At 43.7% G+C, this 72,089-nt stretch overlaps 1 protein-coding gene across 1 annotated transcript; it reads right to left on the bottom strand.

Moving 5' to 3' along the window:
- Positions 1-41,887: 41,887 nt before the first annotated feature.
- LOC136135289 (histone H1.8-like) lies at positions 41,888-53,743 on the bottom strand. The gene is given in 5 exon segments (XM_065893192.1): positions 41,888-41,925; positions 43,027-43,131; positions 52,726-53,241; positions 53,244-53,581; positions 53,712-53,743. Coding segments are annotated over 5 exon segments (1,029 nt in total).
- Between the last annotated feature and the right edge of the window lie 18,346 nt (positions 53,744-72,089).

Below are 72,089 nucleotides of genomic sequence, written 5' to 3' on the forward strand. Positions count from 1 at the left end.
TCTAATGTGTGGGATGTTCATACAAACCCTGGAGTTCTGGCTTCTCTTGAAAAATTGCAAGACCTAGAAATGTGGGAATCATATTTCCACCTGGTATCGGTGGGCTGGAGCTAGTAGCAGCTGCCCCTCGCCCCACCTAGTTGGGACATGTGTTTTCTAGGTGGCCAGTTTCCACTGGATGACCAGACCCACTTAGATTGCTTCCCTGGTCTCCATGGGCACTTGAGCTTGCTACCCCTGCCCTGCCTTCCTTGGCCCCTGCTGTGTTGCCTCTGCCTCATTTTCCCTGCCTGTGTGCTCACTTGTCTCCTGGAACTGGAAGGCTGTCTTGTCTTTCCATCCCTTTGTTTTCTTTCTAATCTTCTCTCTGGATTTTGCTGGCCTCTCCTACCTGGGGTGTAGGACTGTGCTTCTTGTTTTCTTAACTATTTACTGAAGTTGTGTTATAAATGAACAGAGATTATGATCTTCCCACAAGCCAGACTTTTAAGTGCCACCTGCCACCTGGGCTCCCGCTGCCTTTATCCACTAATTACTGTGGGCAAGTTTGGATTTCGATGCCAGCCAGACTAGAGCCCAAGACAGCAGGGCACTTGGGATTATGTATATTAGACTATGGGTCTATGTCCTTGGGAAATGCACTAGGCTTGTACCTATGTCTAGAATTCTCCATTCCTTCCACTTCAGGCTTCTCCACTTCCCATCAACTCATGCTGCTGAAATCCCAGCATGCTTTGCACCTGGATCCAGTAAGGTTGCTAACATTAAATGTATTATAATTGTCACCCTCATTCCAGATGGTTTTGTTGCCATGGAATTCTGTGAAGGTGCAAACCATGCAAGAATTCTCTTTCCTGGTCTGAGCCCAGCTAATTAGGTCTGTTCTGAATCCAGTGTTAGAAAAGACATTGCCAATCTAGCAAGCAAATATCACTTTTCTCCACCTTTTATGATAAATATTGGTTTTCTCTTCTCTGTGCCTTTTTTTTTTTGTAAAAGCAAGGGTAGGTATTGGGAGGAGGAAGCCCAGGTGATCTGGAACTTCGGGTACCATTTGTTTCATTGATTGCCACTTTTGAGGTAGAAAGGAGTGAAGGCAGAGAAAATGATTTCTTAAAGCTGATTCACGTGTCTCCTTGGACAATGCAAACTACACATGATCAAGTTCTTTTTTGATAGAAAATGACCGATACAAGGACAGAAACAGATGAGTCACTTATTTTTGCAAGTTATTAGCTGGATAGAGTTAGTTAGAACTACAGTGTCATAGAATCTGAAAGTTGACTGCGACCCAGCCCTGCTTTTGCAGAACAAAACAAAACAAGCAAACAAGAAAACCTAGCTTTAGTGAGAGGAATAGAATCTCGTTCAATCATTCTTAGTTAAGCAGGTCAGCATTCATTGACAGCCAATGTATGGCAGCCCTGGCTGGTGGGGACTTGAGATGAACGTTATAGACTTTATCCCCAAAGACCTGATTTTTCAACCTGCGGGGCTGAACTGCAGTGTGGTGGTGTGGTCACTACCCAGGATTTGTGGCCAGACCTGCCTGGATCACATCCCAGGCCTGCTTGTCTCCTGGCTCCCAACTTTGAGAAATGGATTCAAGCTCTCTAATCTGATTTCCCTCATCTGTAGAATGGACATAGTAATGTCTTCCTTTGAGGATATGTCATGAGCTTCAAGGATAATTTGGGTAAAATGCTCAATATATAGCAAGTTCAGTAACTAGTTTTCAAAGTAATTTCCATGAAAAGTGATATGTGTTGGGAGTGTAATGGAGGGGCACCTAATCCATTTTGGGGAGTCTGGGAAGGTCTCAGGGAGAAGGGGATAAAAACGAAGGCACTCTAAGCAGAGCTGTGAGCATTGTGGGGGAGGAAGGGAATGTTTGATGAGAATGAAGGTTATATTTTGTGGAGGAGTAAGGAAGGGGCATAGAGGTGAGGGAATTAAGGGCGAAGTGGTGGCAGAGCAAGACATCATTGATGGAACAAAAGAAAGATTTGAGGGAGGAGGACACCCGTTTCCTGATCTCGGTCCCTGGTGGATCACAGTTCTACTCATGAGAAAAGAATTGCAGGGCAAGACAGGGTGGAAGAAAGGTGAGGATTGCGGCTGTCAGGTGGGCTTTGTGGTGTTGGTGGGACTTCCAGCTGGAGATGCCCAGTAGGCAGTGGTGATATCCAGACAGAGATGAAGCCTTGGGTTATGAGAGAGTCCTCAGCACATGGATAGTGGCTGAGGAAAAAGGTGAGGACAGGACCTCACTGAGGAAGGGGCCAAGTGAAGAGGGAAAAGGACCCTTGATAGAACCCTGAGGAACCAGATGTTTAGGGGCTTGGCAGAGGAGGAGAAGCCAAAGGAGGAGAATGAGGTGATGCTCAAACCAGAAGATAATGTATTCATCCATGATACTGAAAAGTCAGGCAATTATCAGGCTGTAGACATCACTGGAACCAGGACCTAAAATGCAATATAATACAGTACAATACAATAAAGGTAAAATAAAATTTTCTTTTTTTTCTTCCTCCTCTTCCCCTTCCTTCTCCTCCTTACCTTTCTTCTTTACCATCCTTGTGCTGACTACATACCTTGCGTAAGTTTCATGCGTGAGGTGGCAAAGGTGGCCTCAGCTTTTCATCATCCCACGTTTCATCCCAACAGACAAGAGTGGGATTCACTTACCCCATCACAGGTCCCAGGTTGACTCTTGGGTCCCTCGTGCTTGCCTGACTAATCAGGTCACCCTGGATCTTATACCCACCATGGATCCTAGGAGTGAGCACAGCACCACCCAGACCAACAGACTGAAAACGAGTGAGGGATAATTCTAAAAAAAGCCAGTGAGTAAAAAAGGATGCTGGCCAGACAAAAACACAAGATGTCTTTAAGCCATCATCTTAAAGTGAAAAATTGGCTGAATTTAGCATTATGAGGATCTGACCACATTCTCCTTCATTTCCTCATTTTGCTTCAGACTGTGAACAACTTGTTCACAGACAGGTCTGGATTGATGGGTGTTTGCAGACCAAAGGACAAGGCAAGGACCTTAGCTTCTTCCAGGAGAGAGTGCGTGTCACTTTTCTATTTTCATAAAGAGAAAAAAAAAAAACAACCCCTCCAAGTCTTTACACTGTTGCAGAACAAACATAACTGTGACTCATGTTTCACAATTTATGTAGCCGCTTCACATGCTTTTGACAGTTCTATCATGTTTTAGATGCTGCGAAATATTTGTTTTCCTCTGTGAAGCTGGGGTGGTGAAAATCCACTTGCTTCTTGATTACCGATGCTCTGTGCTAGGGTTTCCCAGCCTCAGCCCTGTTGACGTTTTGCGCAAGAGAATTCTTTGTTGTGAGGAGCCGTCCTGTGCCTGGGAGGATGTTTAGCAGCAGCCCTGGCCTCTACCCACTAGATGCTGGTAGTGAGCTCCCAGTTGGGACAAACAAATGTGTCTCCAGACATCACCAAGTGTCTGTCGAGGGGGGAAGTTTCCCCTGATTGAGAACCACTGCTATGCACTTTGGTTTCTAGCCATGTGTTGTGCTAGGAAAGCAATACCTAGACACGAGGAAGGGCTTGGGGATAAAAATAAATCACGAAAGAGGGATACCTCTGTACCTTTCACAAGGTGACCTTGAGGACCGTCTGCCACAGTCCCTTACTTTTCTCTCTCCCAGATTTCAGGAGAAGGAAGACACAGGAACCTCATCCGGAAGCAGAATAATTAAAATCTAGGTCTAAATGAGATGCTTGTAACATAATAGGAACCAGTTGGAGCTCTCCAGTCAGTGAATGGAAGAAGCTTGCTGCTTATAAATAGCACAATTGGCAGCCAAACCCCCCGAAAAACACTCATCACGCCCGTGTCAGAGGAAGATGTGTCCCATGCTTTAGACGCTGAAAATAAATACCGCGAGTCGAAAATAAATGGCATTATTAGCATAAAGGGAGTTCCTAATTAACTAGTAATCGTCCATTACTGCAGCCTTCAATTCATTAAGTTGCATAATTACATAAAAACTCAGTTGATGCTTGATTCAGTCAGTGTATCTGGTATTGTCTCCTCAATAATTAGTTCGATAATTGTCAGTTTGACAGGGCAATTAAAAATGTTTGAAGACATTGTGTCAGCTTCCCCGTACGAGACTGCACTCCGTAGGACGCTTCTAGGAGAAACCCTCCATCTGGGCGGCTTGATGGTTCCAAGCTCCTGGGACGAAGAGAAGGAAGGGCCGGGGGCTGGAGGATTTGCAGCTTTCTGGAGGGAAATTATTCTGTCTGGGTGAACTGAGTATCTGTATTGGAGTGGTCACAGCTTTAACTGCTGGGATATGGGAGACGTGGAGTTCCAGTCCAATTTGGATTAGGCATCCATTGGTGGCTAGTTGCATTGGAAAGCTATCCCTTGTAGGAAGGAGGTGACCAGTGAAGGCTGTATGTGTGTTATGTTACGGGGGGTGGCTTTAGCTGGTCGGCATGGGTTCAGGATTCCCAGGTTTGTACGTTCGTGTCGGTGGCAAAGACTATAGCTTGCTAAGTTCTTAGTGTTCAGGACCCACTCTAGGCACAAAGATAGCAGACCTGTGACCACAAAACTAATTCAGGTCCCTACCTCCCTGGCAAAGCTGCCTCCGTGGCCCCTTCCCTGGTCAGAATTTGCTCAGGAATGAGGGAGGACAGCTCCTAGATGGGTCGATCACCAGCCGTCCTGCTGAGTTGTGCTGAGGGGCCTCCAGGTCACTTGGATGTGCTGGACTGCATGTGGTTTAACACCTAATTATTCTGGTCTGTGTAGAACTGAGAAAGCCCAGCTTAAGGGTGAACCTTCTCCTCACTTTGGGAGACCAGGAAAATGTCATGAAACTCCCAGGTGGCTGGTCCCAGATTTCCTTTGCTCTCAAGTCCTGTTTGCTTCCTGCCTGGCTCTCTAAAGCTAAGGAGGAAGACGAGCTTTTCTCCCTTAGAATCAGCTGCAGATGGCCATGTTGATAAGACAGAGAAGCAAACCACAGGGGAAAGCTGCATTCAAGGGAGCATTCTCCATGGCAGAAAGGATGTTTAATCAAACATTCCACATGCTTGGACCATGATCCAGGTAGGTCTTAAATCCACACAGCAGCCCTCCCTTGTTTTTGGAATCGGGTTGAAAGGAGGACTGAAATTTCTACCCATATTTTATTCTCTCCTATGATCAATGTGGTCTTATCAACCAGAGCATTGACCAGCCAGGTGTGTTGCTGCCCCTTCAGGGAGGGAGACTGATGGAACCCTAGAGTAGTCTTACCTGCTCTTTTGTGGGATTCTTCTCCAATCTTTACAACACGCTTTATATGCACGTCAATGAGTTGAGTGTTCATGTACTTTGGTGACTCTGTCTCAAGAAGTCTCTAAAAGTCACCAGTTGGTTCGTTCAATTAAGGCCACTCCACAGGTACTATAGAGTAGAATAAGGAGGCCACTCTCTCTCTAGGGCTTTTCAGCCAGAGGTACACTCAAGATCCACCCGTGAATTTTCTTAAAAAAAATAATGCCTGTACCTCGTTTTAGACCTACTGAATCAGCGTACGAGTATACACGAACAAAACTTTAAAATTTTAAGTTTAAAAGGAACAAACTCTTAAAATTTATTGGTATTCATAGTCTCCTTCCTGTCCCACTAAGTATCTGACCTTAATTACTCCTCATTCATTCTCAGCCTCCAGCTCTCTCACTAGGTGGGTCTGGGTCCTTTTGTATAAATCAGGGTAATTATGAAAGAGCCAAGAATTTCTCTATCAATGTCTGTATCCATTATCTATCTGTCTATCTATCTATCTTCCTGTCTCTACAAGACATAGATCCTTACCTGTGCAAGAGGGAGAAAAGATAGGAGTCTATGGAGATAGATTACGGAGTGAAGGGGATTTTTGGTAGGAATCACCTTCAACTCACATTTTGGTTAATGGATTGTTGTTCTTTTTTTTTTTTTTTTTTTTTTTTTTTTTTGCGGTACGCAGGCCTCTCACTGTTGTGGCCTCTCCCGCTGCGGAGCACAGGCTCCGGACGCGCAGGCTCAGTGGCCATGGCTCACGGGCCCAGCCGCTCCGCGGCATGTGGGATCTTCCCGGACCGGGGCACGAACCCGTGTCCCCTGCATCGGCAGGCGGACTCTCAACCACTGCGCCACCAGGGAAGCCCTGGATTGTCATTCTTTGAGGGGATAAATGTGCAGTTTCTATGGGTCAGCCTTGGTTTTGATCTTGGGCCTGTTCTTAAATCATTCCATGCTATAGTCCCACAGTTTGTCCTCATTTAAAAACTGGAATTAGTTCATTCTTTCTTCAAATGATTATTGAATATCTTTATGTGCCAGGCATTGTTTTAGGTGCTTGGGATACATTGCTGAATAACGCAAAACCAAATCTCTATTCTCTTGGAAATTATATGCTTGTATGGGGAGATAGATAATGAGTAACAAATATAATAAATTAGTAAATTAAGTGCTATGCTAAAATAGAGCAGGGTAAAGAAAATGAGAAGGCCTAGCGGGTGGGATGTAATTTTAAATATTAGAATATTTAATTAGATATTAAAAGTAGAGTTATTTGAATAGGCCTTATTCTGAGGGTGACATTTGAGCCAATGACTTGAAAAAGGGGAGTGAGTTGGCCATGTGGCTATTGGATGGGGGTGCCATCCAGGAAGCCAGAAAGCCCTAACATCAGAGCATATTGAAGAAACAGTGAGGAAGCCAGTGAAGCTGAAGTGGGGCGAGCAAGGAGGGCATTAAGAGGTGAGGTTGGACAGGTCATGGGGAATTTAATCTTACAGGGATTTGTAGGCCAAAATAAGGAACTTGGCTTTCATGCTGAGCGCAGTCAGGAGTCATTGGAGGGTTTTATTGATTGGGGGTGGGGTGGATATGCTATGACTTGTGTTTTAAATGGATCCTTCTGAGAAATGCATTGTCAAAAACCTTTAGGAGGGCATGAGTGAAATCAGGGAGACCAGTTAGAAGACTGTTACAGTAATTTGGGCAAGAGATAACAGGTGACTTGGACCAGAGCTAATAATGGTGCCTATTTCATAGGGTTGTTGTATGGATTCAATGAGATAATGTGTGAATGGTCTTAGAATGATGCTTTGTGTAATGTAAGCATGTAACAAATGGCAACTACGATTATCTAAAAGTGACCTCATGTCAAGACTGAGCACATGGAGCCCTAGAATCTATTTGGGTTTTAACTCCTTTCTAACTTGAGAAAAGTTTTCCAGGTGATTCTACTCTGCATTTCAAGGTAATAGTAATGATCCGGGATGTTTGTACAAATTATGCTCAGCTATATAGCTGTGCAGGTTCTCCAGAGAGAGTTATACAATGTTCTTGAAATCACAGAATGGCCGAATTATAATAGGATATTAGCAATATAAAACGCATACTATATTTCTTTACTTTATTAAAGCTAACACTATACACTTTCAAAATAGTCCTCTTTTTCCAGAGAAGCATCAAAGATGCAACTAATATACACAGTCATTTCTCCTACCCCCTAACCTTCTTATTTTGCTCTGTCACACCCAAAGTTGCCTCACCCTGATATTTGGTAAGATTCTGACTGCCTTATTAGGCAGCTGGAATCTTACTATTTCCCCCTTTGAACTGATATTATCCCTTTAGCCTCCTAAAGTTAGATACTCCAAAATCCATGTCTCTTATATACTCCAGCTTTCCAAAGTTTTGGAACTATTAGGACCATAAGGTGAATACAGATTTCCTTGTACAATAGAATCGTTCTCAGAAAGGGGAAAAGAAGCTATTTCCAGACAGACTCTAAGTGCTGCTAACAATTTCCCTCTGATTGCTGTTACCAGCCATAAGTTATTTTTTTAAAATCTCATTTTTATTTGAGGGCAGCAACCAGACGGGAAAAACAGAGTAAGTGAAAAGAGAAGAATATTTTGGTTTCAGTACATTTGGGTCAATTGTCCAGAGTTGACAGGAGCCTTGTGAACTTAAAACCCAAGCAAACATCTCTAATCAAAAGATTGATTGTGACATCACACTTCTCATTCCAGAGAAAAATTTTACCACCTGTCTGCTTTTTCTACTGAAATGTGTAAATTGGATGAAATTGGATAATCCATGTAAGGGCTTAGAAGAGTGTCAGATACCTAGTAACGCTCACTCAGTAAATGTTAGCTATTCTTGGTTATGAGTCTAGCCACGTTTGGAAATATGCAACGGGGATGCCTCCGATTTCCCATCTTCCTTTTGACCCTTGTTTCTCATATTGCATATTTTTTATATTTAAAATGATCTTTTCCTCTGTCCCCTGAACTCATGGCATCCCAATGCCAAGCTGTGTATATGAGCGCTGTCCGAGGTCCTGGCCCCCAGGTCCTCCGATTTCAGGGCTGTCGTTGGGTGACGCGTTCCCAGTAGGCACTTCCTTGGATTTCCCGAGGGTCAATTTTCTCTATGACTTCTTTTACTTTACAACTTTGTCTCTCTTAACTTCTGAATTTCTCAGGCCTCGGGAAAGCTTCCTTACTTAGATGTGAGCATGTACGCTCTTTGTGGCCAGCTCTTTTCCCGTGCAGAGTGGTCCTTCTCTACTCCCTCTGATGTTCCAGTTCAGTATCCCTCTGGCATTCTACTTCTTTCATGGGACTCCTGCTAGGATTTCAAAACTAAAAGCTGCCTTTCAAACTGGCCCCATCTTTCCTCTCCCACATGCAGGGCTAAGGCTGTTTGCTGGAGCCTATTAGGATCTGCCGCATTGGCTTTCCCTTTCATTTCTCTTTCCTACTGTTTCTTTTCTAACTACAAGATAAAACTTTTTTTTTAAAAATCATCTTCATTCATTAGAATGCTCCTTTCAAAGTCCAAGCCATGGTTTTCTGTTTGCCTACTAGCGCTGAAGACTTCTCCTCTGCTAACTACATTTTTTTCCAGGTTCCTGGGCAAACCTGCCCTCTGGAGCCAAAGTGGTACAAGAACTTACCGTTTTATTTCTGTTTCATCCCTTGGGTTTGAGATAACGCTGTTGAAAATTTAACAGCAATCACAACCACAATATCAGGGTGCCGTCTGTTGCTAGTTACGAGCCAAGTACTGAGTTAAGCACTTTGTGGTAGTCAGTTTTGGCCCTGCTTTACAAATGCGGACCCTGGGGGTCAGTCTGATAGAAAAAGAGATTCTGCCTACAATAATATCCTCATTCCAATTTATCCATTTATTTATAAAATCTTCCACCCTGTGTGCTTGAACCTACCCTGTGGATCAACCAACCCCACCATCCTGAATAAGGGTTAGTAGTGTGTTAGCTCCTCAGATGTGAATAAAAACCAAAAAAAAAAGAGAGAAGAAGGAGAAGAACACGAGGTAGGTATTTCCATGTGGTACACCCCAAATCCCTAGCTCCTATTCATAGTCCTGGCTGGGTTAAAGTGAACCTAGCCTGGGTAGGTTACAAAGGAATATGGTTGATCACACTATAAGCAGTGAACAAGATCTCACAATTGAGATCTAGGCTCTCTCTTCAAGGGACTTTGCCTAGGACACAGATGTGAGACCAAATACAACGCTTCCTTCTGCTGAACGACACCAGATGTTAGCACGCTAGGGATCTCGCAGAGATCCACAATTGCCAGTTTTAGTCTGCTGCCTCCTATGGGTGATGACATCCTTCCTAATTCCATGAGGTGCATGATCTATATTTCACAGAGTCCAAGTTCTGGCCACCACCTGACAAACCAGGCTAGACAGTACTGATAGAAATAATAGGGGTTCTGATAGAATGCAGCTAGGGTGCAGGGTGTCTGCCTCTTGCTCTTACAATTCTGTTGCCTCTTCACAGGATTCCTGAGAGGTCATTACACAAAAAACAATATCAACAACACACAAAGCATTGCTTTGCTGTTAGGGGACCCAGTGGCCCCCAACGGGCAATATCCAGTGGGAGGATCTTAGGAAGAGTTGGAATAATAAAGAATGTAGCACATTCTAAAGGTTTATACTGCCTTCTCTACAGAAATCCCAGTGTTATCACTGGCTGGCCCCCAACCTTGAAACGAGTGCACTACATCATGTACATGGACGAAGGTGAAGAGAGAGAGAGAATGAGCCCATAGCATGGAAGCATGCAGCAAGAGAGAAGATAGATGTCGGTATAGACACCACTGGTTTTCACACTTTGGTGTGCGTGAGAATTGCCTTGGGAGAATGTTAAAAATACAAATGCCAGAGGGACAGTTTAGAACTACTGAGTTAGAACCTGTATTTTTTTTATATCATTATTGGAGTATAATTACTTTACGGTGTTCTGTTAGTTTCTGCTGTACAACAAAGTGAACCAGCTATATGTATACATGTATCCCCATATCCCCTCCCTCTAGAGCCTCCCTCGCACCCGCCTATCCCACCCCTCTAGGTCGTCACAAAGCATCAAGCTGATCTCCCTGTGCTATGCAGCAGCTTCCCACTAGCCATCCGTTTTACATTTAGTAGTGTATATATGTCAATGCTGCTCTCTCACTTCGTCCAGCTTCCCCTTACCCCTTGTGTCCTCAAGTCCACTCTCTACGTCTGCATCTTTATTCCTGCCCTGCCACTAGGTTCATCAGTACCTTTTTTTGTTTTTTTAGATTCCATATATGTGCGTTACCATACGGTATTTGTTTTTCCCTTTCTGACTTACTTGACTCTGTATGACAGACTCTAGGTCGATCCACCTCACTACAAATAACGCAATTTCGTTTCTTTTTATGGCTGAGTAATATTCCATTGTATATATGTGCCACATCTTCTTTATCCATTCATCTGTCGATGGACACTTAGGTTGCTTCCATGACCTGGCTATTGTAAATAGTGCTGCAGTGAACGTGGTGGTACACGTCTCTTTTTGAATTATGGTTTTCTCATGGCATATGCCCAGTAGTGGGATTGCTGGGTCGTATGGTAGTTCTATTTTTAGTTTTAAAGGAACCTCCATACTGTTCTCCATAGTGGCTGTATCAATTTACATTCCCACCAACAGAGCAAAAGGGTTTTCTTTTCTCCACACCCTCTCCAGCATTTATTGTTTGTAGATTTTTTGATGATGGCCATTCTGACTGGTGTGAGGTGATGCCTCATTGTGGTTTTGATTTCCATTTCTCTAATAATTAGCGATGTTGAGCGTCTTCTCATGTGTTTGGTGGCCATCTGTATGTCTATTTTGGAGAAATGTCTATTGAGGTCTTCTGCCCTTTTTTGGATTGGGTTGTTTGTTTTTTTGATGTTGAGCTGCATGCTCCTTTGCCTACAATATATTTCTCTGTCTTCTCATTTTGTCTAATTTACAGTATTTGAGGTCTCCTTTCCTCAGGCTGTAGGGTCATAGTTCCTTCAGCTTCTGTTCTCTGCTCCCGGAGGTGAGGTTGGTCCAGTGGCTTGCATAGGTTTTGTGATGGGAGGGACTGGTGCCTGAATTCTGGTGGGTGGAGCTGAGTCTTTTCCCTCTGATGAGCAGGGCTGTGTCAGGTGGTGTGTTTGGGGTGTCTGTGAGCTTAGTATGACTTTAGATAGTCTGTGTGCTGATGGGTGGGTTTGTGTTCCCGTCTTGTTTGTTGTTTTGTGTCAGGTGTCTAGCGCTGGGAGCTGCTGGCAGTTGGGAGGAGCTGGGTCTTGGATTCAGATAGAGCTCTCAGTGATTAGTCTTCCCTGGGGCCAGGGATTCTCCAGTGGTCCAGCATCCTGGACTCAGTGCTCCCACCCCAGAGCCCCAGGCCCGGCTTCTGGTAGAGGGACCAAGACCCCGCAAGTCTGCTCATCTCGGCAATAAAGGGGATTAAAAAAAAAAAAAAAAAGACTAACAAACCCCAGAGGAATGGTAAAAAGTAAAATCAAACAAACAGAAAGATAAACAAGAAAGCAATCACAAACACAAAAGAAACAAAAACAGAACCAAATAAATCAAAAAACAAAAGAACAACCAGTCAAACAAAAGAACCCAAGAACGAAATCAAACAATTAAAAAGAAAGCTGAGGAAACCACAAAACCAGAAAACAAAACCAGAGCAGAGTGCCCGCAACAAAAGAAACCCACAAACATGATTTAAAAAAAGGAAAAAGAGAAAGGGGAAAGAAGACAGAACGACAGCAAAGCAACATCGAAATAGAAATATATTTAAAACATAGGAAATATCTTGAAGAAAAAAAAGGACAAACAAAACCCCAGAGAAATGGTTAAAAAAAATCAAACAAACAAAAACAGAAATAAGGAAGCACACACACATAAAAGAAACACAGAGTCAAATAAAATAAAAAGCAAGAGAAAACCAGACAAATAGAAGTCAAAAATGAAACCAACGAGGATTAAAACTAACAAAAACACACAACCTAAAAGCAAATGAAATCAACTAGGATTAAAACTAACAAAAACACACAACCTAAAAGCAAATGAAATCAACTGGGATTAAAACTAACAAAAACACACAACCTAAAAGCAAATGAAATCAACTGGGATTAAAACTAACAAAAACACACAACCTAAAAGCAAATGAAATCAACTGGGATTAAAACTAACAAAAACACACAACCTAAAAGCAAAGCCAAAGCCGTGTGTCAACCGAAGAATACAGCAAGGAAAGGGAACAAACTGATAAAATGATTTAAAATAATAATAATATAAAAAGGAAAAAACAGGACCACAGAAAAGCAAAGGAGAAATGGAAATATTTAAAAAAAGAAAAATATATGAAAGAAAAAGAAGACGAAAAAATAAGGGAAAAGAACACAGAACAACAGAAAAGCAAAGTAAAAATAGAAAAATATTAAAAAAATAAAAATTAAAAATATGTTATAAAACATGGAGATCCCAAAAGACTAAATAAAAAAAAAATTAGAAAAAACAGCAAAGAAAAAGAAACCAAAAAAAAAAAAAGCCAGAACCAAGAACAAAATGAATCAAAACATGATAAAATTAATAGTAATAATTATGTTTCCCTGGGATCTCCACTGTAAGGGTGCTTGCACACACTGTGAGCCACAGCCCACCTCCGCCTCCCCAGGAGCCCCTCCTCTGCCTCTGGGCTGGTCTCTGGACCTGCTGTGGGCCCTGTGGGGACCCCTCCGACTCTGATGTGGCCCAGTTCCCGCGTGTGCTGCCCCCAAAGCCCACAGCTGCCAGAGCTAGACCGTTTTCCTTTGTGGGAACACTCATTGTCTACTCAGATATTCCATAGACACAGGGTCTGCCTAGCTGATCACAGGGATTTTATCTTCAAGTGGTACAGATGATGGAAAGATTTTCGATCTTCTTCCTTAGTCACCCCGTCCCTGGGGTCCAGCTTTGGTTTTATCCCTACTTCTGTGTTCTGTGTGTGGTCCACCCACAGGACTCTGGGCCTGAGGCTGCCTTGGAGCTCTTGGGTCTGCCCCTGTGAGGACAAGGTGCAGACGTAGTATGACTGCTTTGATCAGGGGAGCCCCAGCAGCACCAGATGCTCAGGGAAGCTGGCAGCCATGGGCGCAATAGATATGGCCCTGGTGAGGCCCTTTCCTGGCACCCGGCATAAGGCGTGTGAGGGCTGGCCCTGGCCAGGCTTTTTCTGGCGCCTGGCAGCAGGTGCACGAGGGCCAGCTCTGAGGGGGCTTCTTTTTATTGCTTGGCAGCCAGCACACAAGAGCCAGCCCTGAGCGGGCTTCTTTTATTGTCGTCGGCAGGTGCCAACACGTGGGGAGAGAGAGGCTACAATAGTGGCTCCACCCCCTGTGTGTGACTCAGCAGTAGTGCCCTGCTTCCACGGCAGTCCGATCTTCCTCCTAGGCGTTCCCTGCTGGGGATTTCCTCCCTCCCGTCCCCCAGTCCGTCTCCCCACAGCCAACAGCAGTTCTCACCCCAGGCCTGTTCTCCAGTCCCCACGCACCAGCTCCCAGCCCCTTGCACACCTGTGAGCACACGTCCCAGTCTGGGACATGTAGGGCTGTGGTACAGACCATCTGTATATTTCTCACTCCGTCCTGTCTGCCACAGATTGGCCGCTTCACCCTCTTCCAACAGCCTCAAATGCTTCCCTTCTGTCCCAATCGATTTCCCCATCGGAGAGGGGGTTTCCCTGAATTTGGGAATCTCTCCTCTTCTTCAGTTCCCCTGCCCTGGGGTGCAGGTCCCTTCCTGCTTCCTCTCCTCCTCCTTCTCCCTTCTTTTTTTCTGTCCTACCCAGTTATGCAGGGATCTTTATAGTCTTTTCTGATGTCCTGAGACACAGGCTGGTCCACCAGGCGGCAGAAGCCCTCAGTGTACACTTTGGGAATTATACAAGGGGACCTGGACCCTCTCCTCACCCAGAAAACTCGCCAATCATAATCCTCTCTTTCAGGGAGCAATTAACTTGTACTTTGTCAAGCACAGACAATGATTTTATAAAAGATGGAGGAGAAACAACCCAATCCAAAAGTGGGCAGAAGACCTAAATAGACATTTCTCCAAAGAAAATATACAGACTGCCAACAAACACGTGAAAGAATGCTCAACATCATTAATCATTAGAGAAATGCACATCAAAACTACAATGAGATATCATCTCACACCAGTCAGAATGGCCATCATCAAAAAATCTAGAAACAATAAATGCTGGGGAGGGTGTGGAGAAAAGGGAACACTCTTGTACTGCTGGTGGGAATGTGAATTGATACAGCCGCTGTGGAGAACAGTATGGAGATTCCTTAAAAAACTACAAATAGAACTACCATACGACCCAGCAATCCCACTACTGGGCACATACCCTGAGAAAAACCATAATTCAAGAAGAGTCATGTACCAAAATGTTCATTGCAGCTCTATTTACAATAGCCAGGACATGGAAGCAACCTAAGTGTCCATCATCGGATGAATGGATAAAGAAGATGTGGCACATTTATACAACTGAATATTATTACTCAGCCATAAAAAGAAATGAAATAAAGTTATTTGTAGTGAGGTGGATAGACCTAGAATCTGTCATACAGAGTGAAGTAAGTCAGAAAGAGTAAAACAAATATCGTATGTTAACACATATATATGGAATCTAAAAAACAACATAAAATAGTTCTGACGAACCTAAGGGCAGGACAGGAATAAAGACTCAGATATAGAGAATGGACTTGAGGATATGGGGAGGGTGGAGGGTATGCTGGGTTGAAGTGAGAGAATGGCATGGACATTTATACACTACCAAACGTAAAATAGATAGTTAGTGGGAAGCAGCCGCATAGCACAGGGAGATCAGCTCAGTGCTTTGTGTCCACCTAGAGGGGCGGGATAGGGAGGGTGGGAGGGAGGGAGATGCGAGAGGGAAGAGATATGGGAACATATGTATATGTATAACTGATTCACTTTGTTATAAAGCAGAAACTAACACACCATTGTAAAGCAATTATGCTCCAATAACGATGTAAAAAAAAAAAAAAGAAATATAACAACAAAACCCTTACCACTAAAGGCTATGTGTGGAACAACCTAAATAAATGTTCCGTTTTTAAAATTAAAAAAAAAATCACTGCTATCTGGGATTATCTGTCAATCACAGCAGAAACTAATCCTAACTGATTGTATCCTACAGTTTTTGCTGCATAACAAACCAACCCCAAAACATAGCGGCTTTAATGACAAACATTTATCCTTTTTCTTACAATTTTATAGATTGTCTTGGTGGCTCTTCTGGTCCGGATTGGCGTGACTGATCTCTGGGAGTGCTGGTGGCTCACCTGGGACTGGATGAACTAGCGCTATATCACTCACATGTCTATGGGTTGGTCTCCACGTGAGCTGGGGTGGTGTATGTGCGTCTCACCATCTAGCAGGCTAGTCAAGACTCATTCATATAATGGTTGCAGGGTTCGCAAGAGCGCGAGAGAGGACAATTCCCGCTGCACAAGCACTTTTCAAGTTTATGACTGCATCATTTTTTTTTAAAGGTTCTACCCCTCATTCTTTTTTTTAAAATTAATTAATTCATTTTTGGCTGTGTTGGGTCTTCGTTTCTGTGCGAGGGCTTTCTCTAGTTGCGGCGAGCGGGGGCCATTCTTCATCGCGGTGCGCGGGCCTCTCACCGTCGCGGCCTCTCTTGTTGCAGAGCACAGCCTCCACACGCGCAGCCTCAGTAGTTACGGCTTACGGGCCTAGTTGCTCCGCGGCATGTGGGATCCTCCCAGACCAGGGCTCGAACCCGTGTCCCCTGCATCAGCAGGCAGATTCTCAACCACTGCGCCACCAAGGAAGCCCCCGACTGCATCATTTTTGCTATGGTTGTCTTGGCCACAGCAAGTCATGAGACAAAGTTCAGAGTCAGTGTTTGAGGGAGCAACCCAAGGCTCTGAATACAGGGAGGCTTGAGCAGATTATAGATTACTTTAACAATCTACCACACAGGTAAAAGCAGCATGCTATTTTTATGAGACGCAGAACCGTTCCCAGGTTAAAACAACTTACCCATGGCAGAATTGGGGCTAACTCCAATTCCAGTGTTTTTCTAAAATAGCATAATGTTTAAGACCATGGGCTCTGAGCCTAGACTTCTTGAGTACACATCCTAGTTCCACCACTTACTAGATTGGTTTCCTTGGGTAAGTTTCACTTTGCCTCTCCATTCTTCAGTCTCCTCCTCTGTGACATAAAAATAAGGAGACCGTTGGGATGTTATGGGCATTAAATGAGTTAATGTATGTATGGTGCTAAAAATAGTGCTTGGCACATAAATAGATGTGCATAATAATAGCTAATATTATTGCGACAAAGGTACCACCAGTCCCATGTCCTGCTGTCCCCAGCCCAGATCTGTCCTACCATGAAACATGGGGTGGGGGGTGTGTGTGGTTACTAACAGCTGGCAACAATTTTAGATGCTGCCTTCTTTACTTACTTGTAGAAGCCATTGGCACAAACAGATATGAGTCCTTTTGTAAGTGAAGATATTTACCCACATGTGAGGTGCTGTTATTTTTACTATTAGAGCTCATGCCTCTGGGATTTCCTTCAGACTTAGATTCTAGTTAAATTAGAAGATGACTGTCACTCCAGGACATATCTGGCCGGAAGGGTGTGCCCAGGGGTCTCTCCCATGAAGCTTTCTTGTCATCTCCATTGCCCGGTGGGCTCCGGTGCAAAAATACAAGGTTAGGGGCTCAGCAACTGACTGCATAACATCTCTCATCTTTGCAGCATTGCCTCGGGAAAAAGAAAGGATGCGACAGATCTAACTGTAGGTAATTAATTCTCCTGGTGTTTTTCTGTATGTGCATCTGCTTCGGTGGCTACATTTGTTAATATCAAGCGGTAGGGATTTCTTTCAGAGCAATTGTAATAAAAATAAAAAAATAGGAAAAGAACATTTTTGAACCACTAAGCTGGCCGCCCTAAATCTCTGGCCTGTTTGGTATGTAAAAACCTTTCATCCAGCATGCATTTTTTATGAATAGATTGAAAACCCAAGAAATAAAACATGGGGTGCGTGCAGAACATCATTATGTAAGTAGCCAGTCCCTGGGGAGCAGTACAGTCCAGGGGAGCACCAAATCAGAAGCCCTGGGGATGAGCAGGTGTCCCGGACGATTAGCTGAGCCCATGAAGTGCTGAACAGTGGTTAGCTCCTGAGTAAGGATGTGAGGAGTAAGAGAAACGTTCACCTTCACCCAGGACTCTAAATCAGCCTGCCGTGCCCATAGCTGGTGGGCGATCAAGTTCCTGCAACCATCGCCCTAGCCTAAGCCATCAGTTACTACAGCCAAGGTCACTTTCTAAAAAACAAACCCAAACATGTAGAATGGCTCAGTATCATCAACATTTATTTCTCCCTCATGGAAAGTCCAAAACTGGGTGTTCCTGATGGTGGGCAGCTGTCTTCCAAGTGGCCATTCAGGGTTCTCATCTTTTATGAGTTGCGGCTTCACCCTGTTTGGAATGCGGCTTCCAAGGTTCACATCTGCCTGGAGGATAATGCATGGGAGGGTTTTATGAGTTTTATGAGTCTGGCTGGGGCTACACTATTTATGCTCACATTTCATTGGTTAAAATTCAGCCACCTGGCCACACCTAACTGTTAGTCTGGAAATATTGTCCTACTGTATTTTCTGGACTGTACACCACCCCTGCCCCCCCACCCCCGCCAAAGAGGTAATACTTTTGGCAGGTGCATAGCCAATCTCTACCACTTCTTGATTGCATTGTGTGTACTTTTGCCTGAGACAATCCATTCTGTGCACAGAAGCTAGTCAGTTCAGTTCTCAGCTTCAAGGATTTCTCATTGCAATAAGGATAAAACCCAACCCCTTCCCATGCTCTCAAAGCTCTGCAAAGTTGAGAACCTGCCTACCTCTCAGACCCCATATCATGCCCTCTCACCCTCGATCCAGTTGGCCGCTCTAACTTCATACATATTATGAAATAACACATGGAGATCTTTCCTGTCTGGATAAATTTTTTAAAAGTTAATATATTGGGCTTCCCTGGTGGCGTAGTGGTTGACAGTCCGCCTGCCGATGCAGGGGACACGGGTTCGTGTCCCAGTCCGGGAAGATCCCACGTGCCGCGGAGTGGCTGGGCCCGCGAGCCGTGGCCGCTGAGCCTGTGCGTCCGGGGCCTGTGCTCCACAACGGGAGAGGCCACGGCAGTGAGAGGCCAGCGTACCGCAAAAAAAAAAAAAAAAAAAAAAAGTTAATATATTTTCTTTATTTTTTCCAGCTTAAGGGCATATAATTCACGAGTAACCACTGTATATATTTAAGGTGTATAATGTGATGATTTAATACCCAGGTACATTTTGAAATGATTACCACAATCAAGCTAATTAACATATCCACCACCTCACATAGTTGCCACTTGTGTGTGTGGGGAGAACACTTAAGATCTTCCTCCTCAGCAAATTCCAAGTATACAATACTTTATTATCAATGATAATCACCATGTTGTATATTAGATCCCCAGAACTTATGCATCTTATAATGGAAAGTTTTTACTGTTTGGTCAACATCTCCTTATTTCACCCACCGCCCCAGTCCCTGGTGATCTTCGCTTCTGTGAGATCAACTTTTTTAGATTCCACATATACGTGAGATCATGCAGTATTGGCTTTCTGTGTCTGGCTTATTTCACTTAGCATAATGTCCTCCAGGTTTAGCCATGTTGTTGAAAATGTAGGTTTTCCTCATTTTTTATGACTGAATTTAATACACATATATAATTGTTATTTATCCATTCATCCTTTGATGGACACTTAGGTCATTTCCATATCTTAGCTATTGTAAATAATGCTATCTCTTTGAAATACTGATTTTATTTACTTTGGAGATATACTGAGAAGTGGGGTTGCTGAATCCTGCAGTAGTTTTATTTTTAAATTTTTGAGGACCTCCATACTGTTTGCCATAGTGTCTGCAACCCATTTACATTCCCATCAACAGGGTGCAAGGATTCTTTTTTTCTCTATGTCCTCACCAACACTTGTTATCTTTGGTCTTTTTTTTTTTTTTTGCTGTTCTTTTTGCACAGAACACACTTCTCCTAGGGTCCATGTTTCTATATTATCTGTTGTAGACAAAATATCACTCCCTAAGAGACACTCTCCTGAACATCCTAGGATGGCCAGCTCCTCCATTCATTACTCCCCATTACATCACTTTTTATCTCCTTTATAGAATTATCACACTCAGGAATGATTTGGATCATTCACGTGTTCGATTATTTATTGTCCATATCCTCCACTAGACTGGGAGCAAGGACATTTTCTATAAAGGGCCAGATAAGTGTGTTTGACTTTGTGGACCACACAGTATCATCACAGTTACTCACCTCTGCTGCTGTAGTGGAAAAGCAGCCATAGACAGTATGTAAATGAATGTGCTTAGCTGTTTCCCCATAAAACTTTATTTACAAAAACAGATGATGGCACAGACTCTAGTTTGCTGATCCTTGCATTGGAAACATAAGGTCCATGAGGCCAGGGACCTTCTCTGTTTTACTCATTGCTGCATCCTCAGTGCTTGGCATGGAGATTGGCAAATAGTAGGAACTTACACAACCCCATGTCCGAGGGTTTTGACTTGGCTGTAAGTCCAATATTAAGGGGAAAATAACAAGTATGGAAGGACTCATGTCCCCCAAACTTAGAGATATTTGGTGTAGCACACACTGTAGGTGGGTTTATTCCTATTCCCATTCCAAACCCCTTCTCACATGCGTTTCTGAGCCAGAGATACAGGTGAGCACACTTCTTGATCTTTCTAGTCGCTCTTCACTTATGCATGGTCATGTGAATAGTGCTGGTCAGTGGTACTTAAGCAGAAGTCTACTGGGCTGGGCTTCTGAAGAAGCATTGGCTTTCTTGAAGAAAACAAACAGGCTTGATCATGCATCCTTTTCTTTTTGTCCTTCTTTCTGACTGTGATGCAGATGTGATGCCAGGAGGTAGGGCAGCCAGCTTGTGGGCGTAAGATAAGAACCCAGTACCAAAGGTGACAGGAGATAGAGGACTGGGTCCTCAATGTCACTGAGTGGCTGCACCAGCCCTCGAATTCTCACTGGGTTTCTTGTTTATTGAGGCAACTCAAGCCCTTACTTGTTTAAGTCACTGGGAGTTAGGTTTTCTTTTGCTTGGAGATGAATATATTCCTAACTAATATGCTTGATAACTGTTTTTAGGCCAATAGTCCCATTCCCCCACCTTTTTTCTCCCTTGCAAAAGCATTGTTTCTCTAATCACCTCTTTCCTTTTTCTGACTATTCCTTTCTTGTTCATCACCTGTTCAAGTTCCCAGCAGAATCTGGGGAGAAGTAACTGCAAAACTGCTCAGTCTTAGGAAACATAACCCTGTTAAGGGCACCATGTAGATTTGGTAACATGGACAGCATCGCCTACCTCCATCCTGCCCTGGTTTTGCACAGCGTATGAGAGCTTAAGCTCCAGTTCTTCTGACTCTGGGCTGATTCAGATGGCATCCTTTGCGACCACCTCCTAAAGTTTCAGCTCTTTAGGACTCCACCCCTGCCTGGAGGCTGCAAATATGCTTCTTTGGCTAGGTCCAAGCCTGCTTTATAAAAGAGAGAGGGGCATGTGATTCTTAGAAAAGGCACTTAAAAGTGGGCCACTTTGACATCTTTATTAGAACCTTTCCTCAATAGACTAGCAAGCTAATAGGAGGTCTGAGATTTCATTGTCATTTATTAATTTATGTATTCAACAGACATTTATTGGATGCTTATGTGTGTGCCTGTACTCCGTACTTGATGTTGGGGATATAAACATGAAAAAGCTATTCCTGGCCTAGAGATGCTTACAGCTGAGAGTAGATGACAGACACATAAACAGATTCTTCCAATAGGATGGGGTTAAGTGCTATGAAGGATATACCCAGAAGAATGCAGAAAGAAAGAGGAAGAGTAGTTAACTCTGCCTGGTGGTTTGGGGAGAGAGTTATGGGTCAATTTGAACTGGACTGAAGTTTAAATCCACTTGAAGCATGGACAGTTTAGGTAGGGTCGTTCCAGGCAGAGGAGAGAGCATGTGCTGATGTCCAGAGATGTGAGTGAGAAAGGAGTATCCGGGGATGTGCTAGGAGGCTGGTATGAACATAGTATGTGTCACTGGGAGGTGCTGGAAGGACCGCTGACTTTGGATGAAGCTAGAGGAGAAAGCAGGGGCTGGATCAGGCTGGAGAGCTTGGACCTCATCCACAGACCCAGATGCATCCTGCCTCCCTGTCTCCACTCACAATATCAGTTTAAGTATAAACACAACACTAGGAAAATGAGTCTCTGGAGGTAGTTGAGTTTGTACTTATTGTCCTATGGGCATCACCAATGTAATCACCGACTTTCAATTCACAAATCCTATTTGTTGTCCCCTTTTCTCTAAGACAACAATATATAATGCATTCTACTTCCTCTTGGTAGCATCAGCAAATCACTTTCCCTCATATTGCCCTTTCACAGATGGGAGCGTTATTGGATATGAGGGTGTTTAGGTAGCAGTATAAGGATTGATCATGCCTGAGAAATCCACTGTGCTTTGGAACTCACACACACACACACACACACACACACACACACACACACCCTACAGGGATTGCCAATGCATGAAACTTCCTGCCAGCTGATACCTCTGGGGCAACACTAGTAGAGAGCATGTTGAGTAGGGCAACATCCAAGACCCCACGAGAAACCAGAGCTTTTTATGCAGCTCAGAGGGCTACCTTGTCTTTTGCTACCCCTCCCTCCCTTACTTGATGAGCTTGGCTAACCTTGTCCTTGAAGTTCAATCGTAATTTGGGATTTGCTGGCTCAGCATGGCTGCGGTGGTTGGGGGAATAGACCAGAAGGGCTCTAAAGCGATTTGTAGTTCCAGGCGGCTAGGATTCTGAGTTTCCAAAGTCATGATTTTAGAATCAGTGCCACTAAACTCCAGGAAGCTGGACTTTGAAGGCTCTACAAGCACAGCACGTCAGCAACGGGATGGAGCCCCTGAAGGCAGAGTCTTTGGCCTCTTGATCCACTGTCATCACAGAGGCAGAACCAATGGTTGGGCATCTCCCAGAAGCAGTTGTACTTGGAGGCTTTTAGAGAGAAATTAAAGTACTGTTGGCTAACAACGCCTAATTCTATACCAACAGGAAGGTCACTGATGCTCCAACACCAAGTCAGGCATCCTACTGGCAGTCGGAATGATTGGGAGCCAGTTGCGGGGAGGTGGTGAGCATATACTGATTCTGTAGGTCTTATTTCTCAGCTGCTACCTCCTGTGGTTGCCATGATTCTTGTTCCTTTTTACCCTGTGCCCTTAAGAGGAGATACCAACTAGTCCTCTTGGAAATAGATTCTGTAGCAATCATTATAATTTGTGGGCACTTGCAGGTATAGAATTGAACCAGGAGCTCTTCCTACATAAGTTCCTGATGCAATCGTGGAAAGGACATTGGAGAAGGAGAATTAGAATTTCAAAGTCTACTGCTAAGGGCGTGGCCTGAGGCAAGCCACTTCTCCTCTCTGGGCTTCAGTGTACCATCTGTAGATTGAAAGTGTTGGATTGAATCATGGTGGCCAACTTAGGTGTCAACAGGGACAAAGGGATAACACAGAGCAATGAAGCAGGCTGGTTGCACAGGCTGTGTGCTGTGTGAGTTAGCCAGAGGAGGTGGGACTACAGCACACAGGAGAATGTGAACAGCCCTGTCTCAGCTCCAGCTCACTGTCTCCATGCAGGAATGCAGGCCCAGAATTCAGACAGCTTCTGGTTTTTCAAGAGAGTCCAGTAATCTAGATTTTACAAGAAACCTTTACATTTTTAGGTGTCATCATAAGATTGTTTGAAACACTGAGAAAACTAAGTAACCTTATCCATTGACCAGATTTCAACCCAGGGGCCCCCGGTTTCCATCCTCTAGACTGGCTAGCCTGACTTCTAAGTCTGTTGTTCTGTGGCCCAGTGATTGTACTTTGCCAGGGATGGACTTCCCACCAAGAGATTTGGTCACCTTTCTGTGGTTATTTCAAAACTAAGCTCTGTTATTTAGCTGAGTGATCTGAGCAAGTCACTTCTTTCTTTCATACGATGGAAAACAGTGAGATCTATCTCATGGGGCTGCTGTAAGATTGATGGGAAGTGATGTCTCTAAATCGTCCTGCTCAGAGTATAACCATGAGTCACCTCTCCTTGTCTTCTTCAGCCCTTCCTTTTTTTGAATTTCGTTCACTCATTTAGTCACTCCATAAATAATAATTAGGCACTTACTGTAGGACAAAGCACGGTGCCAGGTACTGGGAATACCGTAGTGGACTAGCTAGACAGACTCTCTGAACTCTTGAAAATATTAATCATGACGTAAATAGTTGTTATTTAATGCTAATTATGTACCAAACACTATGCCTAGGGCTTTAGAAGCATTAACCCTTTAATACTTGTAATCACCCAATAAGGTATCTACTTTCATTCCTACTTTGCAGATTAGAAAAACATGAGACCAGAAGAGAGAGAAATTACTTGCTCCAGGTTACACAGCTAATAATGGTAGAGCTGGGTCTGGAACCTAGTTCTGCCTGACCTGAAGCAGAAACAGCATGTAAGCTGAGGCCTGAAAGCTCTGGGGCCTCTGATGACGGGGTTGTGTGGGCACCTACAGGGGTGACTGAGGTGGCAGAATCTCTGCCAGACGCAGAAACATCTTTCTGGGCTTCTCCACTTAGCATCTCTCATGTGAAGGGTCTCAGTGCTTGAAAATTGTAAATAATCTATTGAAAAGAGATCATTTGGAGGCAGCAGAGAGAAAGGGCAATCCCCTACTGTGGCATTAGAAAAGAGGTACCCTTCCGTAAAAGGAAGTGACCCACGATCTTCCATCGCCATGCTTGTGCCTCTTGAAGAATTTATCCTTTGGGACCAGTGGTTCCATGCCCAAATCTCTGGGCCAAGTGATGGGGGAAAGGGGGCAGGATGGTCTAGTGGTTAAGCCTAGGGGCTCTGGCATTGACTGCTGAAGTCTGATGAGGACTTGACTTTTTCCTGACTTGGTTTCCCCAACTGCCAAATGGACTTCACAATAGTGGGGCTTATCCCTTAGGGTAGTTGGGGTGGCTGCATGAGATAATGACGTGGAAGGCTGAGCAGGGAGCCTCCACCTAATGGGTACCCAGCAGATATTTGCCGATTAAGGAATCTGGGAAGCCCCAGATCAGACCCATCTCCCCTCATTCAGCAATGTCCTTTGAGCACTTCTTCTATGTTACACACACATAAGCAGTGATTATCTCATTTAATCCTCACTATAATCTTGCAAGGTAAGAAACTGTTTTCACAGATGAGCTCTCCACATCACTGAAGTTATCAAGCTGTGTTCTTTGAAGGGGCAGGTGGGTGTCACGGAACGCCACCCCGCCCTCAATCCTGCCTCATGGCCTTCTTCTTCCTGGAATGCTTTCACTGCAGATAGTCACAGGATATTCTCTTGATTCCTTCAGATTTCTGCTCGAAAGTCACCTCCTTCAAGAAGCCATCCTTGACTTCATTGTAATATAGCACGTGCGTTACCCCTTAGTCCCCTCACCCTGTTTTATTTTTGTTCACAGCACTTCATCATAGCTGATATGTTATCTGTCTAGTGATCAATGTTATCTCTCTCTGTATCTATCACCAGTCTATCTTATCTATCATCTATCTGTCTGTCTATCTATCTCCCTATCATTTCTTATTTGACTTCACCAATAGAGCTGCAGCTTAGTGAAGGCAGGAACGTTGCCATGCTTATCCAGCACTATAGTCTCAGCGCTTGTGTCTCAATATGTAGCTGCTCAGTAAATTAATTGATACATAGATGGATAAACGGATAGATGGATGGACAAATGGGAGAATAGATGGATGACTGGATGGGATGAGTGGGTGAATGAATGGATAGATGGGTGGGTGGGTGGGCAGGAGAGTGGGTGGATTGATGGATGGATAGATGGGTGGGTGGGTGGGCAGGAGAGTGGGTGGATTGATGGATGGATAGATGGGTGGGTGGGTGGGCAGGAGAGTGGGTGGATTGATGGATGGATAGATGGGTGGGTGGGTGGGCAGGAGAGTGGGTGGATTGATGGATGGATAGATGGGTGGGTGGGTGGGCAGGAGAGTGGGTGGATTGATGGATGAAAAGCACGTGGAATTCTGAGTCAGATGAGCCCTGGAGCAAACCCTGGTTATATCTCGCGCCTTCTCCTACTCCATGCATCCCATTTCTATACCTTTCATTGGCATCACTTTGAATGTTGTCAAATCATTAAGCAAGTAGAATGCCTCATTATTTCATGAATCACATCTTGTCCAGTGATTTGAAAACTTTGTTCTGGAAAACCCTATAGCTTCACAGAGGTGGCTAAGAGCCAGCATCTCGCCCCGGGCTTCAAATAGAGCAGCCCCTTTTTATCTGTCATAAACATGCAAATTTCCCATGATATTTCAGTTGATTAAGAGAGGTAGACTGCTATAAAATGAAACACACCCTGATATCCAAATACTATCTAACTCTTTCATTTTATGGGTAATGCAATTGTCCCAGATATCTGAATTTACTTCCCCCAAAGTCTCATGAGGATTAATGTCATAATCAAGACTTGGATTAAATGTAACTCCAAGCCCAGTTGTCTTTCCATGGTATAAGTCACTCATTCATTATTCAATCACCTGATACACATTTATTGGGCACTAACTCTATCATGGAGCCAATTCTCACATCTCATTCTAGGTGCTGGGGATATAGAGATGAACCAGACGGGGAAGTTTCCTGCACTCTTAGAACAGCCAACAAACAAATAATTAAACCAGATAGTTTTGAATATTAAACCAAAGAACATCAGAGCAAGTTATGTGGAAGGGTGGTGATGGTGACAGTGGTAGGAGTTCCAGGAACCCATCCTGAAGATATCTGCTCCAAGTGGACGTAACTCAGCTGACCTTTCTCAGTGAAAAAAGATTTACTTCTCCCAGGATAAAAAACAGTTTGAATAAGGCCCCAAACTCCTACTCATCCCATTTACTCTCCCCATCTAGGTCTGCAAAGCCTTACCAGCAAACTAGCTCTCAGGAGCCCATGTTGATCAACGTAGCACATGCATTTTGCTGCTTGGTAAGCCCAGGATCTGATCTTGATGTACCCCACTGACATGTATGTTTTGTTGCTCAGTAATCCCAGGACTGGATTTCTATCAGCCTCACTACCTAATTTCCAGCTTCTGCTAGACTCTTTTCCCATGAGTTGATGCTTGGATGAAACAACAGTAAATTAAACTAGAAAACACACATACATGTAGTCACACACACACACACACACTTCACTATTCAGAATGAGTCCATGGTGCAGATAGAACTGGGGAGCATTTGAGCATGTCTTCCATTGGTAGGAATGATAGTAATAAATGTGTGAGAGAGATTATGGGATAAAAGACTGCTCACTGGAAATGTAGTCTTGGAGAGCTGCTGGCACCACCATTTGGGGGACCTTGAAGCAAGTCTTTTTAGAGAAATTAGAAACATAGCTGATTCTGTGCCTTCCTAGATCATATTGGAGATGCCTGAATTTGTTTTTCATTAAAAATTTTTAATTTTTAAAAATTTATTTTAAAACTTTTTATTTTATATTGGAGTATAGTTGATTAACAATGTTGTATTAGTTTCAGGTATAAAGAAAAGTGATTCACTTATACATATACAGGTATTTGTTCTTTTTCAAATTCTTTTCCCATTTAGGTTATTACAGAGTATTATTGAGCAGAGTCCCTTGTGCTCTACAGTAGGTCTTCGTTGGTTGTCTATTTTACATATAGCAGCATGTACGTGTCAATCCCAAACTCCCAATCTATCCCTTCCCTCCACCCTTCCTCCCTGGTGACCATAAGTTTGTTCTCTAAGTCTGTGAGTCTGTTTCTGTTTTGTAAATAAATTCATTTAAAAAATTCTGCATAGAAGTGATATCGTATGATATTTGTCTTTCCCTGACTCACTCCACTTAGTATGACAATCTCTAGGTCCATCCATGTTGCTGCAAATGGCATTATTTCATTCTTTTTAATGACTGAGTAATATTCCATTGTATATATGTACCACATCTTCTTTATCCATTCATCTGTCGATGGACATTTAGGTTGCTTCCATGTCTTGGCTATTGTAAACAGTGTTGCAATGAACATTGGGGTGCAATATATCCTTTTGAACCATGTTTTTCTCCAGATATATGCCCAGGAGTGGGATTGCTGGATCATATGGTAGCTCTATTTTTAGTTTCTTAAGGAACCTCCAGACTATTCTCCATGGTGGCTGTACCAATTTATACTCCCACCAACAGTGCAAGAGGGTTCCCTTTTCTCCACACCCTCTCCAGCATTTATTGTTTATAGACATTCTGATGATGGCCATTCTGGCTGGTGTGAGGTGATATCTCATTGTAGTTTTGATTTGCATTTCTCTAATAATTAGAGATGTTGAGCATCTTTTCATGTGCCTCTTGGCCATCTGTATGTCCTCTTTGGAGAAATGTCTATTTATGTTTGATAACCACTGGATACCTGTCTTCTGAGAGTCAGTTTAGCTTGTTGCTCAAGAACATGATACATAACTCAGGAGACACTCATTAAGCACCTACTGTGTACATAGATGCCTGGTGAAAAGGGAGGAAAAGGAAAAAATACAGTTCCTGCTGTCAAAAACTTCTCTGGAAGATGCGCCATCACTGAGTTAAAATGATCTGCGGTGTGGCTGCTAGAGGGGGCTTGCTGGTGCAGTACATCCACTGAAAGGTGCACAGAGTGGCAGTTATGCCCTTGCCCTTCATCCACACAGACCCAGCTCCAGCCCCATCCTGCACCTGCTCTGGAGCCACTGCCTCAGGAGACAGTGCTTTCTCTGCTGCTCCCACCTGGACGCAGCCTCTGAACATTGGTTTCACCTCAACTGTATCTCACCGTATTTGGTTCTGAGCTATACGTGACAGAAACGGAACTCCAGGTAACTGAAGCACATACAGCATTGTTATTCTTCAGGCACAGTTGAATCCAGGAGCTCAAATAATGCCATCTGGGCTCTGTCTTTAGTATTTCGTTGCCTTCACTTTCAGGAAAGCTCTTTTCTATGGGTAGACAGGACAGTTTCAGGTTGATATCTCCCCAGCTCAGCAACTTCAGGGTAAAGGAAGCTGCTATTTTTATGTTATTCCAACAAGATCCCGGGGTTGAATTTCATTGGACCAATTGAGTCACATGCCCATTCTTGAACCAATCACTGTGGCCAGAGGAAGGGAATACTCTGATTGGTCAATGCTGTGACGGGCTTCCACCCTGAAGCTGGATAGTGAGGTCAATCACTCCCATGTCATATGAAGTCATAGGGGGTTATGGGTAGTTCTGCAAAGTAAAACTCAGGTACTGTTACCCAAAGAAGGGGAAATAGATCCTAGAAGGGCAAAAATACTCAGTGCTCGTCTTACTGTCTCATGACGTGTCCCACTTCCCACCTTGTGTTATAGCTATTCTGCTTATCTGCCCTCCCAGCTAAAAGCTTCTTCACACCAGAACTCAAATCTGTCTCTGTCTCTGGCTTGACCCTGGGGAGTACCTTTCACCTGACAGGTGCTCTGTAAGTATGGCTATAATAGAATAATATATACCCAAGCTTTCTTTTACTTGGTTTGGTGTAATGACTTTAAGAATCCCTGTGTGGAAGGAAATGCTCTTTTCAGCACACCTTTCCAACATATACATCTTCATGTGAAAGACAGAACTTTCAGAGCTTGTGCAGTCCCTGGTTTTTATGATTAACAAATAAAGGTGAACAAAATCAATGAATGTGTCAAAATTTCGGAGGCTTTGATGTCTCAGACTCATTGGGTAAATGTTTCTATTGAATGAAACAGATTTATCTTTCCATTATATTTCCATTGTTCATAACTGTAGGTCATTTAATAGATCAAGCAGGCTGAGGCTTCTGTGGAAACTGAATACTGAAGTGGGAAGAGTGGGAGGGTAGGAAAAGTTTTCTAAGCATCAGGAAAGCTTGGAATTCAAAAAGTTTAATTAAAATAAGACATAGGAGTCTTATTAAAATAAGACAAGAAAGTTTTTGTTAGAGGGATTTAGACTCAGCTTAGGAGAGCTGAAGTCAGATGAAAGGGTCTTGTCTAGGTGTAAGGAGATTTGTTTCCTTAGAGGGATCACCAGCGGGTTAAAGAGAAACCCCAACCCTGTTTGAGGAGAGTATAGTTGATTTACAATGTTGTGTTAGTTTCTGCTGTACTGCAAAGTGATTCAGTTATACATATATGTATATACATTCTTTTTCATATTCTTTTCCATTATGGTTTATCACAGGGTATTGAATATAGTTCCCTGTGCTATACAGTAGGACCTTGTTGTTTATCCATTCTATATATAATAGTCTGCATCTGCTAATCCCAAACTCCCAATCCATCCCTCCCCTCCCCACCTCCCCCTTGGCAAGTCTGTTCTCTATGTCTGTGAGTCTGTTTCTGTTTCGTAGATAAGTTCATTTGGTTCATATTTTAGATTCCACATATAAGTGATATCATATGGTATTTTTTTTTTTTTTTTTTTTTTTTTTTTTATGCGTTACGCGGGCCTCTCACTGTTGTGGCCTCTCCCGTTGCGGAGGACAGGCTCCGGACGCGCAGGCTCAGCGGCCATGGCTCACGGGCCCAGCCGCTCCGCGGCATGTGGGATCCTCCCAGACCGGGGCACGAACCCGTGTCCCCTGCATCGGCAGGCGGACTCTCAACCACTGCGCCACCAGGGAAGCCCTATCATATGGTATTTGTCTTTCTCTTTCTGACTTACTTCGCTTAGTATAAAATCTCTAGGTCCATCCATGTTGCTGCAAATGACATTATTTCATTCTTTTGTATGACTGAGTAGTATTCCAATTTATCTATATATCTATATATATCTCACATCTTGGTCCATTCATCTGTTGATGGACATATTTAGCTTGTTTCCATGTCTTGGCTATTATGGATAGTGCTGCTATGAACATAGGGATGCATATGTCTTTTTTTTTTTTTTTAAAGATGTTGGGGGTAGGAGTTTATTAATTAATTAATTTATTTTTGCTGTGTTGGGTCTTTGTTTCTGTGTGAGGGCTTTCTCTAGTTGTGGCAAGCGGGGACCACTCTTGATTGCGGTGCGCGGGCCTCTCACTGTCGCGGCCTCTCTTGTTGTGGAGCACAGGCTCCAGACACGCAGGCTCAGTAGTTGTGGCTCACGGGCCTAGTTGCTCCGCAGCATGTGAGATCTTCCCGGACCAGGGCTCGAACCCGTGTCCCCTGCATTAGCAGGCAGGTTCTCAACCACTGTGCCACCAGGAAAGCCCCAGCATGTGTCTTTTTGAATTATAGTTTTGTCCAAATATATGCCCAGGAGTGGGATTGCTGGGTTGGGGATAGCTCTTAAATTTGAGCATTGGGTTAACTACGTAGGAGTTACTTACTTGTCAAAAATACCGATTTCTGGGCCCACTCTTGAGATTCTGATTCAATATGTATGTTGAGTAAGATGCAGAAATCTGGTGAAGCCAGGTGTGAGAACCTCTGTACGTGGGCAGCTGCTGACCTGCACCTGCAATGCTCTGTGAGTAGAGCTGAGTATCTGGAGTTGGCTAGATCGGGGTGAGAATCTCAGCTTTGCCCCTTATTGGCTGGGAAGCCTTGGGTAGTAAGACCCAAGTCAATTCAATTTTCTGATGCTCAGAAGAAACGAAGATGAGCACAGTCTTGACCTCACGGGGTTGTGTGAGGCTGAAAACAGGTACAGCACGTGGCAGAGTGCCTGGCATAGCCCACACGGCCAGTGATGATTAAATCCCGCAAATGTTTTGCCACCGACACAGGGGCCACTGGTGTGTCTCACTTTAAACAAACTGCTCTGTAAGGGAAATTAGCAATCACACCTTAATACTACTACTTCTACTAATAAGAACAAGCGTTTATAAAGTGCCGTGTGCTGGACCCAGTGCTAAGTGCCATCCAACCATTAACCCATTTTATTCTTGCAACAGTCGCTTAAAGTAGAGGCTATTATTATTCCCATTATATATATGAGGAAACTGAGGCATATGGAGATTAAGTAACTCTCCTTTGCGGACGACCTCTCCTTAAGAGCCATATGTGTGGCAAGAAAACATCTATGTCCAGAGAGAATGTCTTTTGGTCTAGCAGAACTGGGTGGGAACACAGGTCTTGAGGGCAAGCTTGCAGTGTGAAATAAATCCAGTTTAACTGCCTGTGTAGGCAGGCATTTCCAGCTGGTCTCTCAGCTTCTCAAATCCTTGGGTGTGGCTTTTGTGAAGAGGTCTGATTATTCTGTACATTCATACCTGTACAGCTGGTGACTTGTAGAACATCCCACCCTGAGATTCCCAAGATTGTAATCTGGTCCAGAGGTAGCACAGCTCAGCCGTGTGCATCCCTGCTGGTTTGCAGGACTGGGCTTCTAGGGGGTCGGTAGAGGAAATGAAGTCCAGCCGGATGCATGATGCCTCTGTTCTGGTCTAAAGGGGAGCCACACATCAAAGCACTCCTTGCAAAGGCAGTGCCCGGGTTTCCCAGGCAGTCCGAACACGTGTGCTGTTGCCGGCACAAGAAAGGCATTTGTTTCCTTGGAAATCGATTACCAGGGCCCATTTAATGAGCTGCTTGCCTCATATCAATTCTGATCAACAAGCCTTTGGTCTTGCTACTCTCCCTTGGCTCACAAAGCAGGATTTGGGGAGGGGAAAGCAAGTTCCCAGACCCACGACCAAAGGGTGGTGTCTCTCCTCTCCTTCCCCCCACTCCCCAGGTACAGAGACTCTTGTCAGTGTCTACAATTCCACCATCGTGATTCATTCCTTTGGGCTTAAAGACCATCTTTGGTCTTTTCCTTCTCTATTACTTATTAGTTTTCTTGTAAATCATAAAAACGATTGCATATCCACTGTAACTAGACAAACAATTCAAAGGGGTTTAAAAAAGAAGTCATTAACTTCTTCTAATTTTTCCTCCAACCTCTGAGAAAACAACACTGGCTATCTGTTTTATGTCCTGCCATAGCTTGATTCAAGCTCATAAAACATGTACAAATATGTACACATTTGTAGAATTGTTTTGGCTCAACTTGGATCATATTATGTACACTACCCTGCAGCTTGCTTTTTTTCACTTATCACACCAGAAATTCCTGCAGATACATGATTAACTCAACACATCTTTTCAAATGACTGCACAGTATTTCACAGTTTGGTTTTACCTCATGAGTTCAACTATTCTCCTACTGATTGACGTTTAGGATGTGTCCAGGATATTTGTGTGTGTATGCTTGACACTAAACAGTGCTGCAGTAAACATGTTAATGTTTTTGTAGTTACTTTTATTTCTGTAAAATAGAGTAACCTCAGTGGAGCTTGCTACATCAAAGGGGATATGCATTTTTATTATGACAGCTGTTGCCAGACTCATTCCCAAAGAGCGACTAAGACTTCAGAAGAAAATAAACAGACTTCCAGCAGGAATCTGGGAATGCTTGTTTCCCCATACACACGCTAGCACTGGATATTATTAGTCTTTTCTTATTTTTGTTAATCTGACTGATGAAAAGTGGAATCTCACTGTGGTTTTGCTATGAGTTTCTCTGGGTAATAAAGACTCTCTGCACATTTTCATATAGTTTATTGTATTTTGGCCTTCAACAATCTCGTAATATGCAAGTATTCTTGAAAGGTGTTAATGCTGCCTTAATGCTTTGCTCACAATTACTTGTGAACCCAGAGTGTGGTCTTACAAGAGGAGCATTACAATTAGGAAGCAGGAATAAAGAACCCTTCTGTATTTCAACATCTGTTAGGAACCTGGATTATGTCAGTGTTGGTACCCTCCTGTGATATTGTGCGATAGTTTTGCAATATATTAATGGTGGTGGAAACTCAGTAGAAGGGACACAAGATCTCTCTGTAGTATATCTTACAACTGCATGCATCTCTGCAAATATAATAAAATAAAAATTAAAAGTGTAACTAAAACTTTTGGTTAGGATCCAGCTCCATCTGGTCTAGTGGTATTTGCCATCATTTAAAAGATTATGTTTTTAACACAAATTTAGAGAGGCTGTTGAAGGTCAGATTTTTTGGATAGACCCTTCCTGACACTGGCCCCCTAGTTTCATTGGCAACCACGCCATGAGTGACATAGTTCTTATGGGGTAGCTGTCTAGGTTTTCTCTAATTGAAGAGATGAAGTGAATGTAGTTTAGAAGAGGATCCTATCACTTGAACTTTCACTTCCCAGAAGACCCTCTTTAACAACTGCATGATCTGGAAAAATTTTCGTATGTGCCCAGTACAACAAAAATTTTTTAAAACGTTGATTCAGAAGAAAACATCGGCAGAACACTCTATGACATAAATCACAGCAGGATCCTTTTTAACCCACTTTCTAGAGAAATGGAAATAAAAATAAACAAATGAGACCTAATGAAACTTAAAAGCTTTTGCACGGCAAAGGAAAGCATAAACAAGATGAAAAGACAACCCTCAGAATGGGAGAAAATATTTGCAAATGAAGCAACTGACAAAGGATTAATCTCCAAAATTTACACGCAGCTCATGCCGCTCAATATCAAAGAGACAAACAACCCAATCCAAAAATGCGCAGAAGACCTAAATAGACATTTCTCCAAAGAAGATATACAGATTGCCAACAAACACAAGAAAGGATGCTCAACATCACTAATCATTAGAGAAATGCAGATCAAAATTACAATGAGGTATCACCTCACACCAGTCAGAATGGCCATCATCAAAAAATAAATGCTGGAGAGGGTGTGGAGAAAAGGGAACCCTCTTGCACTGTTGGTGGTAATGTAAATTGATACAGCCACTATGGAGAACATGTCTGTCATACAGAGTGAAGTAAGTCAGAAAGAGAAAAACAAACACCGTATGCTAACACATATATATGAAATCTAAAAGAAAAAAAAAGGTTCTGGAGAACCTAAGGGCAGGACAGGAATAAAGTCACAGATGTAGAGAATGGACTTGAGGACATGGGGAGGGGGAAGGGGAAACTGGGACGAAGTGAGAGAGTGGCATGGACATATATACACTACCAAACATAAAATAGATAGCTAGTGGGAAGCAGCCACATAGCACAGGGAGATCAGCTCGGTGCTTTGTGACCACCTAGAGAAGTGGGATAGGGAGGGTGGGAGGGAGACGCAAGAGGAAGGGGATATGGGGATATATGTATATGTATAGCTGATTCACTTTGTTATAAAGCAGAAACTAACACCCCATTGTAAAGCAATTATACTCCAATAAAGATGTTAAAAAAAAAATGTTGATCCTTTGACTAGGCATTTCTGCCGTGCCCAGTATGTGCCAAGCACTGATTAGGAACTGAGAGTACAATGCTGAACAAGACAGTTGTGGAACTCAGACTCATGGGGAAGGCCTGACAATACACAAGCTGGTTAAAAATTAAACAGGCTCATTTTGAGTTAGTGATAAATTCTACCCAGGAAAAGATGTGGCAGATCTCTATGAAGTGGGTAGGTTAGCACTGGATCAGATAGAGAAAACATTCTGGAGAGACGACATTGAGCTAAGGCCTGAATAATGAGAAGAAGCAAGGTCAAAAAGAGATCTGTGGGTAGACTACTCCTGGGTGAGGAAAGAGCATACGTAAACTCTTAAGAGTGACAAAGTGAGAGAGTGGCATGGACATATATACACTACCAAACGTAAGGTAGATAGCTAGTGGGAAGCAGCCGCATAGCACAGGGAGATCAGTTCGGTGCTTTGTGACCGCCTGGAGGGGTGGGATAGGGAGGGTGGGAGGGAGGGAGACGCAAGAGGGAAGGGATATGGGAACATCAGTTATGTATAACTGATGCACTTTGTTATAAAGCAGAAACTAACAAACCATTGTAAAGCAATTATACCCCAATAAAGGTGTTAAAAAAAAAAAAGAGTGGATGAAGGTCAGACACCCCACGGAGCAGAAGACCTCCTGTGTGTCTGGATCATAGTGGGAGGTGGTGGCTTGGATTTAGGTTGGAGAGATAGGCAGGACCTGCTCACGCAGGGGTTTTCAGACCATGCTAATGAGACTTCGTGTGTTCTAAGTCCGTGGGAGCCAGTGAAGGATTTTATGCATGAGGTGAGGTACCTGCTTGTATTTCTGGAAGAGTGCAGTGGTGGCTGTATGAAGGATAGGTTGTGGGTTGTGCATTAGAGAAAAAGAACGCTAGAGAAGACAGAGAGCATTGAAGTATCCTGGGTTAGACACAGCTTGGATTGGAAGTGTGCGGTAGAGATAGAGGAAGTTGGACAACTTTGGTGTCAATTTTGGAGGTAGAATGAGATGAAGTTGTTGATGGATTGGATGTGAAGAGTAAGAGAAGGAGAGGGATTGAAGAGGATTCTAAAGTTTTCAGTTTGAAAAACGCAGAGAGATGGTGGTATCATTTCAGGAGCTGGGGAGGCCGAACAAAGAATTAGGTTTAAAGCAAAAATGAAGAGTTCACGCAGGCGGGAGGCGATCTGGGGACATATGTATATGTATAGCTGGTTCACTTTGTTATAAAGCAGAAACCAACACGCCATTGTAAAGCAATTATACTCCAATAAAGATGTTAAAAAAAAAATGAAGAGTTATCCTTGACCATGACAGTTGCTATCCAGATAGAGATGACAAGCTCATCATTGAATATATGAATCTAGAGTCAGACACGCAGTCTGAACTCGAGCTATAGATTTTAGCTTCAACAGCACATACATGTTATTTAAAGCCACAGGACAGGAAAAAAGGAGAGGTGAGCCCTGGATTCCTGGTGTGTTTAAACCTGTCTGCTGAACTCAGATTCGTGCATCTAAATGCATACCCAACCTGTCCACCTAGATGTTGAGTAGGAATCTCAAGCTTAACATGTCCAAACCAGACATCTTGACATTCCCCCTAAAACGGTTTGACCCATTATCATCTTCATCTCAGTTAACGACAATCCATTTCTCCAGCATCTCAGACCAAAATTTTGAGAAATTCATATATATATGTATGTATATACACAGATATAGTAGTATATACTTGTAGTATATGCACACACATAATAAACATGTAGTATATTATTCATAAATATTCATAAATACTTGTGGTACTGAGCTCTTATATTCAGAAACTCTCGTCATTAAATTTTGTGCAAGGTTTTAAAGAACAGGATTAAATATCTTATGAATAAAACTTACTGAAAAAAATACAGTTACATCTTCATATTTCAGCTGATTAATGTTTACATGTCTCACGGATCATGATGGCTTCATTCTATCATGAAGTAATATTCCAAGGCATGACAGGCCCTGAGGGTGAGGGAAAAATTGTTGACATTTCTCTCTCTCTCTCTCTCTCTTTCGCTCTCTCTCTCTCTCTCACTTCACTCACAAACCATCAGGGAATCCTGCTGGTTCTACCTTTAACATCTCTCCAGAATCTGACCACTTCTCACCACCTCTGTTTACAACACCGCACCAAGCCCCAGTATGTCTACCCTGTATGGTCTGATCATCTGTATCCTAACTGGTCTCCTACTGAGTTATTGACATAAATCACATCCTGATCACTCCTCTACTGAAAACCCACCAGTGGCTTTGCCATTTCACTCAGAGTAAAACCTGCAGTGCTCATAACAGCTTTCCAAGACCCTGCATCATTTTGTCCTCATGAGCTATTGGATGTCATTGTCTAGTTCAGCTACACTTGTCTCCTTGCTATTCTTCATTCTATCCAGCCATGTTTCTGCCTCAGGGTCTCTGCACTTGCTGTTTCCCAAATGGAACACTCTTTCCCCAGATATCTGCATGGCTTGTTCCCTCACTGCCTTCGAGTATTTGCTCAAGTATTGTCCCCCTCCCCTGCTGGCGCTCCTTATTTCCTATTTTTAATGTATCACCTTTTATCATAGTGTGTAATTGTATTTGTTTTAATTTTTTGATTGTCTATGTCCCTCTGCTGGAGTGTAAGCTTCCTAAAGACATACTTTTTAAATCTGTTTTATTTACAGATGAATTCCAAGTATCTAGAGTAGGCACAGAATAAGAAACAATAAATCTTTGTTGAATTAATGAGAAATGTAAATTCCTAGAAGAGACCTGAGTGTTTTTTCTCATTGATCTTTAGTTGTTTTTAAATCTCTGCTTAACTTAATCTTGATTTTTATTCTACCTCTGCGGGAGCTTTCTCTAGGTTTGTTCAACAATAGACTACTTAAGGTGGGGGGCGGGTATCAAAAGGTTCTTGATCTCATTTCTAGTTCTTGAGCCATTTAAGGAAAAAATGGCTGCATTGCAGGTGGTTATTTTTTTTCCCCTCCTGCTGCTGTTGCTGGATAAGACTCACTTTATGAAATGGGCCATGTGATGCAGTAAACCAGAGCTCAGTGGCCACTAACTTCCTATGTCCGTGATTTGAATAAATACTTTTTCTCTATAAAAGGGAGGCTCATCCCCTCCAAGTACCAGGACGAAGCAGGATAGAGGATGGCTTCTTCGAGTCAGGCAGACCTGAGTTTCAAACACAGCTTTCAGTTCCCTCTTGGGGGATCTTTGCACGGTTCAACTTCTCTGAAAACACGAAAGAAGTTAATGCAGTTGAGGTAATCAACGTGATGTTTCTGGCACAGCACAGTACGTGTTGCATGGTAACCACTCAGTTAATAAAAACAATTACTTATTTTCCCTGTTGGTTTGATATCACTTTCCTTTCCAAGTCAGAATGAAAATAGGAGATGGAAACTCTTGTTTTAAGGGTGAGTTGGGCCAACTCTCTACATTTGCCAAAGAGGTATTTTATCTTATTTGTTACATCAGAAAAGAATACCTTTGTCGGTGAGCTTATTCCATTGTAAACACCATTGCTCTTCTGCTCAGGCTACAACTGAATGATTCTCTCCATCCTGAACACGTGCATGTGGAATTTTGAATGTCGGTGTACCTTATTTTTGTTCTCAAAAATGCCATCTTGAGAGAATCTGCCTTTTGGGATCTATCAAGTCCTGATTCAGCATTTAGTTATCCATACCAGCAATTTGATTTCTGCAAATAAATTTCGGAGCCCTTTTTTTTGTTTGTTTGTTTTTTGCGGTACGCGGGCCTCTCACTGTTGGGGCCTCTCCCGTTGCGGAGCACAGGCTCCGGACGCGCAGGCTCAGCAGCCATGGCTCACGGGCCCAGCCGCTCCGCGGCATGTGGGATCTTCCCGGACCGGGGCCCTGCATCGGCAGGCGGACTCTCAACCACTGTGCCACCAGGGAAGCCCCCGGAACCCTTTTTAAATGGCTGTGTAAATATCCTCCGAGGCAATAAGACTGAATGTTTGCATCCCTGAGCTCAAAAGGCTGAGCAGGCATGTTGCAGGGAAATTACCAGCCGAGTGCCAGGGCTCAGAACTCAGGAGTAGTTTAGGGAGATGCCCTGGTATCAGCTGTGAAATGTGGAAGAGCTATAACACAATTTTAAGAGAAATTCCAGCTTTATCCTTCCTTCACTTATTTATCCAACAATTATTCATCGAATGGCTGACATATACTGTCTTTTTCTAGGTGCTAGGGACACAAGCGATAGTGGTAGTAGAAGTAGAAGCAGCAGCAGCAGTAGTCGGAATAGCTACCATTTTTTAAAAAAACTGAGCATCTGTGGCGGACCAGGTACTCTACCTGGGACTTCATGGCTATCAGCTCATACTCTGAAGATGATTTCTTTTTGCAGCAGCCAGTCATTTCTTCTGGGAATGAATCTCACCAGAGCATATTATTTTTCTCATGTTGGGAAAGGGAGGGCGTGGCAAGTTCAAGAAGGACTGCTATACTGGATTGATAGGATGAATGTAGAAGTCACAAGTGAGAGACTTGGGGATGCCACACCTCTTTCCCTCGAAGGGTAAGAAATAGAAATGCACAGCTGACGGTGTCTCTGATCAAGTAGCCCCAGCTCACAGGTGAGTGGTCCCTAGGATAGTAATGGTGGAGTTACTGCTTAGTGAAGGAAGGGACAATTGTTATTTGTTCTCGGTATGCTAACAGGGAAGATATGATTTCCTCATATATTATAAGACTGTCACTGCATTGTCCTGGCAGAAATGAATGCTGGTTTTGGTGAGGGTGCAAGCTTCCCAGGGAACTAAGGAGAAAAATCTAATGCTAGTGGGGAGGACGAATTAGAATTGGGGCATCCACAGCCTTCTCTTCTTGTTGGATCCAGCACTATCTCTCCTCATTTGGAGCTGTCAAATTCAGCAGATGAGAGCCTTGATTCGACCTTAACGCATGGCTGAGTTCCAAAGTATGCGAGATTCAAGAACACGGAAACACTGAAACTTTGTCCTCCGTTTTGGAAGAGTGTGGCTTCCAAAGAGCTCAGGGTTGGGGCGCTGAGTTGGAAGGCTTAGGAAAGGAGTCCCCAGAAAGACGTCATTATGGATTAAGGAGAGATAATGGGAAGTAAGGCTAGGGATACAGTCATATGGGAAACATCCTTCTGAAGGCTCAGCCCTTCCTCACTTAGTGTGACTATAGGTAACAGGTGCGAGACTAAGTGACAACTTGGGGCATCTTACATGAAGGCTCTGCAAAGTTCACTTGACCTTTCATTCATTCATCAACCTTGTGCTCAGCCCCAGCTACGGGTCAAACACTGCATGGTGGCAGTACAACCAGTCATGGTTCTTGGCATCGTAGGGCTAATGTTTTGGTGACGGGAAGGAAGAATAAACAAATTTGTGAGTAAATAAGAGAATTACAAATTGCGATAAGTTCTAGGAAGGAAATAAGGCGAATGATGGCTTTAGATAAGGTGCCTGTGGAGAGCTTCATTGAAGAGGAGTCATTTGGGTGGAAAACTGAGAGGTGAGAAGGAACCAGTGTACAAAGGACTGGGGACAGAGGGAGAGGAGGCAGGATAGTGAGGGCAGAATTCTTCTGAAATTCGGAGCAGTAATTCTCAACCTTGGCTGCCCTTTGGAATCTCTTGAGAGAACCTAGAATTTACTGAGGCCTGGTTCCCGCCTCCAAGAGACTGTGATCTCACTGGTCTGGGGTTGGTCCTGGGAATTTGTATATTTTAAAACCTAGCGCCCACCCCGGTGATTCTAAAGTACAGCCAGGTTTGCAAAACCCTGGCTTAGAGGAAGAGAAAGGAGCAGGTATGGCTGGAACCTAGTGAGGGGGGAGAAAAGAGACAAGAAGAGGTAAATAAAAGGGGGCAGACTGTAGATCATTCAGGGCCTTGGAGGTTGTTATAAGGAGTTTGATTTTAGACAGTCAAATAAATTTATTCGTTTCTACTGTAGCTGTGTGTGTGTGTGTGTGTGTGTGTGTGTGTGTGTGTTGACTGGGGAAGACTGAAAACCAGGAAATACATGAGAGGGGTCAGTATCTACTCCCTGACTGTCCTGCCAAAGTCATCAGAAGAGAGGAAGATGAAGGGATGACAGCTGGCTCAGCCCCCAGAGGGATGAAAGCCAGGTTGCTGCCGCTGAGGCAACTCCTAAAGCTTAAATGACAGACTGGATTTCTTGATATCTCCCCGATGAATATACCGGCAAAAAGTGGAGGGGCAAGTTACCAAGAGATTAGTGAGGATTACTGTAGGGGAGGGATGGGAATTTATTCTCCAGGACTCAGAATGAATAGGGACCTGGGGTGCTGCCATCCCATCCAGGTGCCTCAGAGTCCCTCGCTACCTGAGAATGGTCCACGGACCAGCGACACCAGCATCCCATGGAGCTTGTTGGACAGACACCCCAGGACTGCTGACTCCAAAGCTGCATTATGACAGGATCTCCATGTAATTCACGTGCATTTAGAAGCTTGGGAAATGCTGCTTTAGCTGTTTCCTGTCAAGGCTCAGCTCAGCCCACCCAGGGCAAAAATTCAAATCCAGCTGCCACTCTTCCCTTACTTATTCCAGGTCTGGCTGCTTCCTTCCATCTCCGTGATTTCTCTTTCCTGCCACTGGTGAAGGCCCATCCTCTCTCTCTCCTCTGTGTTCCTCTTCCCCAAATTGTAGTTACCTTCTCTCACCTGCTCACCTACTGTCTCTGCCTCCATCTTCAACTAATTGTCTCTGTCTTTCTTTTTGTGAGTACAGATAGAGGACTTGGCAGGGCCCTTCCACACGCACTATTTAGCTGATCCCACAGCAGCTTTGCTTCTCTCCAGTTTACAGATGAGGCCACTGAGGCTGAGGGAGATTAGACCACTTGCTCAAGGTCACACAGTAGCAAGTAGGGGCCCCGGACTGAAGCAAGATCTGTCGGATTCTAAAGCCTATGCTCTTAATAATGAAGAAACACAGTTCTCTGCATGAACAGTTTTATTGATTTTCCTATAGGACATGCTCATTCCTTCTTCTGAACCTCTGCATAGCATTCTGTACCTGTGGCAGAAGAATATTTATGAGATATTCACCATTGGTTCTCCCCTGATTTCTCTTCTGTCCTATACCTTACTTCTCACAATTAAAGAGAAAGAGAAAGAGAGGCTTAGTATTGCATTTAATACCTCAGGCTGGCAAACAGAAATAAACTGCTGGTTCTGGCTTTTGCGTTCAAAAAGCCTGAACTTTCTGGGGAGAGAGGATTTAGAAGACAGGCTATATTCGCAGGATCTAAGAAGCAGGAGAGGATGGTTGATGCACTGTGCCTTGCCCTGGGCTGGGATAAGGAGAGGAGCCGTGTGAGAGAGGATGACATAGCTCAAAGGCAACCCCTGTGCCTGGATTCTCAATAGAGCATCCGTTTGGAGAACCAGAGACCTCAGAGAGGTCTGGGGGCCCATCTTGGAAGTTGGGACCAGAAGCAGCCTTTTCACGATCCCATTGCTCCTTGGTGCAGAGTAATAACAAAGAGAGAGCCACGGGTGTGAACAGGAGTGCGAGGTCTCCCAGCAGCAGCCTCCATGGACCAACAACTGAGGGTAGGGCCGGATGATGGATGAACCAGGAGATACTTGCCCCAGACTCTGAGTCCATGACGTCCAGAACTTAGAACAAGATTAAGCTTCCGCCACTTGGCAAGAATGGAAACACAAAAGAGAAAATTAGTTGAGTTGGTAAGAAAATGATTCTATTTCTTTGCAACTGAGTTTGAGGACAGAGAGTTGTGGCCACCTCCAGCCTCTCCAGAGGCGGGCGCTGTCTTTCCCTGGCCCCGTGTCCTGCCCAGCTCTGGGATCGGATCTGCAGCTTCTGCAAGCCCTGCCCCCTGGGCCCAAGGTCTTTGGAAAACAGCTCAGGGTCTCCCCAGAGCCCTCCTCTCTTCCTCGATCCAGGGCATTGCACAGATCTCCCTGCTTCCCTAGGGAAGGCGGGGCCTCCCTCAGTGCTCCTGCATAATTGGGACGATGCGCAGGAAAATTAGAAAGGTCATTAATCACCGTGGAGCCCAAGGCAGCTCTCCGGGACCTATTCTTCATGATGATTAATGGGAGGCATCTCCTCCCCACTCCTCGATTCATTTTCCTGCCACCATTCACTCACTTTCCTTCGCTGTGTCCTCTTCGTCCCCGTCTGACAGAACGGGGGTTTCTGGAGACCACCAACTCAGGGTCAGGTCTTTTCTGGCTGTCTTCATTGCCACCAGACCTGGAGTGGACCCAGGGCGAGCCCCCCGATCAGACGCACAGCTGACAGCCCTGGGCAGGTCACTTCATCTGGGGGAGCCTCAGCTGCTTCATCAAGAAAATGCGGGCGCACATAACAATTGACTTGCAGGTTTGTGAAGATGAAACGGGAAGAGGCACATAGCAGTGCCAGATATGCTCTCTGGACAAGAGTGAGGCTGCCTAACGTGTCAATGTCTCTCTCCCTCTTTTATTGTTATTTTTATTGCTCTGATGAGTATTGCTGTCCTTCAGTGCTCTTGCAGTCCTTAATCACTAGGAAGGACGGAGGGTAGATCCAAGGGATCTCACTGCTCTTTGATGAGGATGGTGATGATGAGATTTCCTGGGTGCTAGTACCGTCAACAACCCTGAGAGGCACACATTATTAGGCCCATTTTACGCCTAAGAAAACATGTTCAGAGAGGGAGAGTAACCAGCTCAAAGTCACACAGCTAATAAACAGCAGAGGAGGAACTTACACTCAATTCCATTTGATGCCAGAGCCTGTGTTCTTCTGAGAACCAGACACACCAGCTGTCCTTTCTCAGGAGCTGCGTGCTTCTTCCTTGTCTCTTCTTTTCCCAGCCTCCAGATGGGGCTGCCCTTTCCCCGCAGGACTAGCCAGGTTCAGGTCATGCTCGAATAGCCTCCTCTTCTCCTTTTGTTTGCCAATTAAACTCCCACTCTGCTGCTTAAGATAAGCAGTTCCTTCTGCCCACTGCTGCACTGAGCCCAGGGTCTCGCTCTGACCAGCCCCCAATCAAGAGACACTTGATTTTCCTGAAGAAAACTATATCCTGGGGCATTCGAGTGAATGTATAAGGAAAGAGCAGACCCTGTCAAGTTAAAGCACGGCGAAGGACTTTTCTGAGGCTGGCAGAAATGAAGCAATGTTACCCTGTCAAATACAAAACCTTGGAGAGGGGTGGAAAACATTGGAAGACCAAGATGGAATCATGGTTCTGTTGTTGACTTGCTGGGTGAACTTGGGCAAGTCATTCTCCTCTAGGGTGGGTTCCTTAGCACAATTACAGGGTGAAAGTAGATCCTGAAAGTTTAAAGGTGGAGCTAAGATGCTGGGATGGGGGGAGAATTTGCACAAGAGGAAAGGTGTTGGAGGAGAGAAGACTTGAGAGGGAAGGGGCCAATGCTTTGGCCTCCCCTGGCCTTCTGCAAGACACCCATTGTGAGAGACCAGATCTCAGGCAGCGTGGATGTCTCAGGGAGAACTCAGGGGACTTAGTGGGGAGCTGTGTAACAGTAGGAAGGAAGATGAAAATATAATGATAACCATGAAAGTATCAGTGATGGTATTAAAGGTGTTGGGGAACATTTATTAAGCAACAGTTATGTGCCATTGTTTACCATAACCCTATGAAACAGCTACCAACTAGCATCTTCGTGTCACAGAGGAGAAACCTGGGGTGCAGAGGGGTTGGGTCATTTACGCAAGAACACGTAGGGAGCGACTGGCAAGGCCGGGTCTTGAACCCTTGTCTTTTCAACTCTAGAGTCAGAGCTCTTAGTGCCCACGCTTGGCTGAGATTCACCACAGTGTCGTGTGGATCTGGTATCCGGTGGCCCAGGGAGTCCTGGGTCCCTGGGTGCGTAGAGGCTTTCTCCATATCCACAGCTGCTGCCTCAGATTGCCTGCTTAGAAAACCAGCCCACCTGAGTACCTGGGACCAGCTACATAATATTATGGGGTTCAGTGAAAAATGAGAATACAGGGCCCTTTGTTTAAAAATCATTAAACTTTTTTTTTTTTTTTTTTTTTTGTGGTACGCGGCCCTCTCACTGCTGTGGCCTCTCCCGTCACAGAGCACAGGCTCCGGATGCGCAGGCTCAGCGGCCGTGGCTCACAGGCCCAGCTGCTCCGCGGCACGTGGGATCCTCCCGGACCGGGGCACAAACCCGCGACCCCTGTATCGGCAGGCGGACTCGCAACCACTGCGCCACCGGGGAAGCCCTAAAGATCGTTAAACATTTTAAAGTAGCAACAGCAGAGCGCTTAACTGAGCATGAGGTCCTTCTGCGCTCAGGGCCCTGTGTGACACTTACCTGGCCCCAGCACCCATTCCCAACACACTCTTCCCAAAGGCAGGGCTCTGTCCCCTGTCCCCTTGGTTACTCTCTGGCTCTTCCTCAGAATGGAAAGTTTAGATCCCTCCCTCCCTTAATGGTCCCTGCACCTCTCTCCTGGGCTGGTTTCCATGAACTCATCTTGGTGTTTGCCAGATGCCAAGTAAGGGCTGTCAAATGTCTGCTGCTCCATAGGCCACTGGAATAAATTACTCTCCCTTCATGCCTGTGACTGTCCATTCCTAACCCAGAAGAAATGTTCCAGAATATAAGCAAGTGCTAAAGGCCTTCTCTAATTAGCTGGCTGGCGGTTAACGGGGGATTTCACCAGGCAGAGGCTTCTGGTGGTTGGTGCGTAATTACCACGGAAACATTCACGCCACCCTCAGTGCTTCGCTCAGCCTTTTTCCCCAGGGAGTAGACATTGCTTGGCAAAAGTTGCATCTGGGCTATTGACATTGTCTGTGAGAGAAATAAATGGACAATTAGAAGCAAAACAGGTTGAGAAGCAAGGCTTGTTGGAGCAAAGTTTTACCCGCATCCATCCTGGGGCCTAATTGATGCTGTAGTCCCTGCATGAGAGGAAATCATTGGAAGGTGATGGATTCTGTTTTGTTAAGCTCAAGGACAGGGAAAAATGCCTAATTAGGAGCCAGACTTTCCTGTCTTTTAGAGGCAGCTGCTGGGTTGGCCAGGAGATATAAAGACTTTTATTTCTTTTTCCATTTTTACACACAAATATTTATTGATTCTCTCCATCAGTGGAGTGAAGCCCCACTATCACTGTGTAAGTGGGATCAAAAAAAAATTTAATCTTGTAAAATGCAGAATCATTTTCTTGTGAAGGTTATTGAATGAGAACAGGGGTTGGATGAAGTGTGAGAGCTGGGTTAGTCAGGTTGAGCTAGGCTCTGCTGAAGTAACAAATAAACCCTAACGTTTCAGTTGGCTTAACACAATAAAGGTCATTGAATGGGTCATGCCAAGTTCAGCTGTGGCCAGGCAGCTTTTTATATCACGTTTCCTATGCCACCCGAACACATGGACTTCAAGTTGCTGCAGGAGGAGAAGAGAAGGGTGGAGGAAGTACCACACAGCTTCTTAAAGGCCATGGGGCAGAAGAGACACATCTTGTTTTTCCTTGCAGTCCATTGGCTACATCGCTCAAACCTAATGACATGCGAGACCGGGAAATACAGGGAGACCATGGAATTTTGGTAGCACCAAATAAACATGCCACCATATTGCATTGAAAGAACTAGTCAAAAATGCAGGCCCTTTTGGAGAATGTGAATGGAGAAACCAACAGCTCCTGGATCCATACCACCTTCTTTTACCTGGCTCTGCTTCCAAGGGTCACATTAAATGTCATACCAAAGAGTGAAGACAGTATCCTCCTTCCTGGAAAGCCTTTTCCCACTGCCTGGGCTGTTGTTTGCTGGTTTTCCACCTACACCCTGGGAACCAGGACTGTGTCCAATGCACTCCCACCCAGGCTCTCTTGCTTCTGCATCCAAAGGCCAAAAAGAGAGAGTTAGAACAGGAAGGAGAGCTCGGACTGGCCAGTTCTAGAGGGGACAGCACCCAAAAGGTTGAGAGAAGAGGGAAGGTATCTAGAAAGGCCTCACAAAGGAGGGCACATCACACCAGAATTTTGAAGAGTGAAGGATGCATTCACTCATTCATTCATTCATTCATCATTCACTTATTCATCCATTCATTCACTGACTGGTGCCTGCAGGGACTAAATGAGACCACCTTTGCTCCCTAGGGATATAGGCTCGAGCAAGCAGTGGGCACAGAGCAGAATTAAGATGCAATAAATGTCTTCAGAGGTGCATAAAGGACCGCGCAGACTCTGGAGAAGGAAAAAGGAAATTCTCTGTGAACCAGAGGTATCCAGGAAGGCCTGTGGTGGAAGGGAAATTTGACTTGTATCTTGGAAAATGGATATTAATATTAATTTATGTTAGTGTTAACTTCAGGGTTGTATTAGAGATATTATTGCACAAGGCACACACATTTGTGGTTAAAAATGTAGAAGACAACAGGTAAGTAAACTAAACAGAAGAAAATTAGCCAACAGCTATTAATATTTTGACATCTATCTGCCCATCTACCTACCTATCTATCTATAAAGTATGGCCATTCTATGGATATTCTTTTATGATCTACTTTTTATTTTATAATAATTCTGTATTAATAAATGCAGATGTACGTTATCATTTTAAACAGGTGAATCGTATTCTGTTGTAGGAATATACCTTCCTCTCTTTAATCAGTCGTCTATTGTTGGATATTTACATGGCTTGAGATTTTTTGTCATTATAAATGCAGTTGTGATTAAGATCTTTGTAAATGAATCTTTGTGCAGTGGTTTGCTTAGGAAAAAATTGAGTGTGTTTTCAGTCGGTAGGGATTTGAGGCTTGACATGAAGGATATTCTTGGCAGAAGACTCAGAGAAGACAGAGGCATAGAATCGGGAGCGCACGAGCAGATAACAGGAGCCACAATGCACAGTTAACTGCAAGCCTACGGTGTGCCAGCCACTGTGCTACAAGCCTTCACATACACCACCCTGTGCAATCTTCATAAGAACCATTTGAGGAGTATTGGGCTATTCTCATCTTACCGATGAGGAAACTGAAACACAGAGAGGTTAAGTTACCTGCTCAGGGTCACACAGTAAATAACTGAGTTAAGAGTGGACATCAGTTCGTGAGACCCCAAAGCTCAGGCTCAGTTCACTTAGTAAGTGGTAATCAAGGTTATCACGCTGGTCAGTTAGTAATAATGGCTCTGTTTTTGCCTTCACACCATTACTTAGGTAGACATGTGGAAAAAAAATGGCACGAAGGCTCTTGTGTCTTCAGGCGGGCACAGGCGCCAGTGAGGACTAACAAGCCTTCATTGCTTTCTCATCAGGATGGGTGATGTCAGCAAAACTTCTTGCTTGGAAATATATTGTTTTGAACTTGGCAACCTGTAAGCTGGGTTGCCATGGTTACCAGAGGTCCCTGGGGAGCGATGAACATAAAGGGCGGGCTTGAAACACAGTCAAGTCCTTCCCCTCCAGCCTCACTCTTAGCTGGTGATAGTCTTTGACAGACCCTCACGTGCTCAGGGAACCCCACACCACCATATTCATGCACAACCAGGTTGAATACTCCAGTCTTTTCAGCATGTAATAGCTGTTAATATTTATGGGACGCAGTGGGGAAGCACTTCATGTGGATAATCTTCTTTAATCTTCCCCAAACCATACACAATATGTGCTGCTGTTATTGCTATCTTACAGGTGAAGCCACAGAGACACAGAGAAGTTAAAAGGCTCGCTCGGATGTCACACAGCTAGCAAATGGCAGTCTGTCTCCAGAGCAAGTGCTCATAAATAGCTCATCCTGCGGCTTCCCTGGTGGCGCAGTGGTTGAGAGTCCGCCTGCCGATCCAGGGGACACGGGTTCGTGCCCCGGTCCGGGAGGATCCCGTGTGCCGCGGAGCGACTGGGCCCGTGAGCCATGGCCGCTGGGCCTGCGCGTCCGGAGCCTGTGCTCCGCAGCGGGAGAGGCCACGACAGTGAGAGGCCCACGGACCGCAAAAAAACAAACAAACAAAAAATAGCTCATCCTTGCTAGAGCCAAGATCTTTAGGAAGTCACAGCAAACAACATCTCCAGGCGTCTTGTTGGTACCTAGCTTCTAAAAATTGCTGAAGGGAATATGGGTTCTTAGAAAGGCCGTAAAAGGTTTTAGGCAAGAAAGATACGGGGCATTAGCAGGGCTGTCCTAAAACAACTAGATAAATAGAAGCAACAAAAGGAAGTCCAAATTCAAATGTTCCCAGGCATCCAAGCAGTTAGGCCTAAGGTCATCGTGAAAATCCCAGCAGGTAACACAGGATGGCAAGGAGTTCTAAAGATCAATGTTTACTCTACTTCAATAAAATTAAATTAAATTAATAAAAATAAAAACCACTCTGACCCTGATGCCCAAGCTCTTGGCATCAGGCTGCATGTCCACATCTCTAGACTCACCTGTCTCCTCCCCAACGATGCCCCATTTGTACCATTCTTGTTTTTGTTCTTCTCGGAGCTCCGAAGTGTTAAGAGAATCTGCAACTGTTTCATAGAACAGAAGAGGCCACAGAGCATACGATGTTAATTGGGCTTGTTTTGTGGGGAGGAACGCCTGTCTTGGTGTCAGGACACCATGTAAAAATGTGTTTTTATTCCACATAAATTAGCCTGTGTGTTCACCCCACGCTAGTGAAGGCCTGGTGGCCGAACGGGACTTGGCATTAACTCTGCCCACGAAGATCACTCATTAGTATAAGCAGGGTCCCTGTCCGCATTTTCTTTTGTCTCTTTTCCCAGACCAGAGCAGAACACAGGGTCTAATTGGGAGGCAGATTGCAGAGCAAATGTGAGTGAGCTTTCTCTTCCCAAATACTTCTCTTTAGCCTTTCTACACTAGCAGAGGAATAATCCAGGACAGGGTCAGGCTGCAGTGAGAGTAGGATGTAGACTCGTAGTGCCTGCAAGCCAGAGACTTAGAAAAGTGTATTCGTGGAATCTTGGAAACTCAATTCAGAGAATCTTAATAATGGAGAGCTGTTTTAATCATAGATGCTCAGAATTACAGTCTTAGAATTTTACATTCTTAGAATTGTGGAAATAAAGATGCAGCCAGACATCAGGATCACAATTGCCCTCCACGAGCCTGCATTTCAGCTAGGTTGGACTTTCCCCATTTCCTCAAATGGGCTTTTGTTTCCCTCCTCCTGCCATCCCCTACTCCCTTTGTCTGACTAGTTCATGATCATCATTCATGTCTCAGCTGAGATATCACTCCCTCTTGGGGGCCTTTCTCTCCATCTGCACTAAGACAGGCCCCTATGAGAGGAAAATGAAAGCAAGTCCCTCACCTTCCCTCATCATTCTCTTCTCCCCTGAATTGACTTAATGCTTCCCCAAGAGCTCCCCCACTTCAGTAGTCTGCAAAGTCTTTCAACGGAGGGGTTTTAGCTCTTTCATTCACCCCCAGATCCCCAGTGCCAGGCACATGCCTGAGCCAGAGAAGATACTCAGTAATATCACTGTTGAATGAATGACTGCATAAATGATCTTGGATTCTCTAGCTCTCAGGACTGGAAGGAACTTCAGTGTTAACCTTACTCACCTCCTTTCCCCAAGTCCTCTGCAGAATCCCGGACCAATAGTTGTTCTGCCTCTTCTTGAACTCCTGCAGAGAAGGGAAGCTCACCATCTCCAGGCAGGCACAGCGATCCTTCCATTGTAGACAGGCTCATATTACGTACCCTGTGACGTTACCTCCCTACCCCGGATGTAACTCCTGGCACGACCTAGCACAGAGAAGAGCAGACTTGCAGTCCCAAAGAGCTCAATGGCAAGAATGATTCCGCAAAGGCTTATAACAGATGCCTCACACTGGCAAACTGGTGACGTAAGAGTTGTATTTGACATAGAGTCTGACTTTCTAGTTCCATGATTTCCAAAAGCTAAACTTCTTTGAAAGTATAATACAGATACAGAAAAGGGCACATATCACGAGGGTACAGCTCAGTGGACTTGCATAAAGTGAGCTCAATTGTGCAACCAGCCCAGAGGAAGAAACAGGACAGGACCAGTGCCTACTGCCCCCTGTGGTCACTCTCTGCAAGATCCTGCTCTCTTGACCTCATGTTGATGGAATCCTGCGGATGTATTCTGTTGACTATTCAACATTCTAAGATTTGGAAGAATCCACACTGAAACCTGGCAACACTGCATCCCCAGTTCCCTATGGCAGCTGTGGCTGGGTCTGAATGACAGCTACCCTTTTATGCGGTGCACATGCTGTGCAACCGGTCCCAGGTCTCACCACTCCCATCCCGGGTGCATCTGACATGCTTCCCTTTGCTTGCCCCTGTAGGCATTCAATATTTTCCGATTATTGCCCAATTTTCCCCTAGATGTTGGCACCTCTAGTAGCTACATTATTTCATATGCGGAAGGCTTGTGGTGGAGCAGAACAACGTTTTTGCTTTGGAAATAGACATGAGTTGGAATCCTGATTTGTTACTAACTGGAGGGTCTACATAGCATAAGGCTTCAGAACATGGGCTCTAGTGCCAGATAGCTGGGTTCAGGTGGGTTTCAGTATGATCTTGGGCAAGTTATTTCACCTCTCCCTGCCTCTGTTTCATCTGTTAAGTGGACAAAGCAATGGTCCCTACTTCACAATGTTGAGATGAGGGATACATGAGTTCATGCTTGTAAAGCACTTTGAACAGTGAGTCCTGGCACATGAGACACGTTTGTTAAACAGTTAAATAGATACCCTTAAGTATGTTATGTCGCTCTTCAGAAACTCAGTTCAGTTACCTCACCTATAAAATGGGAGAAGTAATGCCAGCTACCCAGGTTTGTTGCTAGAATTCAATGAGAGAACCCATATTCACGGGCTCCCACAGGTAGATGTCAAAAGAATTTATTTGTTCTCCTTCCACCAAGAGGCACCCATTTGACTTTGGTTTCCATATGAACAATAAACAGAACTATTCAGGACTTGGCTTTGTTTTGGTCTTGGTGGTCCTATGGCCACCTTACCATCCTCCCCTTCTGCCAATGCCCAGCCCTGGAATGGGGCTTAACAGCTTGAGTCTCTCTGCTTCTCTGGCTTTCTCCCCTTAAATATTCATGGCCATACATGGCCTTTATTGTCACAGCTTATTTATTAATATGTTTGAAGCTGAAGCTGGACATTTTTTTTCTGTCTTATCCATAGTTCATTTTTACATATACATTCTTTTTTTTAATATTCTTTTCTCTTTCTGACTTACTTCACCTAGCATGAGAATCCTAGTTGCATGCATGTTGCTGCGAATGGCATTATTTTGTTCTTTGTTATGGCCGAGTAGTATTCCATGGCATATATGTACCACATCCATTCATCTGTGCATGGACATTTAGGTTGTTTCCATGTCTTGGCTACTGTGAATAGAGCTGCTATGAACATATGGGTGCATGTATCTTTTTGAATTATTGTTTTGTGTGGATATATGCCCAGGAGTGGGATTGCTGGATCACATGGAAAACAGTATGGAGGCTCCTCAGAAAGCTAAAAGTAGAATTACCATAGTTCATTTTTATAAGGCAAATCCTCAAACTTAAAATGTCCGTCTCTCTAAGGTTTCCATTTCAGGAGTTATTTTTCATGTTGTTCAGCGTTTTGACACGAAAGACCTGTTCTCAAGAGGAATCAAGCTGCTCTGAATGACATGTTATTCATTCATTAGTTCATTCACTCACTCGTTCGTTCATTCATAAAACATACCTTAAGCACCATGCTTGTTTTTTGGGGGGATAAAGTCTTTATTGATAAATAGGTTAAATAGAATAAATAGAACGGTGGCTTGTTAGGGAATAAAAATGCAAGCAGAATCTCAGTCTTTCTCCACCCTGGCCCCTAGTTCTCGGCTTCTGCTCCTTACTGGACACTTTGGACAGTGAGGCCTTGCTGGGCAAGCCAGGCCTTCTTGGGCCCTTGGGGGTCTCTATCTTCCTGGCCAGTGACACAGGCATCATCTTGGACCCGCTGCCCTTAGGAGGAGCAGTAGCCTTGACTCTTGGCCTCCTCAGCTGCTTGGACAGTGACCTCTTTAAGGACCTTGGCTCCCCTCTTTTTTTGTTTGGGGAAGCAGCTCCATTCTTGCCCTTGGTGACCGTGAGTTTTGAACTCTGACTGTCAGCTTTTGTTTTCCTGTGGACCTTGGCATCTCAGCGGCTCCTTCTGCCTTTGACCTTTGACTTCCTCCCTGGTTCGTTGGCACTGGGAGGGGCCTGTGTAGCCTCGACCGGCCGTGGGGAGGCCTTCCTGGCCTGGCCCAGTTTTCCCTCTTGGTCTTTGGTCTGGCTACCTTTCCTGGGGGTCTTCTCCTTAGGTACTCCTGGTTTGGAGGGAGGCGCCCTCACCTCTGCTGGCTTCTTGAGTCCTCTTTTCACCTCACTGGGTTGGGAAAGTCCTTCTTTGCCTCACTTGGTTTCTTGGGGCCCTTCTCCTCAGCCTTACTGGATCTCCTGGGAGCTGTCACGGTGGACGTCTTCTTGGGCTGAATTTTCCTTTTATTCTTGGGAACTAATTTGAAGCTGCTGGTGGCCCCCTTGGCCTTGGAGTTGATGGGCCTGAGGAAGAGGCCAAGGCCTGCTTTCTTGGGGCCCTTCTCCTCAGCCTTACTGGATCTCCTGGGAGCTGTCATGGTGGACGTCTTCTTGGGCTGGATTTTCCTTTTATTCTTGGGAACTAGTTTGAAGCTGCTGGTGGCCCCCTTGGCCTCGGAGTTGATGGGCCTGAGGAAGAGGCCAAGGCCTGCTTCAGCATGTACTTGAACTGAATGACTTCCACTGTCGGATGCTTCAGCAGGATGTAAACCCTGATGGTTGCACCGAGGTGCCCTGGCACTGCAGCCATGCACAGCACCGGAAACTAGCGGTGTGGCATTTGGTCTCCATTATGGCTCAGGCCTGGCTTTTCAGACCTAGACCATAAGGATGATTCTACCATGGAGGTCGAGGAGGTCAAGGTGTCACTGGAGGCGAAGTTCCTGGGAGCCATTGCACAGGCAGATGTAGGTGGCCAACCCCCTCCCCCAGGCATCATCATATTGTTTTTAAGGAGCTAAAAAACCCAAATCCTTAGCGTCTGAGTGGCACTGCTTCCATTAGTCTTCACAACAATACTTTGAGTGCATTGATAAACATAATACCGATTATTGGCTAAGGGTATACTCTGTGCTATGCATGGCACTGGGCATTTCATGCACAAACCATTCATCTCCCCAACAATACAGCAAGGAAGGTGCAATCACCCCCGTTTACAGATGAGGAAACTGAGGCTATTACAAGGTTGCTCAGTGAAGCAGTGAGCTCTCACGTCTCTATGGGCTAAATCCAAGATTACTGCTCTTTACACTTTAACTTCTCATCTTAGTCAGCAAGGACTTGGTTACCGAGGGCAGAGAACGAAGATTCCTATATCTAAACCAGCTGGGGCTTTATTGGGCCTGGGTTTGGGGCTCTTAATTTTTTAAAAGCATTTTATTAAGATGTCATTTATATATTGTAAAATTCACCGGCTTAAAGTGAATGATTTAACGTGCTTCAGTATATTCACAGGGTCGTGCAACCATCATCGTAATAGAAGCTTAGAAGATTTTCATTCCCTCTAAAAGATACCTCATACCTATTAGCAGTCAATGCCCACTCTGCATCTACCCTGCCCTCCATCCAGCCCTAAGCAACCTTTAATCTAGTTTCTGTGTCTATAAATGTGCCTATTCTGGAAATGTCATATAAATGGAATCATACAAAGTATTAATCTTTTATGATTGGCTTCTTTCACTTATCCTAATATTTTCAAGAGTTATCAATTTTGTTGCATGTGTCAATACTTCATTTCTTTTTATTGACAAATAATTTCCAATTGTATGGATATACCAAATTTTATTTACCCATTAATCAGTTGAGGGACATTTTGGTTGTTTCTGTATTTTGACTATTATGAATAATGCTGTTTAGAACATTAGCACACAAATCTTTGTGTGTTTCATTTCTCTTAGGTATATACCTAGGGCTAGAATTGCTAGGTCATATGGTAACTGTATGTTTAACTTGTTAAGGGACTGCTAGGTTATTCCAAAGCACCACACCATTTTACCGGCAATGTGTGTGGGTTCCAGTATCTGAATCCTTGCTAACATTTGTTATTGTCCATCTTTTTTGTTACAGTCATCCTAGTGCGTGTGAAGTGGTATTTCATTGTGGTTTTGAATTGCATTTTTCTTTTTTCTCTTTTTTTTCTTTTTTTGGCTGCAGTGGCATGTGGGATCTTAGTTCACACCAGGGATCAAACATGCGCCCCCTGCAGTGGAAGTATGAACTCTTAACCACTGGACCACCAGGGAATTCTCTTGAATTGCATTTTTCTAATGACTAATGACAGTAAGTGTCTTTTCATGTGCTTATTGGCCATTTGTGTATATTCTTTGGAGAAAAGGCTATTCAAATCTTTGGTCCATTTTTAATTGGGTCATTGGTCTTTTTGAGTTGTAGAAATACTTTATATATTCTGGATATAATTTCCTTATCAGATATATAAATTTCAGATATTTTCTCCCATTTTGTGGGCTGTCTTTTCACCTTCTTGATGGTATCATTTGCAGCACAAAAGTTTAATTTTAATGTAGGTCGATTTATTCTTTTTATCACTTGTGGTTTTGCTGTCATATCTAGGAAAATGTTACCTTAAAAAAGCCATGAAGATTTACTTCTATATTTTCTTCTAAGAGTTTCACAGTTTCAGCTCTTTTTTTATGTCACAACTTTTAAAGAATTAAATTTAAAAATTTAAAAATTTTTCCAGCTTTATTGAGATACAATTAAGAAATTAAAAAATGTATATGTTTATAGCATGATGTTTTGATATATGTGTACATTGTGAAGTAGTTACCGCAGTTAAGCTAATTAAGATATTGGTCACCTCACATAGGATGAGTGTGTGTGTGTGTGTGTGTGTGTGTGTGTGTGTGTGTGTGGTGAGAACATAAGGTAACTTAACTCTCTTAGCAAATTTCAACTATACAGTACAACACTATTAACTGTAGTCGCCATGTATACATTAGATCTCTAGAAATGAATCATCCCGTATAACTGAACCTTTGTAAATTTGACCAATGTCTCTCCCTATCTGCCACCTTCCAGATCATGCAGCCACCATCCTACTCTCTGCTTTTCTGAGTTTGACTTTTTAGATCTCACATATCAGTGAGATAATGCAACATTTGACTTTCTGTGTCTGACTTATTTCAGGCATATTGTCCTCTAGGTTTAGTCATGTTGTCACAATGTCAGGATTTCCTTCTTTCTTAAGGCTTAATAATATCCCATTAGATACGTGATCATGTATCTTTTGATAAAAGTCATGTATCAAAAGTCTATATATATATATACCTATAACATAGCCATTTTCTTAATCTATTCATCCATTTATGGACACTTAAGTTGCTTTCCTATCTTGGCTATTGTAAATAATGTTGCAGTAAACATTGGGGTACAGATATCTCTTCCAGACACTGATTTCATTTCCTTTGGATAAATACCCAGAAGTAGAATTGCTGGTTCATATGGAAGTTCTATTTTTAATAGAGGTCCCTATTCTTAAGGGACCTCCATACTGTTTTCCATAGTGGCTGTACCAATTTATATTCCCACCAACAGTGCACGAGGTTTCCCTTATTTCCACATCCTTGCCAACACATGTCATCATTTGTCTCTTTGATGATATCCATTCTAACAGGTGTGAGGTGATAACTTGTGATTTTGATTTACGTTTCCTTGATGATTAGGGATGTTGAGCATCTTTTCATGTACCTGTTGGCCATTTGGATGTCTTCTTTGGAAAAGTGTCTATTTAGTTCCTCTGCTTATTTTTTTTTTAATTGAATTGTTTTGTTGTTGTTGCTGTTTACTGAGTTATATGAATTCTTATATATTTTAGATGTTAACCCATTATCTGATACATGGTTTACAATTACTTTCTACCATTTTGTAGGTTGCCTTTTTATTTTGTTGATGGTTCCCTTTGCTGTGCAGAAGCTTTTTAGTTTGATATAGTCCCACTTGTTGATTTTTGTTTTTGTTGCTGTGCTCTTGATGTTACATCCAAAAAATCATTGCTAAGACCAATGTCAAGAAGCTTCTTCCCTTTGTTTTCTTCTAGGAGTTTTATGGGATCAGGTCTTATGTTTCAGTCTTTAATCTATTTTGAGTTATTTTTGCAAGTGAAGTAAGAGAGGGATTCAGTTTCATGTTTTCTGCATGTGGTTATCCAGTTTTTCCAATACCATTTTTGAAGAGACTATCCTTTACCCTTTTAATATTCTTGGCTGCCTTGTCATATATTAATTAACCTATATGTTGTGGTTTACTTCTGAGCTCTCTATTCTGTTCCAGTGGTCTAAGTATCTATTTTTAAGTCAGTACCGTACTGTTTTAATTACTTTAGCTTTGTAGTATAGTTTGAACTCAGGGAGTAGAGCATGATGCCTCCAGCTTTGTTCTTCTTTTTCAAGACTGCTTTGGCTATTTGAGGTCTTTTGTGATTCCGTACAAATTTTAGAACTGTTTGTTCCATTTCTGTGAAAAATGCCATTGGAATTTTGATAGGGATTGCATTAAATTTGTGGATTGCTTTGGGTAGTATGGATAATTTAACAATATTAATTCTTTTGGTTCATGAACATGAGATATCTTTCCTTTGTGTCTTCTTCAATGTCTTTCATAAATTTCTTACAGTTTTTTACTTTACAGAATTTTCACTTCCTTGGTTAAATTTGTTCCTGAGTATTTTTTTTTTTGATGCTATTGTGAATGAAATAGTTTCCTTTATTTCTTTTTCAGATGTTTTGTTGTTAGTGTATAGAAACAGCACTGGTTTCTGTATGTTGATTTTATATCTTGTAACTTTTTTCAATTTGTTGATTAGTTGCAATTTTTTTTGGCTGAGTCTTTAGGGTTTTCTAAATATACAGATCATATCATCTGCAAATAATGACATTTACTTTTTCCTTTTCAGTTTGGATGCCTTTTATACATTCGTCTTGCCTAATTGCTCTAACTAGACTTCCAGTACCATGTTCAATAAGAATGATAAGAGTGGGCACCTTGTCTTCTTTTGACCTTAGAGGAAAAGCTTTCCATTTTTCACTGTTGAGCGAAATGTTAGAGTGGGTTTGCTGTAAATGGCCTTTATTATGTTGAGGTATGTTCCTTCTGTACCCAATTTGTTGAGGGTTTTAATCATGAAAGGGTGTTGTATTTTGTCAAATGCTTTTTATGCATCTATTGAGATGATCATATGAAAATCTTCAATGTTTTGAGGCATGGAGTTCTCTATCTTTTATTCTAAATACAGAATATCCTATCAGGCAAAGCTATGGATCTCTTTGTCCTTATGGCCTGTATTTCTTCCCTCAGTACAAACCCATGTGCCAGTGTACTGCACTGGGTGTGAACTGTCACGGAAGTGGAGTGACACTCACACTCTATGAGTGAGAAATGGAGAGGGGTGGCAGTGCCTGGTCTTGCCTTGTCCCCCATGGTGTGGAACCTCAGCCCTAGGAGTTAGCTGGGGCAGAGGATGTTAGAATCAAATATTCTCTGTCCGTTGTGCCTGGAGTAGAGCTTCCACCATGTGAGTTGGGGGGCTGGCTGGGGCCTGAGAGACTCGATCCTCTCAGCTATGTCGGCCTGGAATAAAGCTTTGGCAATATAGGGCTTTGGGACATGAGAAATATCAGCAACCTTCCCCAAACTGGCAGTTGGAGGGAAAGAAAACCCCTGTCTTCTTGGTTGTACACACCTGAATTATGGCTCTGGAATGCAGTGTTGGGGGTTCATGGAGTGGGTCACAGCTTAAATGCTACAGACTCTTCTGAAGATTTAGTGGATTTCCTTGAATGAATATTTCTCCATTTGCTCCATGCCCTTAGGACAATTTCCAGAGACTTTGGATGCCTTAAAAACTTTTTTTCACCCATTCAATTGTTGTTTCACTGGAAAGAGGATCTACTGAGCACCTCAATCCATCATTCTGGAAGTCCCACCATGCTCTTCTAATTTAGGGTTAATTCAGGAGGCCCTGAAGTGACTTGGTCTAGTGGACTGGTATGTGTAGTGTCAGCCAGGAATCTCATGATGTAGACAGAGAAGGTGGAGGGCTGGCAACTTTCCCAGTCCTCCTGATTATTCCGGAGTCTGGCATGTTGGAATCAGGTGGCTCTGGGTTGGAATTTGAGCCCAGTGTCTTGTTGTCACTCACCCCTCTCTCTCTCTCTGTAGGGTTGGAGTGACAGCTCTTGTGGCCAGAGTTGTTGGGATAATTGGATGAGATAATACGGGGAGTAACTTAGTTGAGTGTATGGCAATGAGAAAGTGTCTTGGTACATGATGGTTCGTTTTACTATTTACAGCCCTCTGCCCAGAAGTCAAAGCTCAGCAGGAATTTTGAGGCTTCTCTCTTCCTAGTCTGTGAAGAGAATATCCTCCAGCCAGTCTGTTCTCCCCCATGCACCCTCAGCCTACCCAGAGTTTCCTGCTCTTTGTCCCCTTGGGAGAATTTCTCTGCCTCTCTAGTGGATGGTCTGTGGCTCCTATGGCCTGCTAGGTCAGGCCAAGGATGTCTCTCCCTTCCCAGATGCTAAGGACTGAACGTTAGTGTCCCTCCAAAATTCATACATTGAATCCTAATCCTCAGTGTGATGGTATTTTGAGGTGGGGCCTTTGGGGGATCATTAGTTGATAAGGATTGAGCCCCGTTGAATGAGATTAGTGCCTTTATAAAGGCTACCCTAGAGAGCTCCCTCACATTTTCTGTGAGTTCACAGTAAGAAGACTGCTGTTTATAAACCTTTGGGCTCCCCACGTGTGGCTCTGGTGGCCCCCAGTGTGGCTCCGGCTGCGGTGGTTACACTATCAGAGAGTTCAGGCAGTGGACTTTGGCAGTGTCTATGTGGTGCCATCTTTGTCTGCAAGCAGAGTGCACAGACCTGGGATGTGGTTACCTCCACCTTGGTTATGAAGACTTAAGTTGCCTGGAACCACCATGGGGGTGGGTCCTCTACAGAGAACCACCTCAGGAGTGGTGCCCAGGCAGAGACCCTCTGGAGCGTAGGGGGTGACATTGCCACCCTAGTGGGCCTGGAAGCTGGAGCAGTGAGCCAAAGAGGATTATTCTTGAGCCTTTAAGGTCTAATGGAATTTCCTCCTTTAGGCTTTGGACTTACCAGGGACCTGTCAGTCATTTTTTCTTTTGTGTTTCTTTTTTTTGGAATGAGAATGCCTATCCTATGCCTGTCCCACCATAATATTTTGGAAGCACGTAACTTGTTGGGTTTCACAAGTTCACAGCTGCAGAGGAATTTGCCTCAGGGTGAGTCATACCTGTAGTCTCACCCATGTCTGATTTAGATGGTATTTAAATGAGACTTTGGACTTGGACTTTAAAGTTCATATTGGAATGAGTTAAGATTTGGGGATTATTCACATGGAATGAATGTATTTTACGTGTGAGAAGAACACAGATTTCGGGGGCCCAGGAGCAGAATGCTATAGACTGAATGTTTGTGTTCCTCCAAAATTCCTGTATTGAAACTTAATCCCCACTGTGATGGTATTTGGAGGTGGGGCCTTGGGAATGTGATTAGGTCATGAAGGTGGAGCTCTCATGAATGAGATTAGTGCCCTTATAAAGGGGACCCCAAAGAGCCCCCTTAACATTTCCACCATGTAAGGACACAGCAAGGAGATAGCCATCCATGAACCAGGAAGCAGGCTCTTACCAAACACTGAGTCTCCTAGCGCCTTGATCTTGGACTTCCCAGCCTCCAGAGCAGTGAGAAATATATATTTGTTGTGTAAGCTACCCAGTGTATGGTATTTTTGTTATAGCAGCCAAACTGGACTAAGACACCAGCCTTTCAGGGCTCACATATTCAGCTTCTCTCTTTTTTTTTTTTTTTAAACATCTTTATTGGGGTATAATTGCTTTACAATGGTGTGTTAGTTTCTGCTTTATAACAAAGTGAATCATCTATACATATACATATGTCTTCCCTCTTGCATCTCCCTCCCTCCCACTCTCCCCATCCCACCCCTCCAGGCTGTCACAAAGCCCCGAGCTAATATCCCTGTGCCTTGCGGCTGCTTCCCCCCAGCTATCTACCTTACTACGTTTGTTAGTGTGTATATGTCCATGACTCTCTCTTGCCCTGTCAAAACTCACCCTTCCCCCTCCCCATCTCCTCAAGTCCGTTCTCCAGTAGGTCTGCGTCTTTATTCCTGTCTTACCCCTAGGTTCTTCATGACATTTTTTTCCCTTAAATTCCATATATATGTGTTAGCATACGGTATTTGTCTTTTTCTTTCTGACTTACTTCACTCTGTATGACAGACTCTAGGTCTATCCACCTCATTACAAATAGCTCAATTTCATTTCTTTTTAAGGCTGAGTAATATTCCATTGTGTATATGTGCCACATCTTCTTTATCCATTCGTCCGATGATGGGCGCTTAGGTTGTTTCCATCTCCGGGCTATTGTAAATAGAGCTGCAATGAACATTTTGGTACATGACTCTTTTTGAATTTTGGTTTTCTCAGGGTATATGCCCAGTAGTGGGATTGCTGGGTCATATGGTAATTCTATTTGTAGTTTTTTAAGGAACCTCCATACTGTTCTCCATAGTGGCTGAACCAATTCACTTTCCCACCAGCAGTGTAAGAGTGTCCCCTTTTCTCCACACCCTCTCCAGCATTTATTGTTTGTAGATTTTTTGATGATGGCCATTCTGACTGGTCAGCTTCTCTTGCATTGGAAGCATCGTTCAGAAAAACAAGCCCAAGACTAGAAGTCAGCAGCTCTGCTTACATAACCCTCTAGGCTTCAGATTCTCCTTAGCAGTAGATACCATTACCCACCTCATAGAACTGTTGTGAAGATATGCTTCCCTGGTGAAAACTGTTTAAAAACTCATTTCTTGTTTCCAATGATGAAACTTTTCCTTTAAACTGAGTTGTCATACAGAATAACGTCAACTACCACTTATTACCTGCCAGACAAAATTCTAAGTTCTTTTACATGTATTAACTCATTAATCTTAACAAAAACCTTAAAGGTAAATACTACAGCCAACCTCACTTTATAGATGAGGAAACTGACACATTGAGAAGCAAAAGAACTTATCAAATATCACATGGCATCTAAATGGCAGAGTTGGGGTTGGAACCCCTCATGCTCTATAGCCCAGCTCCTGGTTGGGGCAGGCAGGTTGGTTATCTCCCCACAGAATTATTCTCCTTCTTCCATTTTGGCAGAACCCCAGTTTTGTTTGGAGGTCCACCTCTCCCCATCATGAGTTGGGGTTAAATTCTAAAAAGTCCAAGGTAATCAAGGTTGTCCTAGTCCCATTGCTGGTGATTGGTCTAGGAATGGGCATGTGACACTATCTGGCCAATGAGATGTAAAGGGAAACATACAGGGGTTTCTGGGAAGTTTCTCCTCACAGATAGAAGGAGACACATGGGAAAAAGTGTAGCACATGGAACCACGGTAGCCATCTGATGCTTTGAGGGAGCTAGTCTGTGGAAAGCCATTTTCGAGACCGGATAATCAGAGTTCAGAAAGAACTTGGGTTTTGTTACCTCTGGCATGGCCCTAGGACCAGACTTCCCTTAATGTGAGATTAGCTAATTTTCCTTGATTGGAATTTTGTGTTGGTTGTAGCTTAAGACATACTTTTGGATCCACCTCTTAATGAGTGAAACCAAAGCAGACTTCCTAGTGGGGAGGAAAATGATGACTAACTCAGGACTGTGGGGAGATGAGGATGAGATTGGCGAGCTGGGCTGTGGGCTGTGATAAGAGATATGATTTTATTCTAAGGGCAGTGGGAAAGCAGGAGGGAGTTGCAGACGTTCAGATGAGAGATGAAGGTGGGGGGTGGCGGTAGAGCAGGAGATGACTAGCTGGATTCCGGGTGTATTTCAGAAGCAGGGTCATCAGCTCTTGCTGATGGTTGAAATGCAGGGGTGAGGAATGACAGGAATGAGGGCGAGTGAAGGCTAGGAGAGCAGTATCTTTGAACAAGAGCCGCAAAGATGTGCATGGTCAAATTTGCCACTGTTGCCTACTCTCTGTGAACTTAAGAGGGAGATTCCAGAGTCTGAACCAGACCTACACTTTTTATTTCCATTTCTGTTTTATTCACTACTAATGCAACACTTCATACATGCTGGAGACAAAAATAAATGTTTGTTGAGTGAATAAATGCATGCATATATTCACTCACTTCCCGTCTGCTCATTGCAGAGCCTGGCATAGTTTGGAGTGTGGTAAGTTCTCAATCAGGCTTCATGGGGTGAATGAATGAGGGTTCTTGTGCCGCCCTCAGTATGCAGGGCTGCCTCCCTCACGAGGAGCTAGACGATGGCAGAAACGCACTGAACTCCCTACTGATGCCAAAGCCTCCGGTGCCAAGACATCAACCTGTCACTCATAAAGATGGCAAATCTATTGGGTCATAAACCTGACTGCAAACTAATATGGTAGCAATAATGAACATTAATTAAACATTTAATTCGCCATCATTTTGCTTGTCATCATACATTTTAGAAGGGCACTGGGGCTGATTTTGATGGGTTGAGAATCTTAAAAAAAAAATCCAGGGAAGTTTGAGTTCATGCATTAATTTTTCTCTAAATATTATTTTATGTAGTAGACAGAGAGTATTTTTTGGTATTTTGCTCTCCATACTGTGGCAATAAATAGTGTATTTACATATTTATTTATTCATGTGTTTATTAGTTCAACAAATGTTGTATTTAGTGTTGACTAATTCCAAATACTATTCCAGTTCTAGGGATAGAGTAGTAAACGTCATGGGTAAGGGTCCAGCCTCGTGGAGCCATATTTTCATCAGGAAGACAAACACTAAGTAAATAAATCAACAATGTAATTTAATACAGCAAGAATGTCTATGCAGAATATGAAACAGGAAGTGAGGATAGGGAGGACTGTGGCTGGAGAGTGCTTTTTTAAAAAATAAATTTATTTATTTATTTATTTTTGGCTGCATTGGGTCTTTGTTGCTGTGCGTGGGCTTTCTCTAGTTGCAGCGAGCGGGGGCTACTCTTCATTGCGGTGCACAGGTTTCTCATTGTGGTGGCTTCTCTTGTTGTGGAGCACGGGCTCTAGGCTCACGGGCTTCAGTAGCTGTGGCACGCAGGCTCAGTAGTTGTGGCATATGGGCTTAGTTGCTCCGCGGCACGTGGGATCTTCCCGGACCAGGGTTTGGACCCGTGTCCCCTGCATTGGCAGGTGGATTCTTAACTACTGCACCACCAGTGAAGTCCCTGGAGAGTGCTTTTAAATGAGGTGGTCCAGGAAAACATCTTCAGTGTACACAGATTTCAGGGAGAGTGTTCCAGGAAAAACGGACAGCACGTGCAAAGGTCCTGCACTGGGGAATGAACCTGGCGTGTTTGTGGACAAGAAGACCTGTGTGGCTGGAGCCATCATGCAAATGAGTGCCTCTGTGCAGGAAGTAGTAAATGTGGTACAAGGAGTCAGGATGGAGAAAGGGCTCTGGTCTGGACTGCATTTAGCTATGCCTTTGTCTATTCAACATGCAGATGGTGGGTCCCTATTTGGTGTAGAAACTGTGCCAGGCAAAATCCTGCAGATAAAGACCAAAGCCTGGAGAAGCTCACGGTGGGGAAAGCATAGAAGTCAACGGTTCCCCACCTTATAATGTGACTGGAGCTCTATGCGGTTTACCAATAGGATGGTTGTACGGGAGGGCTATGCTTCCTGTCCCCTCGGGGTCCAGTTTATTACTTTAGACAGTAAAATGTGAGCTAATAGCATAAGTTCTGCCTTATGAGCATTTCTATGCCAATCTCCACCACGGTGACCCTTGTTACTCTCTGTCATGATGACTGGAAATGTTTGAGTTAGAGGCTGCTTGTTCCACCCGGGCCCTGCAGTGAGGCTGGCAACCCTAGGTGGTCAAGTACTGTGAGAGAGACCTTAAGCATCCCTGTTTAGGCCTCTGAGGTCTCGGGATTGTTTGTCGCTACAGCATAGCCCAGCCTATTGTGACTGACGTGGCCAGGATGGGGATGAGCACAGAAGTGGAACGTGTGACTCACCTGAGGCAGTCAGGGAAGGTTTCCCGAGGAGGGGATATCTTTGCAGAGACTGGAAGCACAAGCAAAGGAACAGGAGGAGCTGTTCCAGAGAGGGGTAGAGAGAGGACTCTCCCTGAAGTGGTGATCAAAGAGGGGACCACAGGCAAAGCTTAGGACAGTGTAATTAAGAGCACAGGCTTTGGGGTCAGACAGGCATGGGTTTGGTTTTCACTCTGTCACTTTCTGCATGGTGATGTTGAGCAGAAGCCTCTGACGTTTTCTGAGGATCAGATTCCTCACTGCACAATAGATAAGATAGCACCTGCCCTTCTGGTGCTTTGTAAGTGCTCATGCAAAGTGGTGGCATTACTAGGTGTAATGGCAGATGTACTGGGTCCCTGGGTCTAGTTTTGCCATGGTCTCCATCAAGACACCAAAACTATAACAATGAAAACCAACACACATAGGATACTTAAAAGCCCAGCTCTATGTGTTTTGCAAGGGTTACAACGCCATGGAATATTAGTGTTACTGTTATACCCATTTTACTAATGGGAGAATAGGCATACAAGGTTTAAATGACTTGTCCAAAACCACACAGTGGCAAAGACGCAGAGCCAGGTTTCAGACGTGGAGTCCGAGTCCAGTGTCCACACTTGTAACCATGACACTGCCTTCTGCTTCTGTGCTTTACACATCTAAGGGTTCATGCCCAGTGGCCGAACTGAGACTCCCAGTCCAAGGGGCATGGCTAAGACTCCTGACTCAGCACGGAATGAAGAGAAGGAGGCTCCTGGCCAGAGACTCTGGCAGAGGTGATGCTGTGAAGATGGGGTGAAACAGGCAGGGGTGGGTCTCAAAATGAAGTTGGCCAATGAGGAACTGAGAGCTGCACTGGGTTTCTTATAGCCAACATTTACTGAGCCCCTGTTCCGGGCTAGGTCTATACTTTGTGCTCTGTATATGGTGGTGCACAGTCTGTCTGCAGACACTGGAGCTGCTGTCCCCTTTGGCCTTCAGAACTCACCCTCATGAGTGTCACTTTATGAGCTACTGCTGTTGCAGGTACCCTTGAGGACCATCCAGGCTTTATAGGAACCCACAGGATTTGCCTAGCCTTCAAGGGGACACCAAGTGGAGACATGGTGGCCACATCCGAGTGACCCTGATGAAGGAAGGGTGGCAGAAGTACGCTCCTGGAAGAGAAAGGGCATGTGTATGAATCTGAAAGGACACGGGGGGTTTTCATCCAGCAGCCAGGCAGGAGAAGAAAGAAGGATGGGCAAGAAGATCCTGGGGGTGCCAAGCAGGGCCGGCGTCCCTCTGGGCTTTATGCAAGAGCAGCGGGAAGGCAGCACAAGAGCTCAAAGCAGGGGGGCGATAGGATCAGACTTTTCTTTTGCCAGGTTCACTCTGGCTGCCATTAGGATTGCAAGGGAGCAGCACTGGGGGCGGGGAGATCATTTAGGAAGCTGTCGCAATCATCCTGGCCAGAGGATGAGACCGGGAGCTGGAAGATAGAGAGCACTGGGTGGATCTGCTCTCCCTGAACTTGTGACCCTGGATTAGTGCTCCGGTGACATTTTACCCCAGTTCTCCCTAGCCCATAGAGCTCCAGTCTCCTTCTCCCTAGCTCCCTAGCTGCCTGACCTATATTTGTCTTTCCAAAGTGGCGGTTCTGCAAATTGTAGCTGTCTGAGATTGCCGCTGTGCCCACGTTCCCCACATTCTGGGTCACAGGTCACGCAGCCCTGGTGAGCTGGTAAGGGTCCTGCTTATTTTGCTTTGTTTCCTGAGATTTCCGTTTGGTTAATGACAGGGCTCTTTATAGCTTTGTGTGCACAAAGCCTGGCTCTCCAGCTTCCATTTGGTCATAGGTGAGCAGCCTGGGTAACCTGACCCCAGGTGAGCAGAATTTTCTGGACTCTGGACATCTCCTTCAAATGAGCATATCTTCCCCTTGGAAGCCGAAATAACATGGGTTAACTTTCTTTTCCAATTAGCTCTGCATTTTCTATAAAGACATAATCCTTTATTAACTTAATGAGGCATAATAATTATTAATTGCTAATTATTCATAGTCGCTTAGTCTTCTTAAAAGAAATGATACCATTTAAAGTAAGATTTAAAGACATGCAAATATCGAAAAGCTTCTTTCAGCTATTTGGCTACTCTGTGGTGTCGTGGCAAACACACTGACTCTTTGTGAGGAAGATATTAACTTTGTTCTAAACTCCATGACTTGGAAAGTCAGCGTACCACCTGACGTTTCTTGGCCGACCTCCTTAACTTCTCTCTGAGTGTAAATTTCCCCATCTGTGAAATGGGGCTATGAATACCTGCTTGCAGCCCAACTGGGGCTTTCCATGAGGTGATGGAAAATGCCTAGCATAGTGCTTAGGATATGATGAAAATGTTGAGAAGTACAGGTTATCTGTTAGAAGTTGCTTCTTCATCTAATCAGGGCTGTGTCTCCTAGTTCTAAATTAAATCAATAAACATATCCGTATATAAATACGTATTTGTGTGCCTATGTATCTGTAATTCTATAGCTATAGCTATAGACGCTTTCAGGCACCTCTAATGTTTTATTGTCACATTCAGTCCTCTCTATTCAACTACCCAGGCCCTTTCTGTCTTGGAATATGGGAGGCAGTGGTTTTCTGTTCCATATTTGTCCTGCTCCGTGCTGTTTGGCAAAAAAAAAAAAAAAAAAAGAGCGGTACTCTTACCCCCCTCTCTTGGTTAAAGAGCTAGAAGTTAGTCAGACTGTGGGACCCAGAGATGGTGACCACTGGGCTTCTGAGATGTGCCCTGAGTCTCCCTCCCAGGCAGCCTCTCCCCCTCACAGTCTCAGCCCCGGCTCCTGGGCTCTTCGTGTCCCAGTTGTCTGGCGATGGGGATGTCGGTATTCATTCACACTCTGAATTCCACTCTCTGGATCCAGTGGCTCCTAGAGAGAAACCCCTCTTTTTAAGAAGCCTAGTTCGGGAGTTACATACACTGGTGGGAGGTCCCTCTCTTGCTTTAGGCAGAACCCCTTTCCTGAGATGGGCAAGATGAGACTGGCACCCTCAGCTCCAGAGAGAACAAGTTCCACGGGGGCAGCTCCGGGAGGCTGTACGGAACAAACCTAGTGGTGCCAACAAACTCAGGCTCCAAATGGAGCCAGGGCAGCAGGTGGAGGAAGCACCGCTGTCTTATGTACCCAGCAGCTGCCGGCGCTGGAGAGTGTCCCGTGTGCCGGACACTGCTCTCAACAGTGTCATACTTCATCTGCCTTTTACCTAAAGAGTAAATTTCCATCAATCCCTACGATTACAAATGTGGGTAAGCAATGCATTCATAGCTTGATTCTCATTTGCCATTGTTTCTTGTGAGAAACCTCATGGGGAGGTGTGACTCTGGTGTGGGGTAAAATTCAGGCATCCCTACATTCATACAAATGGATGCATATAAGATTAAAAAACAAACTATGAACTACTGCCGAGGGCGGCTAATCACAGCAAGCACAGTGCAGTGAAAAGAACATGAGTTTTGTGTCCAGAAGCCGGGTTCTGTCACATCATAGCTGTGTGACCTTAGGCAAGTCACTTGAGCTCTCCGAATCCCAGCTTTCTTACCTGCAAATTGGGAAAATTAGTCCTTATTTCTCAGGATCATTGGGAAGACTAAATGCCATAACATACACACACACACACACACACACAGACACAAAGCCAGACATGTAGTAGGGATTAAGCATCTGTTCTCCATCACTCCTCAAGTCTTCTTGAGTTGTGCATGTTTTGGACATCAGTAATTTGCATTCTATTTAAGATACTATCCTACTTTTTAAAAATACATTTTTCCTGTCTATAAGATAATATTTATTCATTGTAGAAAACCTAAAAGATTATAGAAGCATATAAAAATAAAATAGAAATCTTCCTTAAAACCACCCGTTAAAGATTTCAACTGCATATATTGTGGTTCACTTCCATTCTCTCTCTGTCTCTGTCTCACTTTCTTGTGTGTGTATGTAAAAATAATTGGAGTCATCTTATTTATAGAATTTTCCGATTTTTTCAATAGAGTGTAAAAGTCTTTCTCTCTGTGGGGTTTTTCCCCCTGGTTTAACTGTAAAATCATATGTGCAAAAGAAGGAAACGACCTATAATAACGAACCCAAAACAATATAGAAAATGGGAATAGGAACATACATATCGATAATTACCTTAAATGTAAATGGACTAAATGCTCCCACCAAAAGACACAGATTGGCTGAATGGATACAAAAACAAGACCCTTATATATGCTGTCTACAAGAGACCCACCTCAGACCTAGAGACACATACAGACTGAAAGTAAGGGGATGGAAAAAGATATTCCATGCAAATGGAAACCAAAAGAAAGCTGGAGTAGCAATTCTCACATCAGACAAAATAGACTTTAAAATAAGGACTATTAAAAGGGATAAAGAAGGACACTACATAATGATCAAGGGATCGATCCAAGAAGAAGATATAACAATTGTAAATATTTATGCACCCAACATAGGAGCACCTCAATACATAAGGCAAATACTAACAGCCATAAAAGGGGAAATTGACAGTAACACATTCATAGTAGGGGACTTTAACACCCCACTTTCACCCATGGACAGATCATCCAAAATGAAAATAAATAAGGAAACACAAGCTTTAAATGATACATTAAACAAGATGGACTTAATTGATATTTATAGGACACTCCATCCAAAAACAACAGAATACACATTTTTCTCAAGTGATCATGGAACATTCTCCAGGATAGATCATATCTTGGGTCACAAATCAAGCCTTGGTAAATTTAAGAAAATTGAAATTGTATCAAGTATCTTTTCTGACCACAACGCCATGAGACTAGATATCAATTACAGGAAAAGATCTGTAAAATATACAAACACATGGAGGCTAAACAATACACTACTTAATAATGAAGTGATCACTGAAGAAATCAAAGAGGAAATAAAAAAATACCTAGAAACAAATGACAATGGAGACACAACGACCCAAAACCTATGGGATGCAGCAAAAGCAGTTCTAAGGGGGAAGTTTATAGCAATACAAGCCCACCTTAAGAAGCAGGAAACATCTCGAATAAACAACCTAACCTTGCACCTCAAGCAATTAGAGAAAGAAGAACAAAAAAGCCCCAAAGCTAGCAGAAGGAAAGAAATCATAAAAATCAGATCAGAAATAAATGAAAAAGAAATGAAGGAAATGATAACAAAGATCAATAAAACTAAAAGCTGGTTCTTTGAGAAGATAAACAAAGTAGATAAACCACTAGCCAGACTCATCAAGAAAAAAAGGGAGAAGACTCAAATCAATAGAATTAGAAATGAGAAAGGAGAAATAACAACTGACACTGCAGAAATAAAAAAAATCATGAGAGATTACTACAAGCAACTCTATGCCAATAAAATGGACAATCTGGAAGAAATGGACAAATTCTTAGAAATGCACAACCTGCCAAGGCTTAATCAGGAAGAAATAGAAAATATGAACAGACCAATCACAAGCACTGAAATTGAAACTGTGATTAAAAATCTTCCAACAAACAAAAGCCCAGGACCAGATGGCTTCACAGGCGAATTCTATCAAACGTTCAGAGAAGAGCTAACACCTATCCTTCTCGAACTCTTCCAAAATATAGCAGAGGGAGGAACACTCCCAAATTCCTTCTATGAGGCCACCATCACCTTGATACCAAAACCAGACGAGGATGTCACAAAGAAAGAAAACTGCAGGCCAATATCACTGATGAACATAGATGCAAAAATCCTCAACAAAATACAAGCAAACAGAATCCAACAGCACATTAAAAGGATCATACACCATGATCAAGTGGGGTTTATTCCAGGAATGCAAGGATTCTTCAATATACGCAAATCTATCAATGTGATACACCATATTAACAAATTGAAGGAGAAAAACCATATGATCATCTCAATAGATGCAGAGAAAGCTTTCGACAAAATTCAACACCCATTTATGATAAAAACCCTCCAGAAAGTAGGCATAGAGGGAACTTTCCTCAACATAATAAAGGCCATATATGACAAGCCCACAGCAAACATCATCCTCAATGGTGAAAAACTGAAAGCATTTCCACTAAGATCAGGAACAAGACAAGGTTGCCCACTGTCACCACTCTTATTCAACATAGTTTTGGAAGTTTTAGCCACAGCAATCAGAGAAGAAAAGGAAATAAAAGGAATCCAAATCAGACAAGAAGAAGTAAAGCTGTCACTGTTTGCAGATGACATGATACTATACATAGAGAATCCTAAAGATGCTACCAGAAAACTACTAGAGCTAATCAATGAATTTGGTAAAGTAGCAGGATACAAAATTAATGCACAGAAATCTCTGGCATTCCTATATACTAATGATGAAAAATCTGAAAATGAAATCAAGAAAACACTCCCATTTACCATTGCAACAAAAAGAATAAAATATCTAGGAATAAACCTACCTAAGGATACGAAAGACCTGTATGCAGAAAATTATAAGACACTGATGAAAGAAATTAAAGATGATACAAATAGATGGAGAGATACACCATGTTCTTGGATGGGAAGAATCAACATTGTGAAAATGACTCTACTACCCAAAGCAATCTACAGATTCAATGCAATCCCTATCAAACTACCACTGGCATTTTTCACAGAACTAGAACAAAAAATTTCGCAATTTGTATGGAAACACAAAAGACCCCGAATAGCCAAAGCAATCTTGAGAACGAAAAAAGGAGCTGGAGGAATCAGGCTCCCTGACTTCAGACTATACTACAAAGCAACAGTAATCAAGACAGTATGGTACTGGCACAAAAACAGAAAGATAGATCAGTGGAACAGGATAGAAAGCCCAGAGATAAACCCACGCACATATGGACACCTTATCTTTGATAAAGGAGGCAGGAATGTACAGTGGAGAAAGGACAGCCTCTTCAATAAGTGGTGCTGGGAAAACTGGACAGGTACATGTAAAAGTATGAGATTAGATCACTCCCTAACACCATACACAAAAATAAGCTCAAAATGGATTAAAGACCTAAATGTAAGGCCAGAAACTATCAAACTCTTAGAGG

This window comes from Phocoena phocoena, chromosome 15 (assembly GCF_963924675.1).
Source record: "Phocoena phocoena chromosome 15, mPhoPho1.1, whole genome shotgun sequence".
Classification (NCBI taxonomy): domain Eukaryota; kingdom Metazoa; phylum Chordata; class Mammalia; order Artiodactyla; family Phocoenidae; genus Phocoena; species Phocoena phocoena.